Here is a 70,617-nt window from a genome sequence, read left to right as displayed (position 1 = left end):
TATTACTTAATTGGAGTAGTACGTATCATGCAATCATGTGTAGAGCATGAATAAAGCCCAAATCGCTTTAACACGTAGCAGTCCATGCGAGTAGCACCATGTCAGAATTGAGCAAGATTCAAAGAGCTATTATNGTGTGTAGTTTTAAAATCATTTTCCCCAATGAACACAATACAATAATCGTTATGTGTAAAATGTTTTAACTTTGGTTCTAATACACTTAACATATTGAGAATACTAGCATTTGTGTACAAGTAATGACAAACTTCGGTACAGGTATCGGGAAAATGATTTTCGGAAAATTTCAAAATGTTATTTCTATTATTACTATTAACAATACAGATCTTCTTCTTAGCAAGCCGGTTTTGAAAACATTTGATCCCTTTGTCTTCTTTCTGTGTTTGCACGAATTCAGTTACCACAGATTGTTCCATTGCTGTAGGATTCGTTTTTATATTTTTTTTGTTAGACGACTTATTACTACGAGTTTTATTATGCTGTAGTTCGTCTTTCTTGGTAATTGACTCATTTGTACTCTTTGTGTTTTGTCTTGTTTCTAGATTCATAATTGTGGTTTTAAGAAGAGTGTTTTCCGTACTTAGTCTTTTTATGTTTTCATTCGCAAGGTCGAGATCCTTTTGAAGTTGTTGTACATGCTTTCGAAGTTCATGAAGTTCACTACTGTCGATTGATAACTCAGGATAACTAGTACTGCTTTGATCGACAGCTTCTTCCAATAATTCTATTGGATCCATAAGGTTTGACTTTTTCTTACGTATCGTGACGTTGCTTATTTGCGAGTCATTGTCAAAATCATAGTCTGGTTGGTCTGGTCCTGTAATATTCATTGGACTATCTCGTCTTAAAAGCATGGTTCTAATTGGAGTATTGGTGTTGTCCGTTCTTGGTTGTTTACTTACGCATTCAATGCATTTCCAATTTAACTTGCCTTCCTTTGACATCAATGTAAACAATTTGTAAGTAACATTTGCACAGTCTAGGTCGTATTTATTTTTACAAAGTTTACATATCAAATAATCTCTGTTCGATATAATATTTGGACAACCGGAACATTGATACTTTGTGGTGGACATTTTTGTACCAAAATAAAAACATAAACAACAACCAAAAATTTCTTGCAATGTGAGATTTGAACCGGGGACTTGTCGTCTGTAGCCCAGTCCACCACCGTGTTAGCCAAGTGTTTAATGACGTTAGCTTCGAAATTTCGCTTGACTTAAAATCTTGCAATACGTTCAAATGGTGGTGTTCGTTATTGTGTGATTCATTACGTTGCTTTTGCACACTTGTTTTTCACTAGTGGGTGGGTATAACACAATTAAGAGGATATATTTAGTTCTAATATTGATAAAAGGCACTATTATAGTTTTGTTTCACTGTTTTTCGAAATTCACTGAGAGGATTTATTATGTTCAAGTATTTGTTTGTTTGTTTACATTATGTAGGAAGCACTTTTTGTTCGTTCACAATTTTACTTTTAACACATTTGTTTCTTTTTATTTTACTTAGATAACACTTTCACCACTGTATATTATCCGCTTCTTTATATGTATACCATTTTCGACGAGAAAGAACTATGTTTAGTATTTTTAAAATAGTAAATATACGGAGCGCGATCTAAACGTGACAGCAGCGCCATCTCTTGTCTGTAGCATTATTTGGCTACTAATTTGACAAATAGGCATGGGTTATATTAAGTTCGTTCGTTCGTTCGTTCGTTTCAGCCAAATGACGTCCACTGCTGGACAAAGACTATAATTTAGGTTTATATTTAGTACTTTATTTTTTTCCTTGTGTGCCGGCTCGAGTACAGAAGATAAGTTCCTTTTACATTAACAATATGACAATTGGCTTGTTAAATATCTATACTTCTATATCTATACTAATACTAGCTGACCCGGCGAACTTCGTACCGCCTTAGCGTAGAGATTTTCTTAATATTTTTTTCCGTAAGAACCATCCTTGGACTTCCACAAACATTTAAAAAAAAGAATTATCGAAATCGGTTCAGCCGTTCACACGTGATGCCGTGACAACGCGAAACGGGTTTCATTTTTATATATATAGATTATAAAGCTGAAGAGTTTGTTTGTTTGTTTGTTTGTTTGTTTGTTTGGTTGAACGCGCTAATCTCAGGAANCCATCTCTCCACGTTAACGTTAATAATTGTAAACTTACTTTAAACTTCCTTTGATTCACTTAACTCACATTACTTTCTTCACCCTGGAGGAATCACTGTCATCTAAGATACAGGTTTAATCCTAGTTTAGTTGGCAGGAACATACTTAAGATTAACACGATTGTCAATCGTAGTTTAAGTAATTAATACATTGTACAATATTGTAACTCGTCATCTTCTTGGTTATTAAATAAATTATTATTAAAAAAAAAGTTCTTCAGTCTCTACCAGGAAAATAGACAATTTGGCCTACACTCCCCACGCTGATCAGGTTGAAAAAATCTAAGAATATGTGAATCCGAATAAAATCGGTGGGTATTTCTCTGCCATTAATTATTCTACGCGTATTATATTTTGTATGCTATTTATAGATGGCTGAACTTAAATTCGCACAGCCTCGACCTAAATGAAACATTTTTAAAGCAAATGAATCATTATTTCATTAATAATGATTATAAAATAAAATAAAACAAAATATTATCTCTTTCGGCAAACATTTTGACATCACAAATTGAAACTTTTACACAGACAAGCTGAAAAATTGTCGCTGTAGATATTATTTACCGTCGTGTATTCAGCTCCTTGAAAGGCTCCGGAGCCAGTGGCCATTCTTCGATGGGCTGTTGAGATAGATGCTACCTACATAATGGCTTCATTTATATCGAACTTCTTCATTTTTATCGAGCTTCTTCACTTCAATGACACTTAGAAGGCAATTTATAAGAAAGGGAATAGTAACAATGACTGATAGTTTATTGAAGTGCCAATCAAATCAAAATCAAAATTATCTTTATTAATTTGTGTAGAAAAATTAAATTACTTACAAATAATCAAATTCTCTTAAGGAACCTATACAAGTCTCACTCTTTTTTGCCCTACCAGAGCTTCGAGACAAACATTTGGCAAGTGCTGAAAAGAAGGGCCGCAAAATACTCAATCACCACTGTCTGCCAGTTTATAATAATTAGAACTACATCCCGCTTATTAATAAAAGTTACACCATAGTTGAACCCTGTTTTAAAGTGACGTTTAGAATGGAAATGTGTATTTTTAAAACAGTGTTCAATTAGGGTGTAACTTTTTATTAATAAGGGAGTATTTGTACAAATAATAATAGAGTTTCTAATATTATGTAGGACTAGCGGCCGCCCGCGACTTCGTACGCGTGGATCCCGTTTTACTCCCTTCATCTATCTTACACGGTTAAGATTTTTTCATACAAATGTTTTTTCCCGCTAACTCCCGTTCCCGTGGGAATTTTGCAATATCCTGTTGTAACTAAGCTTCAAANAGTTCCCTACCGGCACGTTTTTTTTCTAACTTGACGACGTTTTCTATTCACCTGTGTGCAGCAGCAACTTCCGTAGATTTTTTTGGAGTTATTACTTGTCAAATTTCATTTTCATGCAGGCAGAACTGTTACTTAGATATTATAGATTGTAACAAGTCCAAACTTGCACGGAAAGTTAGGTTTGTATTCTAATTTTCCGTATTTGTTTATGGCAAGTCGGTCAAATGGACGAAAACAGGAGCTGGACGGAAAACCGGCGCAATTAGCTAGTTTTCATTTGAATGTACGAGTTTTCCACAGGTGGACCGACGACCTCATAAAGGTTTCAGGAAGACGCTGGATGCAGGCCGCTACCAACCGGCCATTATGGATATCATTGGGGGAGGCCTAGGCTTGTCCATTACCTATCGCCAATGCATAAGGAGACATCTGCTTTAAAGGCACACTTATCAATCCGGAAAGGGATCAATACGGTTATGATCCGTGTCCTGGTCGATAACAGTGCTTCGTTCTTTATGGTTGGTTTCAACTGATCGGAGGGCTAAGAAATAAAACGCACCATTTTGGCTGTTGCTTTTATAATAAATACATAGTTAAATAAAAAGAATATTTCTCATCTTTTAGGTAAATCATATCGATACAATTGGGTAGTTGACACTAATTACCGATAATAACACGACACCACTTAGCTTTAGTTATCATTGCTAACTCAAGGACGTAGCACACTTATCAACACGGACAGGGATTGTAACCGTATCAACTCGATGCGATCAGTATTTGTATGAAACTCCATACTGTAACCCACACCTATCCGCACAGTAACGTAAACGCCTCGCCTCGCAGTTGACAGTTGACAACGCGGGAAAGGCGATGATAGCTCGTCATGATCCCTTTCCGAGTTGATAAGTCTGCTATGACCTTTAGATTCCCTCTACTTTGCAAAATGTGAAAAATAGGGAATGGTGCGTTTTGACAGTTTGAAAAAAGTATGTCAATTGACTGTGCTGTCAAATACCCAATTGATTGCTTGCATTTCGTTATTATTTGTTGCAGTCATTCTCGCAAGCAGCCTGACACTCCTCTAGAGTGTTGTAACGGTTGCCGTTGCCGTCACATCCTCCGTAGATGAACTGTTTGCATCCTTCCAAGTCAGTATCGTAGCCGAAACTGGAAAGAGAGGAAGGAAGTTAATATTTATCAATTATACAGTGTGTTAGGTCAGGTTAGGCAAGCATTTCCTCATGTTAAAAAAAAGGTTAGGTTAGGCTCATATACCTATTTACCTAACACCCTGTAGAGGGTGGAATTTTGTATTACCACCTGCCCCCCTAGACAAAACGCACTTTTTGATCGAATCGAAAATCGAATCCGTCAAAATTCCATACAAAAAAGGGGCTTTTCGACTGGTTTGCGATTATAATTTGCACTTTGTCTAGACCCACTCAAAGGAAAGTATAGTTCCAAAATACTGAACTGTCCTATCCATGACATTGACAGTGAGGCGCCACCGTCAATACCGGATCGCTGGTTCCGATTTTTGCCATGTTGGAAACCATAATATAGTTGAACGATGGTAGCGTTGGTGGGACAGTTCAGCGTGGGTCATCTATACTCTTAATACTGTAGATAGAAAATTTTATATTCTATGTTCGATTATTTACTAATGTAAAAAGGTCTTACAAAATTTTAAGAAAATAATTATTTTAATAAGGAAAATAAAATACTTACGCAACTTTCCTGCCTCTGCATGGTCCGGTCTCAAGAGGCGAGGTGCAGTCTGGGGCTGGGGCTGTATAATAAAATAAAAACTTTTTTTTTCATCGAACCTTTTGGCGGGAAAGTGAAACGTCATGCACCTAATGCATAGAGCTATAAGAGTAGGCGCACACCGTTGATTTTTAGTTGGCCGATAGTTGTGCCCGATTTCAAATTGTATGAAGAATCGGTCAAATCGAATCGGCGTAGTGTGCGCACTCCCATACATGCCCATACTGATCAACAGCCCGACTAAACTATTTTTGTATTTTGGAAAGAATTAAAACTAAAGTTCGCTACAGCTGCTGCATTAGTTTTGTTGTCTAACCAAACATTAAAACATGCAGCGCTAGATCCGCTTGTTCTCAACGAGTCACCCACCACACCCAATCGAGTATGTAATTGGGAAAAATATTCCATTTAGTCACACTGTTACTCGTTCGAACATTTGTACCTATCTTCCCAAACGGTCACACATTAAGTACCTTTAATTTCAGAATAAATTCGTTAAAAAACAGTGAACAAAATACTGACATTAAAAATCAAAATATTTTTTCTAAGGTTTACTGTCAGAAAATACAGGTTTTAGTGTGACCGGCAGGGAATATAAGTAAAACAAAAAATAACAATCGTTCATTTATTTCGATGACCTTTATGTCCGTTTTCACCATCAATCCCTAATTTTTAAGTGACCCCTATGAAAACAAAATTCCTGTATGTGTTGTGTTACCATAGGGATCACTTAAAAATTAGGGTTTGTTGGTGAAAACGGGCCTAAAGCTTTCGGTAAAATAGGTAGGTACTTACCGTCACTGCTTAAAACGTTCGCAATAGCCACCAACATGAAAATAATGAAACTTAATTTGAACATTTTAAATTAATTAATTTAATTGTGTTCTGATAAACTGCGAGGATGAAAAACATGTAGAACAACGAGTTGTTCGCAGTTTTATATTCAAGTTTGTTTGTAAAAGAATTGTTTTTCTGTTGCAGACTTGTTTAAGGGGAAGATGTATACTTACCTACTCATTTAAGATATGTTTATTGCGAATAATGTCCCGCCACAGTATAATGTTAAATAAACTGATTTTTATAGTATATTTTATTAAGACTTAACTTATAAGTACCTACCTACTGAATACTTCTCCTTAAAATTTGTTTGATCACGATCGACACCTAAATAAAGAAATTGACAAAAGGTTCACATTAAAATACGACGAATAAAGCCAAATTTCGATTTTACCTTGATGTTAATATATTTATGTATTTTCATCAGTTACAGAACGTATCTGCGGTAATCGACATTTGTCTAGTTTTCATTTGAATGTATGAGTTTTCCACAAGGTGGACCGACGACCTCATAAAGGTAGCAGGAAGGCGCTGGATGCAGGCCGCTATGCTACCAACTAGATTTTGCAACCAAGTTTGTTCCTCAACCCATGTATAATGTCACAACTTGTATTTTATGGTAATGCTCTACATGAAGGGAAAAAGACATTAATGATTAATTCCTTTTTATAAGTTTAAACAAGCAGGTCTTTTTCTTAACTCCTTATAGTGTCTGTTTGAAAGCATAGTATTAAAACAAGGACTTACTAACGCAGCTTAAAGTACTAAACGTGTCATAACAACTAATAGCCAACTTTATATATAATATTTATATATACTTTGGTAGCTTTGGTATAACCAAAAGCTTATTTGCTAAAAGTAGGTAAAGTAGGTTTTTCTTAAACAAAAAAAGTTTCTCGTCACTTGCTTAAGGCAAAACTTTTCACAAATTATTTTTCAGTCTGAAAAAATGATTTTTAAAAACAAATTGCATTGCTGTATTGACAGTTTTATCACCTAACCTGGTTCGCAATTTACTGTAAATATTCCCTGCCGCCGAAAAAGCCCTCTCGGCTTCAACACTAGTTAGTTTTATGGACATCATGTAGTTTTGAATAAAAGAGTTTGATAATGACCGGGTCCAGTTTGCAATCTCTACTAGGTACCAACCAGCAATTTATTATGGAAATCATTGGAGCAGGCTTGTCCATACCTGTCACTGATGGATAAGGAGACATCTGCCTAATGGTCGGTCCCAGCTGATAGGAGGGCCTTAAGAAATAAAACGCATCATTTTGGCTGTTGTTTTTGTAATAAATAGTTAAATAAAATCGATATAATTCTCATCCTAAATAATATCGATAAAACCATAAGTCATTTAAAAATCAAATCGATCATCTTTGTTCTGTTTTTTATTTTTTCTTTTTGTGTCAAATAAAGTTTTTCTTATTCTTATTCTTATTATCATTGGGCAGTTGACACTATAATAACAAGACACCACTTAGCAAATTTAGCATTACTAACCTAGCTTCCCTCTCTATTTTTCACACTTTACTGATTTAGCAAAAGTGAGAAAAATAGGGAATGGTGCGTTTTGACAGTTTGAAAAAAGTATGTCAATTGACTGTGCTGTCAAATACCCAATTGATTGATTGCGTCTCGTAATTTGTTGCCGTCACTCTCGCAAGCAGCTTGGCAGTCCTCTAGAGTGTTGTAACGGTTGTCGTTGCCTAAACATCCCCCGTAGATGAACGATTCGCATTTTCCACTGTCAGGATTGTAGCCGTAACTGAAAATAGAGGAAGAAAGTTATCTAAATCTACTATATAAAAATAAGTCGGGTTTTCCTCCCTGACGCTATAACTCCAGAACGCACGACACGAACCGATTTCCACGGTTTTGCATTCATTGGAAAGGTCTCGGGCTCCGTGAGGTTTATAGCAAAGAAAATTCGGGAAAAGGGGGTAAAACAGGATCCACGCGTACGAAGTCGCGGGCGGCCGCTAGTATAATATAAATGTATGTTACGGTAAAAGTGCCAAATTGAAAATTGTATTAATAACCGGTTATTATGAATAATTACCGACAGTCGTGGTAAAAGTGATAGATTAATCACATTTATCAGTGATTATTTATTAATGTGACCTTAGTACTAAGAAATATCATAAAAGAGAACACCGGCTCGTGTACAGCGCTCATGTATTTGATACAAAAATTCTCGCGTATTACATAAAAAAATTAAAAACTACATTTAAAAACATAATAATTGAAATTCATAATAATAATATCACTAATCATACACTTAGTTTTTATTAATATATTTTTATTTTACTATACACCACTACATTTCTATCACAGACAAAAAATCTGGGTAATGAGTTATTGATACTGATCCTATTTATGCAAAAAAAAGGTTAAATAAAGTTACTCAAAATTGTATCCCAAAATTGGTAATTTATGGACACATGCGTCGCTAGCACTTAACACTGGAAGCGTGGTCGAGGCGTGAGCGAGACAGACAGATCGGGGCAATGTGCGAGCGCGTACGACTACTCTTGACTCTAGCGAGCAGCGGAGTGCCCCAGCTGTGACGCGTAAAATACGGACTAAAGAAAATTTAATAAAAAAAATTACTTCATGAAAAATATTTTTCTTTTTTTACTTTAAAATTTTCCCACATTCTACATAACCTATTAAAAATTTTTCGGTGATAAAAATGTAGTGGTGTATATTTTTCTATACTAATGATCGAAACTCATAATCATTCGAATAAATAACTATAATATTCATAAATGTGATTTATTCCAATAATTTGGTATGCAGGTAGATGTTAATGACGTCGACATCCGCTAAGAAAGGATTTTACGAAACTCCACCCCTTAGGGGGTAAAACGGGATCCACGTATGCGAAATCGCGGGCGGGCGCTAGTTTATCAATATAGAGGGTGGAATTTTGTAATGCCACCTGGAGGGAAAGTACTCTTAATACTGTAGATAGAAAATTTCCTATGTTCGATTATTGACTAATGTAAAAAGGTTCTACAAAATTTTAAGAAAATAATAAATAATTTTATAATAAGGAAAATAAATACTTACACTTTGAACGAGCCTCTGCATAGTCCGGAGGCAAAAGGCGAGGTGCAGTCTGGGGCTGGGGCTGTGTAATAAAATACAAAACTTTTTTTTTCATCGAAACTTTTGGCGGGAAAGTGAAACGTCATGCACCTAATGCATAGAGCTATAAAGGATAGAGAAGGTAAGCTCTTATTGTATTTTGAAAAGAATTAAAACTAAAGTTCGCTACAGCTGCTGCATTATTTCTGTTGTCTAACCAAACATTAAAACATGCAGCGGTAGATCCGCTTGTTCTCAACGAGTCACCACACCCAAACCAAAACGAGTAATTGGGAAAAATATCCCATTTTAGTCATACTGTTACTCGTTCGAAGATTTGTTTACCTATCTTCCCAAAAGGTCACACACCTTTAATGTCAATAAATTCGTTAAAAAGAAACAGTGAACAAAATACCTATGTTAAAAGTTACCTATGCCAAATGTCAGAAAATATACTCGTATGTTACAGTGTGACCGGCAGGGAATATAAGTAAAACAAATAATGTCCTATCTAGTGTGACGCGTTGGGAATAAGCGGCGAAGTGCGTAGTTCATTTTATCGATGGTCTTTATGCCCGTTTTCACCAAACCCAAATTTTTAAGTGACCCCTATGAAAACAAAATTTATGTATGTGTTACCATAGGGGTCACTTAAAAATTAGGGATTGATGGTGAAAACGGGCCTAAAGCTTTTTCGGTAAAATAGATAATTACTTACCGTCACTGCTTAAAACGCTCGCAATGGCTACCAACATGACAATAATGAAACTTAGTTTGAACATTTTGAATGAATTAATTTAATTGTGTTCTGATAAACCGCGAGGATGAAAAACATGTAGAACAATGAGTTGTTCGCAGTTTTATATTCAAGTTTGTTTGTAAAAGAATTGTTTTTTTTCTGTTGCGTACTTGTTTAAGGGGAAGATGTATACTTACTTACCCATGTAAGATCTTTTTATTGTGATTAATGACGCAATAGAAATAGAAATAGAAATAGAATAATCTTTATTGCCCAAAACTGTGTACAATTTGTGCTGGTCACAATGCAAAAAAATAGTTACAACAGTGTTACCCATATCGGGCATGCAATAGTTAAAATACAGTAATAAAGTTAGAGTTTAATTATTTTTGGTACCAAAATATTCATTTAGACTATAAAAAACATTAATTGTTAACCATTTTTTAAGCTCAGANATCAGTATCGATCACTAATCACCCCCTGATAGTTATTTTGAAAATATATTTCATGTACAGAATTGACCTCTCTACAGATTTATTATAAGTATAGATTGAGGCTCTCTCATCGATATGAAAGTCGATTTTTAAATCCTTCAGAAAGGTAATTACGAAATTATTTTTTAAGAATATTCTTGAAAGAATATCACATCAACTCAAAGTTTTATTTGTGGCTTAAGATAAATAAGAAGCCCTTCACACAAGATGCCGAATAAATAAAATGCTGTATCCTCTTGACCGAAAAACTTTGAGTGCTTAAAATAAGGTTGAAAATGATTCCGGGAAAATTGTGAAAACTCCCAAAGTAACTCACACATAAAGAAAAATTTTCCATCGGAGAAAGTAAAACACAACATGTGTTGCGGACATCGTATCCCTTGAATTTCTGAATAGGGATGTGAATATAGCTTTTTTTATCCCAATATTTTATAAATTATAGGTGGACCGACTATCTGGTAAAGGTCGGGGGAAGAGCCTGGATGCGGGCAGCGCAGGACCGTTCATTGTGGAAAACCTTGGGGGAGGCCTTTGTCCAGCAGTGGACGTCATTTGGCTGAAACGAACGAACGAATTTTATAATAAACGATTTTCAAATAGTAAACGTATTTGTAAAAGAACGATTATGAAGGTTATATAAGTACAAAAAATATAATAACATCCAGTAATGAAAATTTAATGATACAAAATAAAAAAATATAATTGTATTCGGACTTTCAGTAGTACTTTTTGCTATAGAGTTTATGTGGAATGATAGGAGTTGTGAAAAAGTTTACATTATTAGGTAGGTAAGTATGTCAAATAATTATTTAGTTATTTTAATCCCATTTTTCAAAATATAATTTTAATATTAAAGACATTAACATCAAATCTGTCAAAATAATGAGGAAAATTGACATGTCAGTAGTTAATCGAGTTTTATAGCTTCTATCTAATGGCACATCCCTATTTCTGAACAAATTTATTCTGCCCCTGAAGGAGTAAATTACAAGAAATATTGTCAACGCCAACTGCCGACGAAGTTGGAATAAGGGAAACAAATTGGTATTTCCTCTTGTGCTGGAGCATATCAAGCCTAATACTGTGAACTCTTATGTCCTTATAACAGGTCTTATATTGCTACAAAAGTGTAAAGCATTATGTGCTACCAATAGTACAATTGACGACAAGTTTTCGCTTGCTATTCGTCATCAAGTTTCGGACGTCTACTGAATTGTTAGTTGTTCAGGGAAAATGTTACAACTAAAATTAATTTAAGTTTACAAGAAAAATGAGAAACAAATTCAAACCGTGTCTACTCTATTGCTTTAATATTGTCAGGAACTGTCTAAAAAGCAATAGAGTGCTTTAATTAATAGTATTTTTTTATTTTGGGTGGCTTTATTAAGCAGATACACGTTTTCAGGTCTCCACGAAATGTAGGTAACATGAAGTTGAGTTATGCCTTAAAATAATTCATTGCATCGTTACTGTCAATCTATCCAATATTTTTTAAGTCTACTTTCTAAGGCTGAGTTGCCCCACCTTATTTAACCGTGACTATAACTATAGCCGGTGTTTTTCGTATGGAGTTTGACAAAATGTTGAGGTTTGTTAAAGTTAAAGTAAGATGGCGCATCCCAGCGTTAATCATAAGATTACAACCCAATGGAATACCTACATTTTGTGTTAGGCCATTGTACTCCTCTAAGAACCTTTGCAAATAAAATGTATACCTACTCTTAAATTATAACATTCCGACAAACCAAACCACAGGGCAAAATACATTGTTCAGTAAACAACTAAAACTCGGTATTTGCAATCGATTGCTAACCACAAGCTAGCGATTGTTCCATAAACTATTCACTAGCCTCAAACCGTTAATTTCTATGCCAAATTAAATTCCCCGACGTATTATGGGGTAAATATTTAAGAAGACAATTTCGAAGGAAGTATAAGTGTATGATATTAAAGATAATTGAGGGGAATACCGGACAGACTAGGTGGCGTCACACGACAAAGAGAAGGCACTGTTCAAAGAGAATAGACAGCTCAATTTGCTTTTTTATTCCCAGTAGATACAGTTTTTGTTTGCTTAGTTTGGTGGTGACGTAGTCATATAAAACCATGAAATTCATTTACAAAGTTTTAGACTATATTACAGTGTAGTGAAAACTAACACTAATAAGAAATTTTCATCAATAATAAAATTCATTTCAGAAACTGTAACAGTCAATCTGGGTCGTTAATTTATTTAGGTATATGTTTTGGTTTGATTTTATTAATTTTAAATAAGTTCTGTAACTTTTCCTCGTTGTTCACAAAGCTTGTTTGAATTACATAAAAAATAAAAAATAAAAAGTACTAAATTGACAATATTTTGGCCAATGTTGTACTGATGGCTTAAGCTACCGAGTTTGACTGTACACAGGACTATTCCCACCTCTCAATAACTCCTAAGTAACCAGGTTCTACAGCTTGACCTCCAATAAAATCCCAACCTGTGAATGTCAAGTTTGTCCCGAGGGAAAGTTAAATTGTCATGGGACCCCCAACGAACTTAATCAGAAGAACATAGAGGAGTTCGAAGTTAAGGTTCGACTTCCCTCCAGTGCAAAGCGGAGTTTGACTGTACGTGTAGCTACACCTATTTTGATTTTAGATTGATTCTTCTTCACCATTCTTGGTGACGATGATGATGATGATCATCCGTATGGCTGCTCTCCTTAGGCTACAACAGAGGCGTCTGCAAAGCAAATAATACGGTGTTTAGACGCGTTATACCGTACAATTTGTTTTGAGTCGCCGGCTTTTGTTTCTGGGGTTCATACATGTAATTGCCAAGTTTCTGCTTTGGTTACATTTTACGGGTGGTCTCTGCGTTCTCTGCAAATTGAGTTAGGCTCCTAAATTATTAACTTTGCATAAATTTAAAAGATATTTATGGCGTTGGAAGCGACCTTGAATTTATAAATTGGCAGTTGAATTTAGAAACTTTTTGAATATACCTATTTGTCAATTTTATTTGGTAGCTTTCCGCCCGCGGCTTCGCCCGCGTGGAATTTAGTCTGTCACAGAAAAACTTTATCGCGCGGATCCTTCTTTCAAAAACCAGGATAAAAACTATCCTATGTTCTTTCCCGGGACTCAAACTATCTCCCTGCCTTTCATCAAAATCGGTTCAGTGGTTTAGGCGTGAAAGAGAGACAGACAGACAGAGTTGCTTTCGCATTTATAATATTAGTATAGATAAAGTGAATTGAAAGGCATAAATAGAAAAAGTTTCGTTTAGCTAAAATATCTTTAAAGTTTTATGCCACTTGCTTACCATTTGTGAATCAAAACCTACCTTCCCATTTTTATGTATTTTGCGGTGGCTATTTGCTTACCTATAAAATTACTGATTTTCTGTAACTAAGCCTACTTACTATACTTTATTAGCCAGAAGTTGCGCCTCTAGTTGCTTGTATTGAACACACATACCTAGTTTTCTGGGCTGGCTGGGGCAGGAAAGTCTTTGAGTGGCGACCACGAGCCGGAAGACGTAGCGTGGGCAGGCCTCCCACTAGGTGGACCGACGATCTGGTGAAGGTCGCGGGAAGTGCCTGGATGCAAGCGGCGCAGGACCGGTCTTTGTGGAAATCCTTGGGGGAGACCTTTGTCCAGCAGTGGACGTCTTTCGGCTGAAACGAACGAACGAACGAACCTAGTTTTCAGCCATCCTAATGGCCAGCAGTTTCATACTTAAATAACATTGAAAATTAAAGCGCCATAAAGCACTCAGCCTTCCATATTGCCAAGAACAATTTCCTAGGAAGTGCACGCAATATCTTTGCAATCTAAACGAGCCATCAAAAGCGGAGTCTTTGGACTGAGACAGTACCTCACTTTGTTTCAAAAGTACCCAACAAAGACTTTGTTGAACAGAAAAACCAATTTATATCCCCCTAACAACACTGGAAAATCAACTTTAAGGTGAACAACTTAAGAGCGGAGTAAACTGAAAGAGTAACGTTGCAAAATCTGTAACAGCCTTCTATAATGTCAACTGAAAACGTCTAGATGTTACTCATGGCTTCGCTCGTTTTATATTTTGTTAAAGTTAAATTGGGTTTTAAAGCGACAACGTTAGCGGCCATTTTGGTTATGACGCTGTCCTTTATTAAGGAAGTTGTTAATTATTGACAGCTAATTATGGGAGCTGTTGATAATTTTTTAAGGTTTTATACATTTTCAGTGGCAGAATACACTTGGAGTGGTGGTTGGCGTACTGGACAAAAATAATTTCAGGTTCAAATCCCACTCTGAGTAGGGAGTATACCTGTAATAAGACCGTCTACTGTGACGTCATTTTGTTTCTTTTTTGCTTATCTGTGTTGTGCGAATTAAGAGTACCTATATCTACTTATCAATTAAGAGTATCTACAGTTATATCTTCTTAAAACAGGGATTTCGCATATTTGCGCACTAAAATCCATCGCGAAACCATCCAACCGAAACCCCGATACTGTTTGCGTTAAAATCCGCTCGAAAAACGCGACACGTGCAAAAAAGCGCTGTATCCTAAAAAGTGCATAGTAATTACACATTGTGCCTCGCACAAAACGCGCACGACAATGCACGCTGTAAACAAAAGGTTTTACAGTTTTGTTTTACTTTAATATTTCACTTCTGTCGACGCGGAAAAGATTCTATGATTAAAATGCCCCCTTTTAATACGTGCGTGTGGCTCCCTCTGCCGCGAAGATTAAAGAAAGGCTACGCTTTCTGGTTTTGTTTGGATTTTATCTGCATATTTTGCGATGGCCTGTTTTTTTAAACAGCAGACAGAAAAAGTGACTGTTTTTTTTACTGTTTGTCCTCGATGAGTTGAAAGTTTTTAGAAAGTACCCTGCTGCTGCGCCGCAATTAAAATCACAAAAGATCACATCTAACATTTTGAAAAATTGAAGAAAGATAGGTAGGTAGAGCTTTGGATTCGGTGAATCAACAATCTGGTGAAAATCGCGGGAAGAACTTGGACATATAGGCAGTGCCTTCTGACCAGTCGTTGTAGATATCCTTGAGGAGGCCTTTGGATAGATAGCATTATTTTTGTTGATGCGATATAGATACCACGTGCACTCCTTAAAGCATTATTTTGTCATTCAGGCTGCATTCACTTTGACCTGACCGCAGACTGCAAAACAGATCCAGTTTGGAAAATCCTTTAAGATATGGATAGATCCATTACAAATACGTATTTATTTTTTATTTTTTTTATGCATAACAAGGCAGGTATTCGACCACAATCGCACCTGATGTTAAGTGGGATGCAGTCTAGGATGGTACATATCTGCCCTGTAAGTGCCTATTCACTCTCGCCTTGAAAAGGCCCGGATTATAGTTTTACGGATCTCTTTTGCTTATTGCCTGCTCCCTGTTGAGTAAGTAAGTATAGATTGTTTCATCCACGAAGACGCGCCCCACCACCAGGTTTTGGTCGATGGAAGCGTGGGATGCAGGAAGTTTGAGAAATCCGAGCGTCATTATTGTAGTGTGTGTGTGCACTCATGGATAATTTAGTGTGTACCGATAACACTTAAACATTGGCGGAAGAATGGTAGGACGCGTCTTCGTGGATGAAACGATCTATACTAAGTAGTCAATTTACGGACTCCAAAAGCGCCCTCCAACATCTTATCCGATGCACATCCAATTTCCAAGGTGCACCTATAGCATATTGTATAATCAAGTCTATTATTTGTTTAATTAATAGTAATAAGAAAATTTATCTACAATGGATACCAGCAGGCTCATATCGGTATTGAAGGAAACGAAAAAGTAGACACCATTGCCAAAGAAGCATGTACAGATGGGATTCCTACTATCCAGACGCCATGGTACTCAGATGCCTTGAGTGAAGTCAAGTGGAAGTGCGTTTCCATGTGGAAAGAACATTTTGACATAAGGTCCCTAATGAAAGGCATCTGGTACAAAACAATCCAACCGACCATCCACAGACACCCTTCTTGGTTTGATGGAAGCTATATGGGCAGACAAGAGATTGTGATGAGCTTTCGACTCCGTTCCGGACACATCCCGCTAAACAATTTCGCTGCACTAATGGAAAAGTCACATCTCCTAATTGCTCGGAGTGTAACGTGGTTGAAGACGTATACCATATCTTGGTGGAGTGTGCGCGGAACGAAGTGGAAAGATCCTCTATCAATAACTACCACAATATTTAAGAATACCTGGCATTTGTAACTCCATTTTAGCTTTTCCATTATCTAAGACCGCCAGATTATTGTATAGATTGGTGCAGGCGGGTATAAGTCGTAGATAATAATTGGTTAACCACTGTTTATTGTAAGCCTCTATGAGGGTGACATATTCACTAAGTGAATAAACCCTCGTTAATAAGTAAAGATTTAAAAAAAAAAAAAAGTAGTCAATTATCGATTATACCCACTTAGTTTTGGTCTAATCGCATGTCACGCGTAGTAATCGCTTGTCAAATATTCAGCAGCCAATTACCGCAATTGATTCCAGGTCGAGGATTGACAGCTGATTAATTAATTAGCTCTCGTGATTCCAATGGACTTGTGCACATTGTTATGGTATGTAAATCATATCAAATTCCCTTACCTTTTGAGTATTGGTCACAACATTTGGTACCATACCAGATTATCTTACTTGAAATACAATGTAGTCCTTTTAGATGAAGTTGGAATAAAAACCTTTCAGATTTATGCTTCAATGAGATAATAAAATACTTAAAAATTTTTTGCCTGTTAAACGATTAAATACTATAACCATCCAACTGCACCCAATTAGATTTTTTGAATAGAAATTAATATAAGTCATCATACACAAAACCCTTTCAATGAAAAATTACCCATTAACCAAAAACCTTACCCCTTTTACTACAGTTGGGTAAAAACTAGACAGTCATCTTCCTTTTACCTATTTTCCATACATCCGAAAACTTCCACGTCATTACCTTGTGACAGACCCGAAAAACCCTAATCTAACTACAATGTAAACAGGAGAAGTTGTCTCGTTTCTTTCAAACACAGTCAACCATACTGCAGTGTATAATGTAAAAAATATAAGTGTCAGAAAATATAAATTACTGAGATTTGGTCGGAACGCACTTATGTTGGTCTGTATCGAATTTATTATTGCTAGGTAATTAAAGGAGACGGTCCACAAGGTATGAAACAAAAAAACCCAGAACCGATTATTGGGTGTCAGTAGTTTCATTATAATGCACATTTAATTTTTACCCCACCGAAAGCTCAATATCGAAATTAATAGGATGTAGAAGTTACAGACTGAAAAATTTTAATGAAAATATCGTGAGTTACTTGTGATATTTCTTATTATTTTTTGTTTATCTGCAACATTTGAACCATAAATTGTGTTGACGTCATTTTTTATAGTGAGGTCTCTTTTAAAATGTGTGCTTTCAATAAGAAAGAGAGTTTATCTTCTAATCAATTTTTATGATTAACAAGAATAAGTATATGCTGATTCATAACGCTTTCATCACACGCCTTCTGATCCCTCTTGATTTATACCCGGACACCCAAACCTTTTTGTAATGAGCGTTAATTAATTTAATGGCTCGGAATAAAACTACGGGACACCCGGATTTACTCGCCAAAGGGACGGACGTAAATAACTTAGATTGTGTTGTAAAGGGTCCTTAGGGAGATTAGGGTTATTGTTTTTATCAATTGGCGGAGACGTGTGTCTTAAGGTCCATCCAGCATAAGATACATTACTTTGTATAAAGTGGTTCTGTCTGTACGCTTAGATCTTTTACACTATGCAACGTCTTTCATCATTAGAAAGTGATCCAAGAGGAATCGTTTGCGGAAAGGGGCAGGACGCTAGGCGGGTCGCTATAAAAGCTTGTTTAATTGGAAACGGTAGATAGGTATATTAGTATGTGATTTCTAATTATTATGACCCGGCGAAAACATATTATAATAATTTAGCCTAGGCGCAAACCACCGACTTTTAGATGACCAATAGTCGGACCCGATTCTAATTTGTATAAGGAATCGGCCGATACCAAATCGGTGTAATGTGCGCACTTCCATACATGTTCATACTGATTAACAGCCCGACTCAACTATCGGCCAACTAAAAGTTAGTGGTCTGCGCTTAGGCTTATTCTTGAATGTAGAATACCTTTTTTTTTATATAAGAGTCGTTTCTTTATTCTGGGGCTATACTTAAGGAACCCTTATTTCTCTACAACTAAAAACTATTCGGAATACAATGTACCGGTCAAAATCTACAAATTATTGATAGTGTAAAAGACATTCTATATGTAGAACCCCAAAAGGGTGTAATTAATGACGTTTGGGCGAAATGAGGTGTAATGATTTTCGCCCTTAGTCACGGCTGAATTTACACTATCCCTTGTGTCCCTCTCGTAAGATACCCTTCTGATACATTGGGTCTTTGGGTCTAACGTTTATGGTTTTTGGCACTTTCATGGGTGTTTTGATGGAAACATTGTAGCTTTTTGGAAATAATAAAGCAATTTTGATAGAATTGAAAGGTGGATTGACAGTATTAAAGCCAGGGGTTTTAAGCGTAAGCCCTTCCATCAGGTAGGTCACATACTAAAGTAGGTATGTGACCTACCTGATGGATAGGATGACCAGAGCGAAGGTGAAAGCTAGCATCACCAGGAATCAACCACAGATAATTAACTGGCTTAATACGACTGCCGTTGGAACGGAAAAGTTCTCGAGTGGCGACCACGGGCTAGAAGACGTAGCATGGGCAAGCCTACTACTAGGTGGACCGATGATCTGGTAAAGGTCGCGGGAAGAGCCTGGACGCGGACAGCGCAGGACCATGCATTGTGGAAACCCTTGTTGGAGGCCTTTGTCCAACGGTGGACGTCATTTGGCTGGAACGAACGAACGATATGTTTTTATGGCGGTCAAGCTGTAGAACCTGGCTACACAGGAGTTGCAGTGGTGGAAACGAGAATATGTGGAATGGGAATAGTCCCGTAAATATTATGTCAATGTCCCTATGTCACCCCTCCCGTGCTGCTGCCATACCTTAGGCACTAAGTGAGTTAGACCTATATGTAGTTACATAGATTGCGATTTTAATGTCTGCTTACAATAACTGTGTGCCAGACGAATTAACCTTCCTAGTAATGAGAGCAGACGGACTGCAAATAATGAATGTATGAGCCTACAGTTAATAATCGGGGCTGTTTGATTGCGTTGTTTGTAAGTGCACTGCTGATTATTGATTGGATTAAGCGACATCGGATTGGTCGTATGGAATTATGGATGGACTGATGAACTTATTTTGTGAATAATATACTTCATTGTGGGAGGTGCCTGGATGCGAGCGGCGCAGGACCGGTCTCTGTGGAAATCCTTGAGGGAGGCCTTTGTCCAGCAGTGGACGTCTTTCGGCTGAAACGAACGAACGAATATACTTCATGACATTATTTACTGTAAGGTAAGACCACCTAAATTGCGCCGCCCAATCTTTTCATTTTTTTTTATTGACAGGAAGTGTGTAAAATCTTTTTTCGTTTATTTAATTAAAATAGACAAAGTGACTATTTCCTATGTCACTTTTTGCGTAGTATTCATTAAAATCTATCTTCTTACGTCACATCACGCTCTACTGTTACGTCACACTTACAACCCCTATGTTCTCACTGGAACATTTTACAGGTTAATTCCTTCTGGCAGATTCCCCATTTTACAGGTAGATAATCTTAAAGGTGCTTAAAACACCTTTCACTACGCATTTACGTTCATCACTACGGAAACCCCAAATACCATAGACATACATACGTATATAGAACCTTGCTTACCATAATGCTTTACACCCTCTGAATATTCATAGAGCATAATGGCCGCCCTTTCATTAGCGCTGTAATGCGTGGTCTTGGAATACAGACTCAGGTTTGCGACGGAACTAATATTTGGTTCAAATTGTACGTTATGTTTGGTTAATACCTCTAATGTGATTGATGAGGGGCACAATTACCTTATGTGCGAAGTATAACATCCCGTAAATAATAATAGTGTTAACAATATTACCTTGTAAATTATGCAAAGTATAACATCCCTTATAATAATAGTTTTAGCATAGACCTAAGCTCAAATGAAAACTGTTCACACTTCACACTATCACACTTTAAAATTAAATATGATGTAGACCATAGTCCTACGAACGGACATTAGAAAAGTTTTATAATAGTTTTCACTTGTAACCAAAAAAATATCAATTCTTAGGATTTATAAGTGAGATAAGACTTTCTCAGATGAGTGTCACCATATTAGTGATTAACAACCACATTGTTTGGAACATGAAACTTTAAGAGGGTATCTCTCTAACAATTAAACTATAATTTAAATTAATTAGTTCATAGGGTCTTCCTGGGAGACATGATAAGCAAGAAGTTACTGTAAGTACGTTATTTACTTGACGAGCACTGTAAAAAACATGAATTCAGTGTGCTTAGTGCAAGTTTGTATTGAACGTCGGAGTGCGTCAAAAAATCTACAAAATTTTTAGTTCTTGCAAGCACCGCTAGGGACGCTGTACAATCCGTCATACATTTAGGCTGAGCTGAGGTGCACCACTTCACTTTGATCGTAACTATACCTAACGATAACCGGTGTCTTTTGTATGGAGGACGTTTGTCAAAGTTAAAGTAAGATGGTGCAACCCGGCCTTAATGTCATATTTTTATGCAGTCGTTAGCGAAGACGTTTGATATAAACTCGCACTTCTGTTTCAAATGTTTTGTAGGTGCAGTCTACATCACAGCCTACCTATTATAAAGTTTTGTTGTAAAACCACACTTATTTCAAGCACATAAGATACAATTTTTTACTTGATATACCGTAGTTAGAACCAGCCAGTATGTAACTGTGAAGTAAACTGCCGCCCATAAACGACACTGTAACCCGTTGTTTGCCCGCGGCATTATCCGACTAACTCAATTTTAGGGGTAAATTGAGTTTACCCACAAGAAAAATAGGGAGCTCGCGCTTGACGCTTTCAGGGAGATTGGCTTCCGTATTACCCGAAAAGGAAATGAAATGACGTAATAAATGAATGGGGCTGTCAATATTGAGTTGCAATATTGCGTATGTTGATAGACAGTGCAGAAGGAGAATTGTTTTATTGAAAAACTAAATTGTTCTATCGTATGCATTAGAAACTAAACGAATTCTGCTTTGGACCAGATACGGTTGTGGGTTTCAATGCTACCTTTACAACACTTCAGGACTCTAGCTATAAATACTCATATTCATCGAAACGGTGGTGGTACCGTTAAACTTTACTACCAGGGGTGTCGTGGGTTTTAAGTGTTAGGGTTTAAAAGGACCCACGATACCATCAGGGATATGGTGCGGTGTCGTGGGACTGAAGTACAGGATCTGAACCTGAAACCGCTGCATTTGACTTTGCAGTTCACGTCGATCACCAAGTCAAGATCCCCTAAATGTGCTCCCGTTTTAGAGTTGACCGTCATTTGTCTGTGACAATGTATCAATGAACGATACTACTCGAAAAACAAAAGCGCATTCCATCCAAGAATAACAGCTGCGTCATGCCCACTAATGTCACTTTATAACGGTCACAGCCCATCGGCAGCCTTTGACTGCACGCCGCGGTAGCACCCGTAATGACCTGCGAAATTATCAAACAGATGCGCAGGAGTCGGCGTTTCCGTGAAACGGATGTTTTCGACGTTCAATAAGATTCGGCATGCTTAATGTTCTCTGTGTAGTTTGATGTTAAAAAGCGAGGCGAAAGTGTTGTATATTGTTTTAGATTACCACTGTAAAACGAATATTTTCACAACTAAAATTAGTTGATTAAGATCATGAAGCTAAGCAACGGTATACGAAGATATGAACCCACTTAAGTATATGAGTATTTGATAATTTAGAAATTCAATCACTGGTAGCTTCAATATCTTCAAGAGAATTTATACACATCAATTTTGTCTTTATACATAATCCTAACAGGTAAATTAGTTATGTCTTGATTTTTGTTTACAACTCTATGCCTCTAATCTACTATGGATGAATGGAATATATATTTTTTAATGTTAATTTATTTCAATTTCTTGATAAAAAGTCTATCCTAATTCTTAAGAGCAAACACCACAATAGTTTTGCAGTGAGAAAATATCTAGGCACTACTAGGGCGAGTTGCACCATCTTACTTGAACACTAACTATAACCATAGCCGGAGATTTTTGTATGAGTTTGACAGATTTTGACGTTTGTTAAAGTTAAAGTAAGATGGTGCAACTCAGCCTAAATGTTAAAGACCAGGACAAAATAAACCCCACCACGCGTCGGTGTATAACTGTATATTTTACCAATGTAGTGGTTTTAAGATTATGTATATTGCTAAACCCATAAGGGTATATTTGTCACACGTGTTCAATAGGCCGAAAGAAGACGACCGAAGTCCGAAACTCGAGGGGTGTCTAACAACATCAAACACTCGACTCTCCAAACACATCCCTTTTACTTTTATCGAATAAGTCTCGGGTCTCGATCCGAGTGGACTCGATAACACTTATTTTTGTATTGGAATATATGTTCATTAAAGATGATCAAAGGTTTTAAGTAGGTTTAAGTATTAAATTTTTTTCACAAGCATCCGACATTGGCAGAAATAAACCTCCCTGAGTAAAGGTAAATTCTGTAATCCCTGTTAATTCTTTCATATCAAACACCACTAAGAATTATTACAGAAAAAATACACTTTGTTATGTTACATATTAAAATTTCAAAATTTTTCAGGTATTACATAAGAGACTAGATGTTTAAATGAAGAGGTACTTAGGACCAAAATCTATAAAGTATAAAAAATGTGTATTTATTTAGTTGGACGCGCTCTTCTGGAACTAATGGTCCGAATATAAGAAAGAAAAGCTTTGTAATAGTTACCTAATAATAGTGAAAAATGTTGCGAAAAAGGTAAATAATATTCAAACTATTTTTTAACCTGGGCACAACTAAGTAGTGTAAAGGGGTTAATACCAAGAACTCAGGGCTCGAGGCTCCAATAAATTCTATCACAAAACCAAAGAATCTTGAAGATTAATGATGACCAGCCCATTGACTTTTACTACAAATAAAATCAATATCATCCTGATTAATGGTCGCCAATAAGATGACTTGCTTTCGGCCGCTAAACTGTCATTTTTCATGTCATTTCGCCGATAAGCGATATTCTAAAAGTTTCGCAGGTTTAATCGCTTGGAAATTGTGTAAAGTTTTGGAGAAATTTTGTTTTTGTAATGTTCATACTAGGACTCCAGAGTAATCTACTTGAAAGTCAGCACTAACGTTTTATTTCTGCTATTCTGAACTATTCTCTTCCCAAACTAAGTTATGTAAGACGTCACAAGACCCCAACGGTCATCAATTCTCTGGAAAACTTACGAGATTTTAAGTAATCACGGTAGAAGACTTAGAAAATGATGTCATAACTTTCACAGTTGTTTTGTAGTCGAAATTGACTTTTAGACCCAGTTTCCACTAAAGCGGAGACGAAGAGGTGACGAGAGATGACTGTGTTTTGAATAACCAATCAGATGAGAAAAATGAAAATGAAAAAAAAAGAGAAGTGTTGTGGAAATAACGAAATCTAAGATTCAAAACACATCTCCTCTTCACTCCGTATAGGCACAGAATAATAATAAGTACTACGTACAGAAGTTTTAAAAAAAATTATGCTCAATGTCATTAATAGACATCGGATTATATGCATTNTATGTATACCATTTTCGACGAGAAAGAACTATGTTTAGTATTTTTAAAATAGTAAATATACGGAGCGCGATCTAAACGTGACAGCAGCGCCATCTCTTAAATGTAAAATGACCCATTTGTGCTCTTGATTACTTTATTTCAAATATTTATATTACAGTGTCGGTGTTACGAAGTTTTCATTAAGTCCGATAGAGGTTTTCAATGTTTTTCAAATATTATATTTACCACAAACATAGCAGAAGCCAACTGGATTAAGCACACAACATCTTCATAACGAAGCAATATCGAAAACACCGACAAAATATATTTTTTTGTCCAATTAAATCAAAAATCTAAGTAAAAATATTAAATGAGGGTAGATAGCTATAACTTAAAAACAAAAGCTGTTAGAGAAAAAATGTTGCCATATTTAAAAAATATGCGTCAATTTGAGATAGAAACAGAAAAAAAATCACAGGAAACAAACAATTTTATTTTTTTTGTTGACCAGTGTAATAAGTTTATTCATAATTATGGCGCGTCAGGGTTATTGTTGATTTTACACCTAGTCGATTCGTCACGCGAATTTAAGTATTGAGATAATCGAATATTACTGCATACCTAATAAACACGGTAAATTAAACTAAGTAGGACCTACACATACAATAAATTATGTACAAACAATAAAGTAGGAAATAGGTAGATAAATAAGTTTTAATTTAACAAAGATGCCCCTGAACTTTTAAATTCTTTACTTCGGAAACCTTTGTCAACTAAATTAACTGTTTTAATTAGTACCTACTTACAAATCGTGCTTTGCAAAAAAGGCTAATTGAAAATTACTGGAAAGTCGCGTGTTATGACCACTAAAAACTCAACAAGCTAGGCTAGCACGCTTTGATAGCTTTTGGACCTTACCCGAAGAGTTTGGAATCTATGATCTTTCACGAATTTTAATTTTAGACACACAGTTTTTGTAATGATACTTTTGTGCTATAAAAGTACTAATGTGAATAGAGCTCGATATAGACCCTTGCGGCATAAAATACAACGATTACTTTCTAACCCACGTAGACGTAGCAAACAAGGAACATTAGTTATTCAAAACAACGATTACAGGGTAATCAATACAGCTGCATCGATGTCATTGACGTTTGCTGATCCACGTTACTACACGTCGTAAATTCTACTGTAATCATGTATGTAATTTGTCTTTGGTAAATAATCAATGCATGTCATTATTTACTAACTAATAATAGTTTTCTGACGAAAAAACGCAGTAAAAACCAACAGTTTAGTGTTTTTCAAAGTTTAGTCCCGCACATGAACTTTTGTCAGCTGAAATAATAGGCGTCCAGAGAAAGACAGCTAGCTATCTTGATCTTGACAAACAAAGCTTTGCATTTCTTTGTCGGAAAAAAAGCTCAATACTGGAGCTACTGAACACCAAGACAAAGACTGTCCTACTCTACTGGTGAATCCAAGTAAGCACTTTTAAAACTACTTGGTTCACAATCACATCGTCCAGATAATTGAAAAACTTAACAAAAGCCAGCTATCGTCAATGGATAAGTGATTAACATGCTGACTAATAATTAATTTATAACATAAGAAAACTTTAACATTATAGATTTTGTCTATAAATGTATTAAGAAACAAAGAAGTTTATTATGATGAAATAACAAACGGTTACATCCATGTAGCGTAGTACGAGTAAAGTAATTTACGCATCTACGTTAAAACGGTTGTTAAAAGTAATTGATAATTATATTTCGGTTATTCTGTTTATTTTAAAAACTTCCTTTCCATATTAAGTATCGTATCTCGAATATTATAATAATACAGAAACTTGCCCTAGATCTTTTAACGATAAGTAACAATATCAGTTTTCATAATTGCTCATCGAGGCGATCAATCAAAGTTGTCAACTAATAGGGATATGTGTTTACATTTTTATCTGTAAGATCTTTTAAAAAGCTTTTAACCGAATATTTTCTATTTCATTCAATAAAGCTATGACTAAAATACAATTCGAATAGATAATTATATTGCTATTGTCTGTATACTGACTACGGAATATTAAAACTTTCACTTCCGAATTATTAAAGTGTACAACATCGTAGATTTAGAAACTTATAAAATCTTATCAATTTCTCTAAAAATACAAATTCGCGACGGTATTCCTCAAAGGCAAGAAATCCTTGTGTCATGAGATGGATGGATCGCAAAGCTCGTGGGAAAGCTGATGTAAATTCCCAACTCATACCTATGTTGATACAATTTATTACTTAACCTACTAGTTACCTAGTTTACAGACACATGACTAGCAGCATATTGTTGTAATTTCATCTAATAAACATCATTGGGTTATTATTTGAGTTAATTTCAGCTGTTATCACATATCATTTCATTCTTATAAATAATGTTTTCCTAATTTAAGTAAGTTCCAAAAAATCTAGACTTAAAATACATTTTATATCCGTTGTCCTTCGAACGGTTACCCATCTCTTATTATTAACAGTTTTTACCATCGATTTCCGATCGATATTGAATACAGTGGACAGCTGATATACGTATCGTTACGACCACTTATCAACTACTACTTAGATAGGAGTAGGTATCATGATGATATGTAGGTACTAGGTATTTAGTATTTACCCATGAGAATCCAATGCAGCCGATGCCAGCTGACAGCATGTCGCCAAGGATGGAGGGATACGCGTTGCCCGAAGGGAAGTAGGCGTGGAATCGTGGGTGCTGCCAATGCGTGACCCCGGGCATGATCTTGTTCTCTACATCGCTCATGACGTCGTCCCAGGGTTCTGGGTGGTACGGAGCCTCGGCAGGCAGCGCGGCGCGAAGGTACCCCGGCTCCACCGATGGGGTCACCCGCCGCTTTTGCAGCGTGGTCATGTACGTGCATATGTAGTCCACCATCTCCTTGCCGCGCACTCGAAACTCCTCGACGTCCATGGTGGGTGTTGGGCTAGTGTTGTAGCATAAGTCGTGCGGTGTCAGCGCCGCGGCGGCCTCCGGCTGACTCGACGACGGCGGAGCAGCCTGGGGTCGAGAGGGCGGAGGGTGCGCGGGTGGGCGTGGAAGCGCTCGTGAAGGCATGGTGAATGTTCTTGAGGCGCATCGTAAACTCGCACAAGTGATGCGCGATAGCGATTCTTTGCAGAATCCATTTGTAATGATTTCGAATGATTGAAATAAACGGTAAGGATTCTTTTATAATACCTAGTTAAAAACAAAAAACACAAATAGGTAGGTACCTATAGCCTTTTTTACTGTTTTTTTATGTTCAGTATATTAACATTGACAAGTTATATTTATGTATTTTGAATTACTATTTCATGAATTAATTTAATAATCCTCTAAATTATTTGATTGGTCGTAGCTCGTAGCGTTACAGTTAACGTTGTGCTACGTGTTGTCTTTTGCTACGGTCAGCTTCGTAGCAAGTGTCTAGCTAGCTAGATAGGCTTAGCTGGATGGCTTATCGTAGCAGTAAACTGAAATTGGTTTCGTTTATAAGGGGATTGTTTCCTTTATTGAGCTGATGTGATAATGTTTCGTGGCATGAATTAATTAATAATCCTCTAAAATATTTGCCTTATTTATGACATTAATGGTCGTAGCTCGTAGTGTTACGGTTAACGTGGTGCTACGAGTACGTGCTACGGCATTATTCGTAGCGAGCGTCAACAATCTGGGCGCTCATCGTAGCAGTTGTAGATGGGTCGTAGTCGTCGTAGCAAAACCGGCCGTCCAATAACTAAATTATTTTCTCACCAAGTAGGTACAGTAGAATCCCGATTATCCGGATCAATTAAAACCAGGGGTGTTCCTGATAATCGAAAATCCGGATAATCGATTTCAAAGTAAAATCAACAAAAAATAACTTTTTACAATAGAAAGGGATTTCAATACATCATTTAGAGTCTAAAAATCGTCATTTTAGACCACTGAATGAATCCGTTTCTTTTAATAATTAACTAAGACGACGTCCGTACCGTGTTACGGTGGCGGCGCCTTCCGTTTTTATGTGTCCAGACCCTAAATCGGTAATTAAAAACCGTGAAGAATGAATCCGGATAATCGGATATCCGGATAATCGAGATTCTACTGTACCATGAAAAATGGATTGAAAGCATTTTAATTCAATAGGCTTGTGTTTGCTGGTTTTCTTTATTGAGCTGACGTGCTAATGTATAGGAAATTTTGGCAGAAATTAATGGACGGATTTATTATTATATATCTTATCTTAATATAATCCTAATATTTTCTATCTACCCGCAGCCCGCTCCTCGCGTGGGGCCCGCGGCCGGCCGCGGCGCCGCCCCCACACTCAGGCCTCTTCATTATGTCAGCTGAACGCCAACGCAAGTATTCCTAGGCAGACGGACCATATGACCAACCTCAATGTCTTTCTTCATTCTAATAACGTGCTGATTTATTATGTAAAAATCGTAATAAAACTCCTTATTAATATGCAGAACACTTCCGCGATTTCCAGTCAGTTTTATTTGGAGTCCAAGCTTTATCATTGTCTCAGATTATTTTATTTCATGGTTTCTATTGATTTTAATTGCTGCCTGCGTTGCAAACCTGCTGTAACTGATCAGATTTAATTTTTATACCTAATCATTAGGTTAGGTTTTTTTTTTATCAGTCCTCGTTAAAATATTAGTCATGTGGAACGTGACTAATAATAATTTTAACGTTTACCTATAATTATATTAAAAACACATTCATGGCACTTAGTAACCGTTTAATATGTTTAGATTTAAAGAACATTTATTTCTCATTAAAAACCTTACAGTTACTTAACTACATGAGAAATTAACAAATTTTATGTATGTAGGTATGTAATTCACATGTTGTCCATATCCAGAACAAGCAGATGTACTTTTGCGGGAACCGTTCTAACACAATACTAAACATTTAGAATAAAAATAACTCCGTAAAAAAGTTATTCTGTGAATTCGACCACCTGAAACATAAGCAGGCGAATTTGCTGAAACGATTTAAATTTTTAAACGGTTTAAGATTGGGTGAAAAGGCGCTTGTCGCTCGAGTGTCGGCGAGTGCGGCCACATGAATATTCAACCCTCAAATTGTCAGCTGCTCAGTTTCTTCCCTCCAAAATACTCCTTTCGTTTGCGCCTTACATTGAGAGAAACACTCGTCTTCCCACTTCCTACAGAGTTAAGCCATTAATGCTGACTTGTAGTACCAAGCTAAAGATAGCAACTGAAATGATTATGCAAACTAAACGACTAAGTACCTGCTCTATCTTTATGCATTTCAAGTACCTACGTAACACGGTGTAAATAAATAGGTAGGTAGATTTTCACTTTTAAAAATCTTTTCTATAAAATATTTAAAAAAAACTATTGCCATGTTACAGAAAAACGTACTCAAATCGAGACTTGGGACATCTTCTTTATATCACAAAACTTGGAGCAGTGACAAATACCTACCTCTAACAGCTTTCATATAAAATTCATATAAAAATTAGAAACACGACTAATATAAATAACTAAAAACCAGGCTGTGTATCACATTCCTATCTGCAGAACTTGAAGGTCCGTCATTGTTCTGAGTAGTATCTATCTCATACAAAATTCATCTGCCGGCCACGGGTCCTCACTGAAAATTTTGGCAGACTCTCAAATTAATAATGGTTTTCAAATTGGATGTTCAAACGCTTATAAAATTATTCCCTAATTTGATATAATCTCTGTCTCATTATTTGATGTAGATCACTGATATCGAAAATACAAACATTTATTTTATATTAATTACGCACATATGGTTTGGGACTAGAAGCATAGTGAAAAATGTCCAATAAATTAATTTTAAATAAGGATTCCGTTTTTTGCCATTTGGCTACGGAACCATAAAAATCAACACATTTCGTCGAGTTATCTGAAAGAGATCACGTCTTCCGGAAAAGACCGTCTGAATCGCGCTTATAAATATAGTTATGGATAAAAAACTACGGGACGCCCACGATCGATAGTGTGAAGATCAATATTTATTAACTATATTCATAAATGTTTCATATGTTCTAAGCCACATTCACATTCTTAGTGAATTCAGATCCATCTATCCCCATGAAGCATTCTTGCGCGATTTTCTATCAATAAAATTGAACTTTCCAATGTAGAATTTATGGTAGCACGTGTCCGAAATTTTAAAATATTTTCCAGATATCCAACATTTCGAGCATACTTATTTCTGAATTGCGATAGGTCTGAACTAGAAGGATTCAGTCGCATTTACTACGTGGGCCATAGAAGCAGGCACGCGGCTCGCCGGGAAGTCGCCGCCGAGGCACGCGCATTCTTCCCCACCCCGCATACCGATGCCATATTATTATGTGTGATCTCCTCCCCTATTATGCAGTAGCTATACCTAGTACACACCATTCACATCGTATATTCCATTCTTGTAAAGCAGGTCACGTTTTAACGCGAATTATTCAATAGTAATTTCGTCTGTAAGGCGTTATTCCCGACAAGTTAATTTTCCCTTAACGTGCTCTGAAATACTGGAATAATGTGTATTTAAAATTGAATGTACTCTAATTGATGATTTTAATGTCTTCAAGTTTTGTACCTGTTTATATTAAAGTATGTAAAAATAATTACGCTAGCTACTACTACTTTTGGGTTGGTTCATTTCTATTCAAGTTTATCGAAACCCAAATCAATAGAAGTAAATTAACGACAGTCTAAAGTAGACTTTTAGTTGAAACTAAAAACTGCGATAGTTAGAAAGTAGATGTTGATGACTGTAACTTAACCTTTGTATTAAAAGGTTTTAGAGTGATCACTATAACTAATTGAATGAGACTCGTACCTATATATCTAACTTAGCTAGCATAATAATATGCGTAGTAGTAGTCTCTCCAAAATAGACGATATTTAAAATATTGTACTTTTAATGAGGACAGCACAAGACTTCGTAGGCTCGCTCGTTGCGGGAACCGGCTGTTGATCGACACTAAAACAATTTAGGCTCCTTCTGAAATTGAATTGGGGCTGCGAGCTTCTCCCGGCATAGCATTTCGCCACAATTATTGAGCGCAAATTCAGTTATTACAGAAAAGTTGTTATCAACGAACACGGAGCATATTATGGAAATAGCATTAATACTTGCTCAAATACCTCACATTTGAAGTCATAATTTTTCTTTAGAATTCCCAAGATCGTTGTTTTCTGCAATAAAAGGATTCAATTAATTTAATTAAGTCCACTCTACAGTGGTTCTGCACGATATCTCGCACTAGGACAAAAACAAAAAATAATGAACCGGTTTTTTCATTCAAGCAACGCGCGCAGACGTTCTGAAGACGCTCTCGATAGATCTCGTGGATATAAAAGGTGCCGTCGGTGGTGGGAAGAAAATGGACTCGTTGAAATCTAATTTCGCGTAACCATAACGGGCAGGCACTCGAGAGCGATGAGCCATCCGCGACAGGCGCGCTCATATCAATTCGTTAATTGAGCGCGCTCGCTCCGGCGCGCCCTGTGAATCGCCGCCCGCCCAACTGGGTACCAACTGAACTTTCACACTTCGTTCGCCGCTCAATGAACTTTTGCTTAACTTTTAATTTGAAATGAATATTTTTAAGAGCACTGCTTTTGATAGCGTTTTACTTGACATTGAGAGAAATTTTGGAGAAAATCAAGTTATATTTGTGGTCGGTTAGTACCTAATTATTTTGCTGATACCTATATTTTATTAAGTTGCGTATATTATGTTCTACAAATAAAATAGTACGCAATATTCTGAGAACAATCAGTAGGCCTTCCATTGACTTTGCAAATTAAAAACATTATTTATTCCATCTATTCTATTTATAATATTTTATGATAAGTATTATGACTATTTAAATGGTATGTAGTGTGTTTCAGAAACAAAAAAAAATCCGCACAAACCTACATAAAAAAACCTATACCTAAATAAATTGTATTAATATTCTTCGGCGTTTTCCTCAACCGTTTCATTATTCAAGTTTTTTATATCATTGTGTAAAAACGGTCCTTCGTTGCATCGCGGCCCTTCGCAGGAGAAGTTATCGAATTCACAAAATTCACCCATCACCATCTGAAAAAAAAATCAGGTTGCTTATTCACATTTTTGAAGTGTTTTTTAATCATTTACTTCACATTGCTAGCCTTGTGAAACTACGAATACGGTAAGATAGTGGCTATAGCTATGGCTATAGGTTAACTGATATCTTCTGTAGTTGAACCAAGGGCTCTATTGACGAGTGACGGCCAAACGCCGCCTCTCGCCAGATGTCTAAAACCTCCTCTAGTTCCCATTTACCATTCACAGCAGAAAGAAGGAATACAGCCATATTCTCCATTGTTGCAACGGTTAATACCTACGCCCATGTGATAGACTAGGAACCGCATGCTATAATGGGGGAAGTCTATGTCCAGCAGTGGACTTCTAGATGTTGATGTGCTGATGATACCTTCGTAGGGTGTTCCGGGTCAGGCATGGGGTTGCAAGCGCAGCGGCCGCAGATGCATGCACCTCGACCAGTGCATTTCGGGCCCTCCGTCACTCCCGGAGGGTAGCAGTTCTCTTCCAAGTGGCCTCCGGCACATGAACACTTCGCGTTGTCCATAAAACTTACTGGAATGTAGTAAAAGTATCAAATACACAGTTTTTTTTTACTACATCTGGGGGCACGGCAGTGCCCCCACCAAGTCGAGCTTTGATATTTACATATAGGTAGAGTTTAGAGCAATAAAATAAAATGTCCTTGGATATAATTTTTACACTGCATCTAGTCTCAAACTAGCAAACATACTTGACCTAAGTCCTACATAGGTAGGTACTCAGTTTCGTTATCACTACGTCTCGTCTCTAATACAAACAATTAGCTAATCAGTTTGTTACGTTAGAGATAGATAGACGAACTCATCATTATCATGTAAAGGATGTAAAAAATCATATTAAATAATTTATGCGTAATTTCAGAATACTTTTAATTGTATTATTTATGATCACAGTACTGCATATCTACGAGTAGGTATAGGTGGGTGGTTTAAATGACGAATCAAATATACGCGGGCAACAACTACTTGAAGTTACAAAAATTATAGTACATATGTAAATTCACTTACATCTATAATTTTGATATTCTGTTGAATTATCTCTACAAAAATCTTCAAAAGTAGGCAATTTCCTTGAAAAGCATCTATTTTCCGCTTGGCACCAAGAACACTGACTCAGCCTTAGGCACTCTAAGCACGACCGTTTCACGTTGCACACCCAATTCTCGTCTATAGTGAATGTACGAGTAACAGTAAATACTGAAGGTAAAACACAAGCGATGAACACTGCCAAAATAGTATTCATTTTGTTGTGATACTTTATACGCGTGTGTAGTAGCACTTGTTAATGACTGTGTATTACTCGAGTATTTTCGTTACTGTATCGAGTACCAGATAACCTTTGGGCGTATAAATTGCGCAAGTTAAGTATGTCAATTAACTCTGCTAATAATAAGCAACTTCTAATGAATTAGGATCTGTTTTAATGATTGCGCATTTTATAAGCGTCGTCTTTGTGCTTGGCAAAATAATGAAGTCGTCCAGTTACTATCGTTGTTTTAGCCAAAAAGTAAGTTTAAGATTGTTTGTTTCAATGTAAATAGACCGTGAAAAAGATACTACTTCTTCTTCAGACTAAGGATCAATGAATTTCGCATTAGGTAGGTACTTATTAACCAGGATACATTTCACGCGTCTAAATAGTCTTACAAGGGTATCCCAGGATGAAATACAGGATGGCCCAGAAAGAAATGCACTCTTGAAAATTCAAGGAAACCAAAACTACTTAATATAATAAAATTATGTAAAACTTTAATTATTGCAATTTAAAGGAAATTAAATTGAATTTATTTTAAAATTTACTCTTCAAAAATGATATTGTCCAAATGATTTCCTTGACCTTTACAACATTTGACTAATCTAGAAACAATATTTTGGAAAACTTTCGTTAAAATCCTCGAAATGGATTCTAGTTGGATGAATGCTGCAGAGTTTTTGGATTAATAGAGTACAGGCTATACTCTGCTCATGAAGTAATCCCTCAAAAAGAAATGCTGGAGTGAGCTTGGGGCTTCATGATGATAAGGATCAGGAACCCCTGCTTAATTGATGATTGGATTGAAATAATGATTAATAATTTGAGAGTTGGCGTGTTGAAAACTTGTTTTGATTCCAAAGCTGCAAGAATCTCGAGGCAGGAGCACTTAGTTCCAGCAAGATGTAGCTACGTGTCACACTTAAAATGAGAGCAATCTAAGTAGGTGGTAAGAGACATAATCCCACAAAAATTAATTTCACGCAGTGGTCACATCTGGCCACCAGGAAGCCCAGATCTCACTCCAGCAAACTTCTTTATTTGGAGTTACAAGAATAGAGTTACTTAGGTACTCTAATAATCCTAATAATACCTCATTTGGCTAGTACCTACTAATGAACGTAATCAAGAAATATAATATACGGACAGGCGAGTAGGTAGTCAGATGGATTGTAACAGCGGCGATTACCCTACATTCCAAAACGCTGGTTAAATTTTAGCGAGCAAAAAAACACGTCAGTGGTCTTATAGTCTGTCGTGTTTTTTGAGAGCGATTTGTAAAGATTTTTATAAAATGAAAATTGCGATAAAATTTAATCTAGGCGTTTAGTATCTTTAAATAGACTAAGAGCTAGTGAACGCCAGACCTACGTTATTTTATAAAGGCTGAAAGTTTGTCAGCGCATGCTCCCAACATAGATAAGAACCATAGCCAAACATGAAGTTTGGGTCACACGGTGGCTTTGGCAGAAGGTACCGAAGGTGAGTAAAATACCAACTTAATTACGTCAAAGTATAAAGGCGGATTTTTGATATTTCCTTCTAAATGTTATTAAAAATGACGTCATTCATTGACAGACACCTACCATGGTGGCACCGTGGCAGCCCTTAGCCAGACGCCCTAAAGTTCATGAAAATGTAGTCCTACTTACGAGTACGTCATACTATAAAGCTGATATTTATATAAAATATGTATTTGAACTATCATTTGATGAAGTTTCCTCATCAGCCAGACACTTCCGATAGTTCCTTCGCCTTGCCAGACAGCTTTTTAGGGTGGCTGAAAGTGCGAACGCGAGTAACTACACTGATGTACATTACCATGAAAACGAAAATTGGTTTGAACGAGATGTAGTAAAGTAGATTTTTTAAATTATTTAATTTTTTTTAAAAGTTACTACAACTTTCCTCATGAACGAGATGTATTAAATTGAAATTCATATCAAATATTCAGGTCTATAGTACCTTTCTTTATGCTGTAACTAAATCAAAATACGGAACACTAGGTGCGCGAGTTCGACTCGCACTTGGCCGATTTTTTTATAGATAGTATTACCACAGATAATATAATACTATTACCATATTATTCTGTGGTATTACCTCAGATCATAGAAGGGATTCTCTTTCTATGATCTGAGGGATGTTAAGGATATGAAGTTTCGATTATGGATACGGTTACGGATATTAGAATATAATTTCGGATTATCCGAAAGTTTCGGATAATTTCGGTTACGGATATTAGAATTTTAAAAATGTTTAATTCAAATAGCAAGATGCTGCGCGAGCGCGACCCACACACTTTACACCTAAGATAATGGTAAGACAGGGGGGGGGGGGTGTATTAGATGGTGCCAGGGAATACCAGACAAGTAACAAATATTTATAGGTATTACGGATATTTTTTTATTTCGGATATCCGATAGTTTCGGTTACGGATATCCGTAACATCCCTACAGTGACGACATTTGATTGATTTGATGTAGCCCTCTGAAGAGTTTGGGTGGTTTTGGGTGTTTGTTTTTTTGAACGCTGTAGTTCTAAAAAATCTAGGGCTGTTTGTTTCTTTTGTGGTATTTTGAGGTTTCTTTTTATGAGATAGGTAAATTAAAAAAATAATGTGGTTCTATTGAACCTCTCTCTCTAGTATGATCAACCTTTGTATTAAAATTTAAATAAGTATCAAAAAATAATACCTTGTGTAAATGTATAGCCTGACCAGGAACATAAAAACCCTGGCATAGAGGCGCGTCAATTGCATTTGATAGTGCAACACTGAGTACAGTCGTACATGTGTTAAATTAATAGGCTAAATTTATGTATCAGGATTCAGGATTACTGGCTAATTTGATATTTTCATAAATTAACGAAAAAATATTATTAAAGGTAACCTGGTTTAAATAAATTAAATGAAACCATCAATCGAGCTAGTAGGATTTATTTTATTATTCATCAATAATCAAATTCAGAACTTGAATATTCAACTGCAATGTCTGCTCATGAACGCTTCAAACTCGGTACTTCTTTGCCAATTCCATAAAATTCAAAACTTAGAAAGTGTCAAAAAACTTTAAAATAGGTAGTTGAAACAGACTACAGCTAATTTTCATAGTGGACTGTACTATACGATAAACATATCAGTCAATTTGACAACCTTTGTCGGAAACATTATTCAATTAAAATATTGTCCGAACCGTTAGTATTTCTCTTCGACAAATACATTATCACATTGTGAACCACTTTTCTTTCACGACTATAAAAATATTTTAGCAATTTAATTCACAAAATCAATTGCACACATTTAAAATAAAGTTTGTTTACACTTTGACAACAATAGACTGACATGCAAGGTGACATGTCAATGAAGTTTTCAGTTACTGTTGCCATTAAAAGAAATTAGTACCATTAGTTTTCCGCAACATGGCGAGGGTTTTTATGTTCCTGGTCAGGCTATAAATGGATTTTAGAACACCATCAGATTTTTTTATTAGATTTTAGATAAAAAATGTAATAGGTACACTGAAATTACATACAACATTTCGGAACGTGTTGTTAGTGACATGTTATCTGTCAGTGTCATACGTCAACATCAGCTGTGTTGGGCAACCCGGCCATACGACCGCATTTTCATTAAAAATCTAAGATTTAGCATACAATTAACCCGTATTTAGAGGTGAAATGGAAAACTATTTCAAGGGAAAAAATGTTGAAGAAGAATTGCAACGTGATAGTATACCATTAAAAGATTTACCTGTAAATTTTCTATGGATGCAAGTACGTAACTAAAACGGACTTCTATAAAAATAAACATTGATGTAAAGTTATTAAATTGTTTATTTGAATATTCCAGGTAAAAGGAGGAAGTAAAATTACCAATTTACTATCTCACGCTACGGGTATTTTAGAAGATAAAGCGACTACTGCCGTTGTTTGGAGTGGTGCTGGAGTCGCTATACCAAAAGCGATATCATGTGCAGAAATCTTAAAACGACAGTTCAGTATACAACATCAAGTGACCAAACTGACACACAAAAAGTTAGTTGAATCAAATTCTCTAACATTCTTCAGATTTAATTTCTTTTTATTGTAACCTTTAATGGGGATGTTGCCTGGGTCAAAAAGCAAGAGTTTTAATTAGTCCGTCAGTTAACTTATCAAAAAATACTCTACACGTATTTTTCACTTTTTCAAACTAATGAAAATTTAAAGAGATAAAGCGCCCCAAAGTTCATAAGAAGAGGCCCGTGACGTCAACGCTTGCTTAAAAATGCCGCACGTTGTGACGTCGTGCGCAACTTCAACGCACCATAACTATGTAATTATTTGTTAGATTGACAAATAAAAATATATGTGTCCAATATTTTTTGATATTAAACATTACGGACTAAAAAAATTTTTTTAGGCAACTAGCCTATTAAATATTCTAATCACAAATAAAATTAATTTTAAGAAATACAGATGAACCAGAAATATATTGATATAAATCTTTACAGAGTTGAAGAGTATTGGGAGCCAAAACTGGATGGACTTGAGACTATTGTAGTCAAAAGACAAATTCCTGTTATTCACATTTTATTGTCTGTTGACGCCATTCCCGATGTGAATCAAATTGGGTAAAATTTAAATATTTTCATCTGCTTACAGTTGAAATCAACTTGGGTTTTTGTAACTTTTCATTACTGATCCTGTAATAATCACTATTTTTCATATAACTGTAACTAAAATATTGTTTTTTTTTATCAGGTACCAAAATTTGCAGCAGAAAAAGTTTTGGCAAAAAGACACTAGCAGCAATTCAAAGCCTTCATCATCAAATAAGTCAAAAAAGCCTTTTAAATACAAGAAACCTCAATAAATTTGTAAATCTTTTTTCTTTCTTTTTACTGACATAGCCCCAACTCCTTTGCAAATATACATTTAGGATGTCACATGGATAAATACACACTGAATGGGGAAACCTATAGATATATGAATTAACAGTTGAAAATCAGTTAAAAGGGTAAATAGGTAGAGTGGTAACTCTAGTGTAATGTCACAATATCTAAGCACATCAAACAACATCTTTCATTGAATACACAGTGTAATTAACTCTATAATAGTTAAGTATTTAAATAAATGGCTTAAAGTTATTATTACAAAGACATGGGAATACAGATCACTAAATTATTAATCAAAATGCATACATATTTTTCATTAAGTGCTACACACTTGTCAAACAAATATGTTGGCAGATATTCCTAATAGAAGATTTCTTGTAACCTCAAGCTTCCGACTCTCCCACAGGTTGGGTGATAGGTGTTTCATCATCAAGTTTGGGAAGGATTAAAATTTCTTTTGATATGATAGAGTACTTAGTTACAAAGTAAGTAAATCTCTTGCATAAATGTGTTTCTTTCTCAAATGCATCAAATATGGAACGATGATGGAAGTATGCATGTGAGAAAATCCTGTAGACTCTTCGGCAGACAGAGCCCAGCTTGGCTACTGATGACTCCTTGATGCTCACTCTGTAATGGAGAAAAAAATATCACTTTTCTTCCTTAAAATGGGACCACATTGCCATTTCATAGTTAATTTATCAAACTCATTTTTTTATTAAATAATTATTATTTTGAAAAAGATATCAGTTATTTGTAAAATATTAACCTGCTTGGAAAATATTTGTTGCTATTCAATAAGCAAGCAGCACCATCGAGAGTATGTCTTGTGTAATCAATAGCAGGACATTCCTTGGGTGTTTTGTGAGCAGCACACAGGAAAATCCATTGTTCTGTTGCAGTCATCTGAGTGCAAGTTTCAGGTTTACACTCGCTTTGTAATCGCACAGCTAAACCATTCAGTTCCATACAAAACTGCCTGTAAAAATACGAAATAATGTTTATGACAAATTGAGAGATTGATATTTTGAGAGAATTAATTCGATTTAACCTTAAGTGTTCGTATTTCCAAACACCTTCATCCTGAGCTTCGGGCATTTTTAGGATGGCTTCAAGATTAGCGGGGTCGCGACGTATGGTTTGTTGAATGAATTGCTGGACAGCAAGTGTGCTATCCATCTCTTCGAAAGGCTCATCTGGCCAGCGGCAGAAGTCCTGAAAAATGATGTTTAACGAGTTGTGAATAAACTAACAAGAATCAAGTTTTCTTTTGCAGTTTTATGTTTAAACTTTAAAAATACCTTAGCCTTTGAGCCTGGACGATTACGACGTAATACTTGTACTCCATCAGCCATACTGATACACAAAGTTTAATAAAATTAAGGAATATTGCGATAATTCTTTCACAATTTTATAAATAAATTGAAACCAAAATTGCTGCTAGTGCTTGGCTGTCAGTGAGAAGTTGACATCAGTTGACATTACAAAATTATCCACCATTTTGTTTTTGAAGTCAAAATCAAAGATCGTATAATTTCTTCACAAAACCCAAACTTGAATGAAAACATAATAAAGGTTTACGCGCACTACATTATACAAAGGGTTTTAAAATACACAACTCTGCCCCCTAGAAAAGTTGCACTTTTTGATCGAATCGATAATCGAATCCGTCAAAACTTCATACAAAAAAAGGCCTTTCGATCACTATTCGACTGGTTTGCGATTATAATGTGCACTTTGTCAAAACCCACTGCTTGTGTGAATCGCCTCAACTCTCTCGCTGTGCGATCGTACGCTATAAAGTTTGCTTTGTGGGAGGGAAGTACAATTACCTATCTATCTGTACAACATCTTTGGTGTGCCAAATCTGTCAAGTGTCAAATTTGACAAAAAAAAAATCACAAAGGAGAAAAGACGAAAACAACTGCAAAAGTTATGAAGAAAAATAAAACACCTTGCGATTTTGTGCAATTTTCTTAGTTACCTTTTATTCAAGAGTGTAGTGCTAGCTCCCGCGGTCTTTATAGTCTTTCGTGCAATATTATTAAGATGCCTATATATAACTAAGAATAGATTCAACACGACAGTAATTTATCATGTTTTGTGAATTTTTATTAACTTTGCTGTTTGTTTACACATCAGCAGTTATTAATGATATGACTGAGAGTTCATTTGGTAAACATACTGAAGGAGTAATAGCTGCATTTGGTGATTTCAATTCTGACGAATTAACTGATGCTTTTGTTATACTAAACAGTACTAGTGTGGAAGTTCTCCTGGCATATGACAAGGAGCCGTTCTTGAGACCATCGTCGTATGCTTGTAATTTTAGCAATATAATTATAACCAGTGTGGTTCCTGGAGATTATGATGGAGATGCTTACATGGACATCCTAATCACTACACAAATCCAAAATGCTACAACAAATCTTCACGATGTTCGAATTTTATGGGGTGGTATGCCAACATTGAACTGCTCAGATGCTCTCCTCATTAAGGCTATAACCATTGGCCAACCACTAGTGATGGACTACAATCGTGATATGACCCTTGATTTATTTGGCATGAATACACAACAGCAAAGAGTTTATTGGGTATTTGATCAGTCAAGAGGAACTCCTAAAGAAATTCCAATGGCCGATGATATTTCGAAAGAAATTAAACTACCACACTCCCACTCATTTCTCGATGTCAATGATGACAATGCTGCTGATCTCTTAGTAACCACTAAACTTGACATTGAAATATGGCTGAATAAAGAATCCAGCGGCTTCAAATATAACAATAGTATTGAGTTGCTTGTTGGTCATACAACTATTTATGGGCAAGCCTTGTTTATTGATGTGGCTCTTAAAGGAGAGTTCTTTTTAGTTCTTCCAGTTTGTTCTGACACTGAATGTTTTAATAGTACCATTCTAATATATGACAATCATGAGTGGCATGATCTTCAAATTGATTTGAATGATGGAAAAGGAACACTTTGGAGGTTTGCGCCTCCTAGAAATGAAGTATATCTGGACACTATAACTATGCGCAGTGGAGATTATAATATGGATGGATATCCAGATATGTTGATGACTTTGAGTCCAATGAATAGCAATGAAACAAGAGTTTTCCTCCTTCACAATATACCTTGTACTTTACCAGGATGCAAGTTTTCTAGAACTTTTCAGGTCCAATGGGAAATATTCAATTCATTTGGAAGCAATGTCATAATGGGCACCTTTTATGACTTCTATATGGATGGAGTACTAGATATAATTTATGTTAAGAAGAATACAACAACACAAAGATATACCATGCATGCCTTTAGAAATAGCTTAGAGTATGACACCAATTTCATTAAAGTAATTGTAGTAACTGGTCTCACAAATGAAAAAACTCCCACAATCAATGGTACTCTGTACCAAAGGAAAGGAACATTTGGTAAGTAGTTTCTCTATATTAACTGAAATGGACTACAGTATCATCACATTTCTATTGTCAAGTAAGCCTTCTGATGGTTATTTTCGTTTCTTGTTTCAGGTACTAATTTACCAGGCCCAAAAATTGGCTACAATACATGGTCTCAAGAAGGAAATTATAGAACAGGAGTATGTGCACAGTTACCTCAATCTGCATATTTTGCTTTACAATTACCATACTCAATATTTGGACTGGATCGGACACCTAATTTTGTTGACACATTAAATGTTGGCCTTTCTGGTCATACCAAAAGCTGGACTCAAATAATTCCTAATTCTCAAATAGTAGTTATACCGGCACCTCCTAATGATCCATCTCAATGGAGAGCACAGTTATTTGTGACACCTAGTAAGGTCATTTTGAAAAGTGTTTTTGTATTAACTGCAATCATAATAGTCATCACATGCCTTGTGCTGTATTTGCATTGGAAAGAAAGAAATGACCGACAAGATATTATAGAAATAGATGAAAAAACATATGTCAAAATATAGAAGTAACCAATCATCACTGGTACTCCAAGGTTAATGGACTGTGATATTGATGTGGGTTAGGGCATCACAAATGTACCTTGCTAATTTAATTATTATTCCTGTTAATAAATATATATATTATACCTACAATAAAATTATGTTTAAGATAAATGTGTCTTCGATTAACTGAGATTGGTTTTTAAGTTATATCAAAGCACTGAGACAAATATTGTATCATGTCTGTTGATTGAATTAGATGTAAGTGATCTTTTTATTAAAAAACCTCTATCTCATAAATGTTTTTTATTCATTCTTAACAAGAACGATTTTACGCTATTAGCCCATACCCCATACGTTTGTCGTATCGATAAGATTTTATCACGGCACACATCCTAGCCCGGCAGGAAGTCATTAGAAACGATAATTGGATTCCAAAATTCCGAATGGGAGAACCAGGATCACGCCAAAACGCCTAGTAGGTATAACTCGAAAATGAGTTTGTTATATTCAGAATAAATAAAAGCAAATAGTTTTTATAATTTTAATTTTATTTTTCTACATCACGTGTATATTATTTTGCACATAGTGCTTAGTCAGACTGCAAACATGGGCACAGTTTCTAGAGGTCAGAGCAAGATTGGAAAAATAACAAATATTGTATGCAGGTAGCATCAAACAAGTGTTAAAGACAACATTAAGGAATCAGCAAAAGTGAATTATTCTATTACATAGAGGTAATAAAAATTTCACTCATGTGTGCAGTCTGGCCTGTATAATAGAGTACAATAGTGTTAAAATAGCATAATAAGATGTCAGCACTACATGCTATAAATAGGTACTTCAATGTTTAGATTTTTTGTGCTTCTTGTCCTTCTTTTTCTCAAGCTTTTCCAGTTTCCTGAAACACAATAATAAGCTTAAGATATAGTAACATTAACTATTTGAGGCAAATCATTCATTATCTTTAGATTGAATATTTATATCAGTAATGTACAAATTATTCATACTATTTGATACTAACTTGAGTAACTTTTTCTTTTGTTTTTTGGTTAACTGACTGATCAAGTCCATTTCAGTGAGATTGGATGTGTCAGAATCTTCAATTTTGGTTGCTGCCAGAGGCAGAGCACCTGGTTTCATCACGAGCCCTGTATCACGCATTTGTTGCATGAGTGTTGGCACGTCTGGCTTTGCTTCTTCTTCCTCCGGGGCCGAGGTGGATGCTTGCAGAGCGCGGGCCTCACTCATAGACAATGAATACATTGAACATTCCTTATCTGAAAAAAAAAAGAACCAATTTATTACAGAGATGAAGAGATTATTAAGTATGATATGTTTTAAGAATTGTGGTAGTCATTACCTGTGTTAATATGGCCCCATTTGTGACATTTTATGCATCTCACATTTCTGACAAGAATGCCAAATGGTTGATCCCTGATTTCATTGTCACCCTTACAATAACTCTCCCTTGGTGCATTGTATTTGCGCTGCCATTCAAATTTATACTCTGGCTCATTATCTTCTCGTTCCCTTTCTTTTTTTACGCCAGGTGGAGGCTCATACATAAAATTTAAACTTAATTTATCTTTGCTGTCCTTGCTGAGTAAAGCCCTGTAATGAAAATAAATTTGTAACATCTCAATGAAACATTGTAATATTTAATGTTTAGCAACAAATGTCTGGAGTACTGATTTTCATGTTTACAAAATCTTATACTGGTGGCATATAACTTGTGACTCAAGTTCTTGAGATTGAATATGATGTATGTAGTTGAATTGAATTCTTACTTATTTTCGTGTAATTCTTGCTCTTTCTCATACTGCACACGTAGCTCCTCTTGTTTCTTTTTGTAAGCTTCTGTTTTCTGCTCGGCCATCCATACCTGAACAGCAAAATTAGGAGATTATTAAGAGACCAATAAAAGATTAGGTGATATATATTGTATAAAATGATAATACATACTCGTTTCAGATTGTCCCGTGATGCAGGATGAAAGAATTTCTTACACATATAATTATTGAAACCTTTCCCCATGTTTGATGTATTGTTGTTCACACACTACAAGCAAACCCCTTACTGGAGCTTCAAAAATATGCCACACTGATCGATAACGGTTTCGTGTAATGGAATAAATTACTACTGCTTTATATCTTAAATTTAAAATTATTTCATCTAAAGCTACGCAGTCGCACACAAAAACATCGCCATATTAAATTGTCTTCTTCTTCTTCTTCTTCTTCTTTTTTTATGGCAACGGCTTGGTTTTGAGAACCATGATTTCGCCAATGTCACGTAAACAGTTTTGACAAAGTAACAGGGTTTACAAAAAACAAAAATATTTAACGTTTCTAATAATAAGCAAAATTATTATTTGTGTACCTATAACAAAAAAGACAACACAAATTGAGACACCACAAATAGATACATAACATAGAAATTAAAATGTAAGGAAGGGGGTAGGTGGGACGAAAGATTGGGAGAGGAAAGAAAAAAATTCGGTTACCTACAAACGAATTTTGCGGGATTGAATAAATTTTGATAGTAGTTTCAAAAGCGGTGGGTCCATAGAATTTAATAAACATTTAATATTAGTAGGGCGAGGAACGCTTTCAGGAAGGAAATCAAATAAGGAGGAACCTACGTTTGGACAATTGAAGAAAATGTGATTAGTTGTGCCTTCGTCTAAGCCACATTCGCATAAGGAACTATCCTTTATGTGCATCTTCGCAAGGTGAACCGGAGTACACGCATGACCAATTCGCAACCGACATATAATTGATACAGAACTTTTTGGTAAGTATTTGTGTTTAAAAAATTTCTTAGCTCTGTCTGATAATGGATCTGGAGAAGATGCAATGGCCACCTCCGTAACAAAACAATAGAACCCTAAGTTAAGGCTTGTGTGATTCGCCTTGACGAATATTTCGTATCCAGGGTCCGATGATGGAGCTGTAAGGGGGCAGATTTTTTTTTTCACTATGTGACTGTCTTTATTTTGTACTTAATATATATTTTACATATTATACCTATTCGTGTTTCATAATGAATCGAAATATAAAAGACTTATTAAACTCTATTAAAAATTTAAATTAATTTATCAAGTTTGAATACCTCATTCTACCTTAAAATTAATAACTTAAATCAAGTCTTAATACGGTCACGGCTCAAGATTTTTTTGTCCATTTCAGCGTTCTTTTTAGTCTTTTGACGTTGCGTTGACAGCTTTTACCTAAATTCGCGCGGAATATTTTTGTGAAATGGCTCTTAAAACCTGTTAAAATAAATTAAAGTTACTATTGTTACTAAGCAGGTACACTATGCGGGAAATTGATCGAGACATATAGTGTAAACACGCAGTTCGGTTTATCGCCGCTCATACTTCGTCAAGAGTGCGGGCTCGCGATTTGGTACTGTCAATTTCTCGCATAGTATACTTGCGCCATTAGATTACATAGGTGACAAGTGCGTGTTATTCTTATTTCTTTTTAATGCATGCCTACATTGTTGTTACCACGAACTAAGTGCTAACATGATTGAGGTGCCTTTTCTTGGGTTTCTTGTAAAATGACTTTTTCACATTTATGTAGGACAGTGAGAAGTTAAAATTATAGATTATATAGATAGTGCAACCCACCCTTAGTCTGATTTGCTATGCGGCCAAGGTTTCTTTATAAATGTCTATTTCATTTGTTTTGTGTAACGTAAATACTACATAATACTACAAAAACAAACTATTCTGAGAAAAAAATACCTTCATAATGAGCTCCAACTTGGGTTGTGAAGCCAGCACACGACTGCTAAGCTTGGAACGGCATTCCGCCTGCCAGTGCTTCCAAGATACGGTAAACTCCCCTGTTGATATACCGCCATATACCTGAAGTAATTAGACATAAAATTATATTTCAAGTGATTTATACAAAAATGTATGCTCAGCTAATCTCACTTGTATTTATAATGCACTAGCGGCCGCCCGCGACTTCGTACGCGTGGATCCCGTTTTACCCCCTTTTCCCGAATTTTCTTTGCTATAAACCTCAGGGAGCCCGAGACCTTTCCAACGAATGCAAAACCGTGGAAATCGGTTCGTGCGTTCTGGAGTTATAGCGTCAGGGAGGAAAACCCGACTTATTTCTATATAGTAGATTTATAACTGGTTAAGAAAATGTCTCTGAACTTCAGACTAGTTACTTACACTATACACAGGCATGCTCCTCAAAGAGTTGTCCAGCAACTTAAATTCATTGGAATCGGTCAGTGAATGCAGTTTCAACAACGCTCGAGCAACATCTACTCTTCCCTGAACAATCATTCCCACCACGGTGTCCCAGTATTCCGGGTGATCTTCGGACCCTCTCTCGCAGGCCTCTAACAACTGCGCAGCGGTCTGTTCGTGGCACGGGAAGTGGAAACGCACCCATTCTAGAAGATACGGCAAAACAATATCTCCAGGAATGTTGTCTATGTACAATATCTCACAGAGATGCCAAATACACTCGATAGAGTAAAATATTGTGATGTAAGAAAGCAAACTATTCTTTTCTATGCCGTTGGTTTCTTTATTTGCGGCGTCCTGTAAGCTCTCGATGCAAACTCGGATGATTGAACGATACTGGCGCGAAAGTTTTAACAATTCCACTTGATTATCCGTAGACTTTGCAGCTTCGGCAGCTTTTTGGAGCGACAGAAATGTTCCATTGGATTCGTTCACTAGTTTACGCAAAATCGGAATGAATAAAAGAACTTCTTGGCGGATATCGAGTACTTTGTTTTCGATGTTGGACGGCGAATTGCTTGTAATTTGACTACGTGGATATATAGAAAACTTGTTGCCGCGTCTCCAGACACACGCTGCATGCTTCTCGAAGCATTTATCAGGCAGGACCTGAAAAAGTTTTATATTTAGTGCACTAAAAGCAAACATAACCTCAATCGTATGATCAAATTATACTTACAAATGTTTTAAGGTTCTTGGTAGATTCAGTACTTCCGCCACGCGCGGAACTCCCTGGGTGGTTTGATATGCTCATTTTTCTCAGCACGAAACGATTCAATACGTAGCTAAATTTAAATAGTTTAAAACAACAAGAAAGACCGTTTCATTTGTGCGGCAACACACACACATCTTCTTCTTCTTCTTCTTCTTTTTTTATGGCAACGGCTTGGTTTTGAGAACCATGATTTCGCCAATGTCACGTAAACAGTTTTGACAAAGTAACAGGGTTTACAAAAAACAAAAATATTTAACGTTTCTAATAATAAGCAAAATTATTATTTGTGTACCTATAACAAAAAAGACAACACAAATTGAGACACCACAAATAGATACATAACATAGAAATTAAAATGTAAGGAAGGGGGTAGGTGGGACGAAAGATTGGGAGAGGAAAGAAAAAAATTCGGTTACCTACAAACGAATTTTGCGGGATTGAATAAATTTTGATAGTAGTTTCAAAAGCGGTGGGTCCATAGAATTTAATAAACATTTAATATTAGTAGGGCGAGGAACGCTTTCAGGAAGGAAATCAAATAAGGAGGAACCTACGTTTGGACAATTGAAGAAAATGTGATTAGTTGTGCCTTCGTCTAAGCCACATTCGCATAAGGAACTATCCTTTATGTGCATCTTCGCAAGGTGAACCGGAGTACACGCATGACCAATTCGCAACCGACATATAATTGATACAGAACTTTTTGGTAAGTATTTGTGTTTAAAAATTGTAACTAAGAGCGATTTTGTACACAGGTATCCACACTGCGGCGCCGACGCAGCCGTCATCAGCGAGCTTGGACGCATCTGTGTACATCGTGAGCCAGCCTTGCCAGTGTTCGGATAAAATAATTCTGAATTCTTGGGGTGCGGCAGGGGAATCTTTAGAAATACCGAAATTTAAAATAACAGGCGGTTGAAATATTAAAGATTCAAAGCTATTGGAGAAGAGAGGGAAAACAGGAGTTTTTGTAATGGGGCATGGAAGACGACTAAATTTTTGGAAGCTCAGCAAAATGCAAGGTGTCTTTTGAAAAGAAGAAGATGAAATGTTAGAAGACGAGAGAAGCTCAAGTTTTTTTAAAAGTGGATGAGAGGCATTCTGAGCGACCTTAGCAAAGAAACGGTCGCTGAGGTACTGCCTACGCAAATAGAGGGGAGGGTCAACGCACTCTACTTGTAACGCATTTATAGGCGAAGATTTCATTGCTCCCAAAATTATGCGTAAGCACTTTGATTGTGTTTTGGATAATCTATCAAGGGCTGCTTTGTTACAAGGGTCCAAAAGAAAAGACGCGTAGTCAAAATGACTGCGCACAATGGCGTTATAAAGGAGCTTTTGAGAGTAAGGGTGGGCCCCCCACCAAGTGCCTGAAAGGGCGCGAATTACGTTAATTCCATTTTCCGCCTTTTTAAGGATGGAGTTAAAATGAGCGACACCTGACAGTCTACAGTCTAGAGTCAGACCCAAAAATTTGACCTGGTTGCAGCAGGGAATAAGGTCACCGTCTATAAATACCTCTATGTTCGGAGTGTGTCGTTTCCGAGTAAAGGTAACGCAACAGCATTTCGGAACAGAGATGGATAGGCCGTGGGAGAGCATCCAGTCACTGAGATAGCTTAGAGCGGAATTAAGGCGAGTAGTTGCCTCGTCTATCGATTTAGATGAGATGTAAAGGGCAATATCATCGGCGTACTGAAGGATGTTGCAGAAAGAATCGACAGCTTGGTCAAGGTCATAGGTATAAATGCTGTATAGGAGTGGACTGAGAACGGAACCTTGAGGTAGGCCTTTCCAGAGTAGACGGGGAGGGGATGTGATGTTTTGACATTTTATTGAGACAGTTCTTGCCATTAACGAGTTACTGATGAAACGAACCAACTTCTCCGAGCCACTCAGATGTAGCAACTTTTGCCTGAGTACTGGAAGTAAGACGTTATCGTAAGCGGAAGATATGTCCAAAAAAACACCCACTAAGTACTCCTTATTCTTGAAAGCCAGTCTGATGTCGGTGGTTAAAATACTAAGACTGTCCAGAGTGCTCAGACCTTTGCGGAAACCGAATTGAGACTTTGCTAGGATACCGTGAGACTCCATGAACCACTCCAGGCGGTTTCTGATCATATGCTCCATAACTTTTAGTAGGGCAGAGGATAAGGCTATAGGGCGATAGGAGTTATGTTCTAAAGGATCCTTCCCTGGCTTCGGTATAGGAATTACAATTTGTTCCTTCCAAGAGTCAGGGACGGTTCCTAGGTCAAAGAAGTTGTTGACTAGTTGAAGAAAGAAAGATTTAGCTCTAGGGGGAGAGTTAACTAAAAAGGAATATGGCAATCCATCGGCTCCGGGAGACGAATCAGTTAGCCCACTAAGGGCACAAAGGAGTTCGTCAGCAGAAAAAGGGGAATCTAAATTACCAGTTGGGGGAATAGGCACAGAGGAGCTGGATGGGAAGCAGTCTATAAAGGGGACAAAAGGAGGAGCTAATTTATCTGCAAATTCTTCCAACCAAATAGAGGGATTGTTTGAGGGAGCGTTGGATGGAGAAAGGGATTGGCGGTACCTTCTAATCTGCTTCCACACTACAGAAGAGGGCGTCCTGGGAGACATATTCTCGCAGAAACGGGTCCATCCTAGCTTTTTCTTCTGCGATAAAAATTTCCTTGTCTGGGCTGCTGTCTGCTGGTAGAGCAGAAAGTTCTCCATTGTCATAGACCTGTTATAACGTTTTTCCGCCTCTTTGCGTTTCCGAATGGCAGCTGAACATTCCGCATCCCACCAAGGGGGGGAGGTCTTATGTGTAGGATTCTTTTGAGGGAAATGTTCATCTGCTGACATCCGGAGGATGTTTGTAAAGTGTTCATACACTGAAATTGAATTTAAAGGGGAGATTGTGGGAAGTGAGTCTAATTTATTATTTACTGATACTGAGAAGGCTGACCAATCAGCATTATTTAATTTATATCGTAGTAGAGGAGGGGGACGGACGGTTGGGGATGATTTATTAGGGATAGTTAACAAAATGGGGAAATGGTCGCTGCCAAAAGTGCTTTTTAGAACATTCCATGAGAGAAGTGACGTAAGGTTAGGAGAGCAAAAAGATACATCCACGGCGGTGGCTGGATTTTGAGATGGGAGGCATCTTCTAGTTGAACAGCCGTTGTTTAGGACGCATAGATTTAGATCGTCAAGGAGGTCTAAGAGTAAAGATCCTGGGGAGTCCGTGTGATAGGAGCCCCATGCAGTATTGTGAGCATTAAGGTCGCCTAGGATAAGGACGGGAGGAGGAAGAGCCAGAATGGCTGTACGCAGTTCATTAAGGGAGGATGAGTTAGGACGGGGAATGTAAACGGATAGGATTGAAAGGTCGAAAATTCGCACAGCCACGGCATTAATGTCCTGGCTATGCGAGGGAAGAGGGAGTTGGGAATAGGAGAGGGAGCGCCTTACAAGAAAGGCGCTTCCTGCGTATCCATCGTTTCTATCATCCCGGAGACATGAATAGCCAGATACACGGAAGTGTGAATCCGGAACTAACCAGGTCTCCGAGACGGCTATGAACGACGGAGAGTATTTATTGATTAGGTAGGAAAGTTCGTGTTTTTTTCTTCTAATGCTCTGACAGTTCCACTGAACCGCCTGAATTGCCATTGTAATTAGATATCTGAGAGATTTGGGAAAGTTTTTGAGCAACGTTGGACGGTATACTGTCTTTGTGTTGGGTAACAACACGGAGGATGAGGGTTAGGACAAGATCTAAAAGGTTTATGTCGTCTGAGAAGGACGATGGAGGATTGTCGGTAAGGGCGCACCCATTAGGAAGGCTAGAAGCACAATTGCCAATAATGGCCTGGTGTGCCTGCCGGTCGTAGCCTTTTCCTAACGGCGCGTGAGAGCGGGGGGAGCGGGGTATGGTTTTCTTGTAGGAGAGAGGTAGGTGGGATGTTTGTGAATGGAGTGTTTGGGATGGAGAGGGTAGGGGTTGTGAGGATGGGGACTTTGTTATGTCGGCATAAGACCTACGAGTGGTTGGGTACATGGCCGAAGCCTCAGCGTAGGAGATATTATCCTGTGACATAGCAATTTTAATAGCTTTTTGTCTGGAGTGCTCTGGACAGGATTTGTTAAGAGCAAAGTGAGGTCCTGTGCAGTGAATGCATGTGGCCTTTTCTTCGGTAATATCACAGTTATCCGCTGAGTGGGGTTGCGTGCAACGAAAACATCTAGCCTTCGACCTGCACTGGGCTTTGACATGGCCAAAGCGGCAGCAGTTGAGGCACTGAATAGTTGGGAGCTGGTATGTCTCAACTGGAATTGAGTTATGGAACAGAAATACTCGTTTTGGCAAAACCTGTCCCTTAAATGTCACGACTACCGATTGGGTGGGGACCCAGGACGCTTGCCCGTCTGTGGTCACTTTCCTGTTTAGACGGCGGGCTTTTAGCAGGATGCCACATCCGTCAGGAATCGTCAATGACTCCGCAAGCTCTTCCATTGGAAGATCGGAGGGGATCTGTTTAATGAGGCCCATACGGGTCACGTTGTACGTCGGGATTGTTGCTGAGTACTTGCAAAGGGATAGAATCTCGCTACTCAAAAATTTGTTGGCAGCACTGGCAGATGTGAACTCAACAGAGATTCTGTTTCTCCCAATTTTTTTGATACCATCGTTGATCACGTCCTTAATTTTGTTATTGACCAAAAATTTTCCAAACCTAATTGGCTGGATGAAAGTTGGGGCATTAGGCTCGGTTTCGATGCGGGACACGTGGACAATAAAAGGGCCTTTGTCAAGGTCACTGTAGACTTTTGGTGCGATAACAAGAGATGGGTGCGTGTACACCGGTTGGCTGCTTGGAGATGACATTGCAGCAGAAGGGTTGTTGGATCTCTTCGCGGGTTCAGAAGGAACCTCCGAATCCAGGCGGCGTTTTGTTGCGGCTTGGGAAAACAGTGGTTGAGAAATGTCCATTGAACAGGAGGCCGGATCCGGAGGATCCGGGGGATCGGGAGGAGTTAATTCCATTCTACTTACTGTTTTACCAGATAAATCCGTCACCTGTTGTTAATTATTAAAATAACTAAGCTTAAAATTGAGTTTTTTTTTGAGTTAAACTACGTTAGAATTTGATTTTTCCACTTAAACACCTGAAACACGTGTTGCCACTGTCACATGCGGCGAGCGAACCCCAATGCCGGAGGTATGGGAGGGTTATTTTGTGACGGTCAAACGTCAGCGAGACTTCAGATTTGTACACCGTGTCACGTCATATGTCAATGTCACCCCTCCCGTGCCGCCCTCATACTTCAGGCAATGACTAAGTTAAGTGAGTAAAAAAGACTATTTCACATAAGATGATCCGTATGACACTTCAAGGTTATCCATATTACGCATACTACATATGCATAATATTTTTGAAAAAATATTTGTATTTTATTAGCAATATAGTAAAAAAAAAACTACTAGTCTTGAAATATACAGGGTGGAAACGTTAAGTGATCTCACTCGATTATTTCTAAACTATACAAGATATTGAAAAACTGGTTACTGATCCTGAAAGTGCTTCAAGAGCTCTTTCAAACGGTACCAATAATAGGTTACAGAATAAACTGGATCTATCTGAAAATTCAATGTTTCCAGCTTCCATACTAAATGTATGCCAGACACACAAAANTCTTTACATCTCCCCTCCCAGAGAAGATAAAACGATGACTGTATGCATATTCTTCAAACGCAGGCAGGGGCTGGTGTTAGCTTCGAGATGTGGAAAAAGTTTGACTCAGATTTCTTATGATCAGTGTTTATCCTGTAAATTGAGTTTGATATTTTTTCTATGATTTTGTAGGGTCCAAGTTTTAATTCATCGAGTTTCTTCCTATTCAGTTTGTTTCCATTCTCAACAAAAACAGTATCACCAACTTTGAATTCTATATNCGGCGAGCGAAAAAAAAACTATTAAATTGTCTCATCTGTGATTAAATTGACTGACAGATATAGCTGACGTCAGTGTCAGTGCCATTGCCACAGATTAAAGAGGACAGAGGACATTGGAAAATGCTGACATCGCCATTGAGTTAATAAATAGAATAGAATACAATTTATTCATTGCTCTAGAAGCAAACATTGTTTGTTTCCGCTGTAAAAATAATACATGATAGACCATAAAAATTCAAGAAAACGGTGCCAATGAAATTTAAAAGAGTTGGCATCACTGGCGGACGATTGACATGACCCCATTCTAAAGTGGCGCCATCTTGGTGAGCGCGAATGCGATAGTCCTCCTACCGCTTCAGCGCTCACCAGTTGGCGCTACTGTCATCCCTACTAGCAAGTGACAGTGACCTATTCTACAGTGGAGCCAATTTTTAACCTTCATCAATAAAATCGGAACATATGAAAAAAAAACATAATATTATTAAGGTTGGCGTACACCGATTGATGTGGCGTTTTATTATTCGCTCTTTGAATGACTCTGTGGTGCTATTTAAAAAAATACAGCTATAGTGATGTACCATGTATCTTTTGACCAATTACTTTATCGACTATCGACAATCATTCGCAATTTACTTTTTTAGTTTCTAATTAAAATTTAATTTATGTATAATAAATATGTAATTACAAAAAATAAAATAAGTGATAGTAAAGAAGAAGTTATTTGGAAAATAATTTATTATGAAATTGCATTTTTGCTATTGTCACTTTTAATACTTTCATTAATTTAGAGTTAGACAAACACTGTTTATGAAGTTTTATATAGCTCTCCCATTTCTATATGCTTTCTAAGATTCTTAGGTAAAGTGGGACTTATATCATTATGTATTTTAACATTTTGACATTCAATTTTGTTAATAAAAATATATCGATATTACATCTTAAGCATATTTTGGCACATCTCTTTCTAATATTTCTTTATGTTGGCAGCAATGAAGTTACGTTTCTAAACTGTCAATGTCATACTTGTTGAATGAATCGTTTCGTCGTTGTTGTCTGTGGTGTCAAGTACGCAAAGTGGACTGAATTTGCTGTGCTAGTTATTTTATTTGCTAAAGGCAACAAGTTTCTGCGTTTCTTACCTATCTAATCAAATTTTACATTATTGTGCAAATCTCAATATGAACATCAATTCCAATTCCTGAAATAATATTTATATAAAACTTTCTAAAGGGTTCAGTGCACAGTGTTAAAAAGTATAACTACCTCTAATAAATTCAGTGTTATTTTGTATTACACACTGCGTCAGATAGATAATGTTTCTAGATAAATTTGAACAGTGCAGTTATGCTTCGTTATATACTCAAAAATATAATTTTGTGTCCATAACTTGTGCGAACTGTTAGTTCTTCCAAAATAACTCACTTAAAAAATATTTCTCAATCCACATTTGCTTATTGTCATCATTGTGTTGCTACAAGTTTAACACATTCATACTTTATCATGTGAAGTATTTTTAGAATCCAACTGACTGTGTTTGAGTTTTGTACCTTTGCAGACTTAAGTTTTTGCTTAGTGATTTGTGGTTGGTGTTACTGGAAATTTCATTGTGTGTGTACCTATGGGAGTATAAAACTGTTACTTTAATCATAACCAGGATAGTTTGATTCATTACTTATGGTGAGTCTACTTGTTTATTATTTATTACAAGCTTAATTTAATTCTGTAAGTAATTTTGTTTGTTTTCCTGAATATGTTAAATACGTGTTCCTAATCATCACAGTCAAAAAATTATATGAATAGTTTGTTATAAAATCCTACTTAAATTTTTTTTAGGTTTGATGTGCTACAAATGCTACAATGCTCCTAGTATTGTGCATTGTATCAACACACATTTCACTCTTCAATAAGAGTCACCAAATTCCTAATTAATTCAAAAGTATTGTAGTGTTTACCATATTACCTCTTAGATTGATAATTTGAAGTTGTGGTTTTAATTCCAGAATGATGCATGAGCATTATTCATGTTCTTACCTGATTGATTCTCGATTGCAGACTTTACTGTAGGTATTACTTATTATTTTTATTGTCTAGTAACCATAGTTTAAGCTTTGCTTAGTTTGGGACTAGAAGTGCATTGTAAAATGTCCAAGGATATTATTTATTATTGTTACTTAAAATACAGAGACAAATTGTTTTAAAATCCGTTAAAAATATTATAGCATTATAAGTTATTTATTTACATTCAAATTATTAAAAAATATCCTTATCTTAGGTCTGGAAGAATTTTTGTTGTTTCTGTTTTGACAAAATTAACCATTACGATAAACATAAATATTAAATGCACTCACATCAGATACAAGAATTGGAAAAAACAACATCTGATATACTTGGCTGTTTACCAATTTGCAGACTTTGAATTTTGTAACATTCAGAATCTATTTCAAGGTTATCCATTCTTAACTGGAAACTGACTTAAGACCTGCAAACCTATCTACATCATACTTTAAGGGGATCCTTATCCCTCGTAGAATAGAATAGAATAACTTTATTATTTCAGTAAATGTGGTAGGCACTAAAATAAAAATGTATTTTTTTAATTTATTAATCCTTCAGCTAAATCTAATAAGAAAGTTTCCATTATCATCCATTGCTTCAACTGAGCCCGACCCAAAAATGATCTTATCACTTGTCTGTGAAGAACAAAAAAATAAAATTTATCTATAAAAACAGTAAATAAATTATTTTAAATAAAAACAAGATTTTTGTGTAATGTTCATTAGTATGGGTTTTTATTATCTACCAATAGGCCCAAATTTTACTGTTTGAAATTATTTTAAGGTAAAATTTTTAAGAGACCACAGTAAAATATTGACAAATAATTATTTAAAAAAATTAAGGTGATTTTACTGTAGATTAATATATTAATACAATTGGTTCATGAGCTATTTAAATATTCATTCAGTTTTTTTAAACCTTGGACATAATAATATCAAATTGTTGGGATTCTAAAAACTACAAAAACTAGGATAACTACAATGTTTATACTGGGCAACCCATCATTGGTTGCCATTCTGATGTGCAAATGCAACAAGTTTGGAACAATAATTAAATTGTCAAAAAAAAAAGATTTCGACCCGTACTAATTGGGTGACACAAACTAAAGTTTCAATTTTTTTGGAACATTTGAACTTCTCTTGGAGAAAGTTTTTGCATCTGAGCAGTAGAATCAATCCTTTTGTTTGATCTCCCACCACACACACTGTCATGTTGTCCCTTGAGAGAAGTTTATCATACCTAAGTTGCAACAGTGAAAACCCTGTGCCTGTGCTACTCAGGAAATTGCTTAAACTATAATGAACCTGAAAAAACTAGCTACGAGCTTATTTAACCTGAGTACTCAATGTTTTTTTAACCCATTAACGCCCATAGTGAAACCACGATATATTTTCATAATATTTTTTATTATTGCTACTGAATGGATTACAAGTAATCTATAAACACAAAAAAATATTTTAAAAAAATTAAAAACCTTGAAAAAAAACCCTGTACACAGGTGTGTACAATGGGCGGATCAGGTGAGAAATTTCCCGAAGCAAGGTCGCTCTACGCAAAGCGTTTTCATGCATTTAGAGCAACGCCAACGCTCCTACTATGGCAAATAACACACCTAAGAGGGTTTACAATACGGTTATGCCCTCCATTGCTTGACTGTAAATATGATGTTGACGATGATGGCCGCGTCTTCGTTTTATTATTGGGTAAATACGATCTGGCAATAGATCGCCTAAAAGCCAATTGATCCAAGTACGTTGTGTTTTTGGTTTACACGGTAAGTACATATAAGCGCCATGCATTTGAGACCGCCATATCCACTAGTTTGGGTGATTTCATGAGCAGTAGAAAAAATGGGTGATATTTTTCTCCAAGTAGGATTTTCAGCAACTTCGATACGAGCACGTTTTTGAGCCAGACCAAGGCTTGAAAGAGTTTCTTCATCGCTACTGTCCCACTCCGGCTCTTCATCTGAAGGTTGGTGGCGTAATAGCTCGATAGTACCTGGTATATCTCAAAGTACCGAGGAAGTCAAATCATCTTATGCACCTTCTTCTTCATCACTAACATCAGCAGGATCAGGTGGTACGATGATCAATTTGAGCTCCGTATCGTCATCTTCAGCTGCCATAATGGATTCGATGGCTTCCTCTAGTCTTGATACTCGTTTTGAGATGATAAACGTTATCTATGTGACATCTTCAATTATCAACCAGGTCTTGAAAAAAATGTTTTTCTTAGTATACATTCACCCACTGTACACAAGCGTGTACACCAACATTCTTGAACAATTTTTGGTATGTTATATGTATATATTTATAATCTGATATAATAATTTTTTCTGTTTTCTTTACTTTCTTGTAGTAAACATTGTTTTTCGTTATGAGTTTGTCTTTTTTGCACTGTATATATTTATTTGTAACTTGATCTTGTAGGATATCTTCTAATGTTATTGTGTTGACTACTTTTAACTGTTCTTCTAGATTTTCATTTGGTTCAAGGACTGGGTTCCTGCTTAGACAATCAGCTTCGATGTTGTATCTTCCTGGAGAATATTTAATTTGGAAATCATACTGAGATAAGTAATATGTTAGATCACCTAATTCTTCATCTGTTCTAGATTTTATGTTCATATTCTCCAGAGGCTTGTGATCTGAGAAGACAGTAAATTTCCTACCTATTAACAAATGTTGCCAATACTTTACACATTCTTTAATTGCCAGGCATTCCAGATAAATAGCTTTCTTCCTTTTTTGTACTTCATTCAGTTTTTTAGAAAAGTATGCTACTGGTTTCTCTTCATTGTTTTCTTGTGGTTGTTTTAGGACTGCTCCTACTCCTAGTATGCTAGCATCTGTATATATGTGAATAGGTAGGTTTGGATCAAAGATAGTCAATATTGGTTGAGAACATAATATATGCTTCATTTCATCAAATGACTCTTGGCATGCTTTAGTCCAGTTAAAGGTTTGTCCTTTTCTCAAAAGATTATGCAAGGGTTCCAATTTCATTGCTATATTTGGCACATATTTATGATAAAAGTTTATCTTTCCCAAAAATTGTCTAACATTTTTTTGGGTTTTTGGAGTTGGGAAATTTTTTATTGATACTAAGTTGTCTTTCATCGGTCTAACTGAATTATTCTGTATTACATGACCCAAGTATTTCACTGTGTCTGCTGCAAATGTGCATTTAGAGAACTTTAGTTTTAAACCTTCACTTTTGATTGCTTCAAATAGTTGTTTCAAATGTCTGACATGTTCCGGGAAGGATTTTGAGAACAATAATATGTCATCGATGAAACATACTGCAAACTCTCCAAGCTTGTGCTTCCGTATTATGTTACACATTATTCTCTGGAAAATGGCTGGAGATGTTTTTAAACCAAAGGGCAAGCAGGTCCATTGATAGTGTCCCTCTTGTGTCACAAATGCAGTTTTGTGTCTATCTGTGACACGCAGAGGAATAGACCAAAACGCTGAATTTAGGTCTAGTGTTGAGAAATACTTGCAATCTCTTGTTTTTACTATAAGGTCCTCAATTAGAGGAAATGGTTGTGATTGAGGTACAACTATTTTATTCAAGTCTCGAAAATCGATGCACAATCTTGATCTTTTATTCTCATCTCTTTTATAAGCCAATGTGACTGGTGCTGCGAATGGGCTATATGATTCTTCTATTATATTATTTTCCAATAATTTTGCAATCTGGGTTTCAATCTCCTTTTTGTCTTCAATTGTACAGCGATACGGCCTTTTACTGCAATATTTTTCTATGAGTAGATCGATGTGTGCTTCATAATCCGTTACCTTTCCTATGTCATATTTGTCTTTTGCAAACACAGATTTATTTTCTGATATTAATTCATCAATCACAGCTTGCTTCTGATAGTCTAGATGATTTATACAAATATGGAACTTTTCGTCACTGATGTCTTCATTGTAGTTTACTAAATTATTAGATGTTTCTTCCTTAGAGTCTGGTTTATTTGTTTCCTTAGAAACTATTTCACTCTGTACAGGTATTTTCTGAGTAATTTCCAGGTTTTCATTTTGAACTAAGTGAAACTCTTTTATACAATCTAGTCCCACTAAAAAATCGTAATCGAAATTTTCTTTGTCTATTACAAAAACATTCATTTGTTTTTCCACATCAAATATGGCTATGTCGAGTGTAATTATGCCATTTGCCTTTTTAACGCCATTAATCGTTTTTAAATTAGTATTTTTGGAATGTCTGGTTTCACTGTTATTTATCTTTAATAACTTCGAATTTATCAATGAGACATTAGACCCTGAGTCGTAGATCCCGAATACTTCAACATTTTTGTTGAGTACTAATTTTATCTTGATCAATGGCGGCACTATTAGTTTTTTTGGTCTTCACACTGTAATTCACATTCCAATTCCGAATTGTTGATGAGCTTTATTTGCTTTTTATCCTTTTCAGTATTCATTTTGGTTTTAAACCAGCAGGAATCTTCTGAATGATAGCGTATGCCTTTCTTTAATTTTTCACAAATACCACATTTTTCTTTAATCGGTTTCGTATCTTCTCTTTTTTTAATAAATTTTTTTCTTGTAACCAAATGTTCCAATCTGCCCAGTGCATTAAACAAGTGTTTTGTGTGTTCAATTTCTTCTTTGTTAATTCTATCTGTGATAAAATCTGGTAAGCCGGCAGCAATTATATCGATAAGGGTCCCTTCATCTATTGTCTTTCTTACCTCTAGTAAAAGTTTCTCTTTTTTTACTGCATATTCTAATAAAGATCCTGATTGATACTTGAAAGATAAAGCATACTTGCTAGTAGTCCAACCTTTGCTGGCGTAGGTTTGCAAAAAACTCGATTTCCATTCTGACCATTCGGACTGTAAACCAAGCTTGATCATCATAGAAGAATACCAATCATTGCATGATTTCTCAAGAAATAATCTGAAGATTTCAATTTTTTCTTCATCTTGTGTAATATTGAATCTTTCACATTCTTTTTCAAATACGGACATCCACTGATATGCACTTGAGTTTTTCCCGTCAAACTTTTCTATTACAAACCTGTCTGCTAACTTTTTTATACTTTGCTTTTCTCTGTTTTGTTGACCTTCCACTAATTTTTCCAGAATTTTCACAATAGGATCTTCTGAACACTTTTTACTAGCAATAGCCAATTGTTCTTGGGTAGTTTCCTCTAGAAGCTGGTCTTGAAAAATCATGTTATCATCCTCATCCATGTAGGTTTGTAATATACCCTCTGTCATTTTTATCCAAACACCTCTGGATTGATATCTTTTTTTCAACGTATTTTTCACTGTAGTGAAGGTTTTCGAAGTTTGGATGTGTTTGTGTAGTGATACTGCTTGATACTCTTCAGGAATAAGGAAGACTTTGTCATCTTGTGTCGTAATTGAGGTTACAGCAATATAGTTGGATTTTCCGTCTGTTGATGGTTTCACTTCGAATGTAAATTTCAACTTTTCCATATTTTTGACAATAAATGTCGTTTTATAAGATGATTTCCAATATACTTTGTGATTTGGACGACACAGTCAAAATAACACAATTGAGTTTCTCTGTAAGAAAGAATTTATTCTTTAGTTTACAAATTACACATGAAATGGATAATAATATCTTTAGTAACAGAATTTTAATTCTTACGTACCTGTAAGAAAGAAACGACATTTAATGTTATCAATTACAATGTCGGTTCCAAAACCACAATTAGAATATCCAATGGTAATTGGTATTTCAATTCTATAAAATTAAATATTGTTTTTTCAGAGGTACGAGACGCTTTTAGGTTATGGCCATAGACTTTTCCTACCATAGATTACAAATTCATTTTTTAAATGTCACGGTCTGGCTTAAAGATGTTTGCCCGCAAGAAACTTGAAATGGTTAAAGAAAATTATATTTTTCTTTACATATATAGATATATATTGGCTCAAAGGTTCAAGAGAACTAAAGGTAGAAATAATCCTCTCTTATAGTGGCGAGAATAGTCCAGTTTTACAGAGGTGGGAATAGTCCTGTTTTAAAGAGCTAGGAATAGTCCTGTTTTACAGAATCGTGTCTTACAGAGTCCTGCCTTACATAATCCTGTCTTACAGGGCCCTGGTTTAAAGAGTCCTTTCGTACAGAGTCCTGTCTTACAGAATCCTGTCTTACAGAATCCTGTCTTACAGAATCCTGTCTTACAGAGTCCTCTCTTACAGAGCCCTGTTTTAAAGAGTCCTGTCTTACAGAATCCTATTTTATAGAGTCCTGTTTTAACAGAGTCCATTTTTACAGAGCTTTGTCTTACAGAGTCCTGTTTTACAGAGTCCTGTTATACAAAATCCTATTTTAAAGAGTCCTGTTCTGCAGAGTCCTGTCTTACAAAGTCCTATTTCACAGAGTCCTGTTTTACAGAATCCTGATTTAAAGAGTCCAGTTTTACAAAGCCCGTCTTACCTGGTGTTGCCTCGCTTCCTGCTGCTTCAAGTACCGCAACCTCTGCTCCTTAGCGCACAGCAGCTGGTGCTGCGTGTCGATCTGCTGCTGCTGGCGGAGTGCCATGGCGCGCAGCTCGCCCAGTGTCAGCTCCACCCCTTCCCCCAACTGTGGGCAAGGAGAGAAAGGTCTGGTTATAATGGTGATAATTTTTGTGTCAGCTCCACTCCTTCTCCCAACTGTGGGTAAGAAGAGGAAGGTTTGGTTAGTATGGTGTTGATTCTAGTGTCAACTCCACCCCTCCCCCCCAACTGTGGGCAATGAGAGGAAGGTCTGGTTAGAATGGTGTTAATTCTAGTGTCAGCTCCACCCCTTTCCCCAACTGTGGGCAAGGAGAAACGGGTCTGGTTAGAATGGTGGTTCTAGTGTTGTAGGGCCCAAAAGATAAACAGACATGTAAAGTGTGCATAAGCGCCACTAGTTGTAAAAAATGAATAAAATATTTTTGATTTTGTCAACTCCACCACTCACACACTCCAATGGTGTTGATTATGTCGTGTGAGGTACCATAGACAACTTTCAGTCAGACAGTCAGTTAAAGCTAGTTTTTGATCCCTAATAAATTGCGAAATGAAATGATTTTACGAATGGCACTAAAAGTGTTTTTTTTATTGCCAAGGAAAAAGTCAAGTACCTAACTTTAAAATAGTCGTATGATCATCTTAACACAATTAAGCCATAAACCAACGGCTGTAAAGTGAAACTTATGAATGTAGGTAAACTGTTTAAAAAATCACTGTTAAAAATCTATCTACCTGACTAATTGCACATTTAATTCATCTTTGTAAATTAAACTGCTGTGCAGATAAGTCAAACTTCACGAGCAAATTAAATATTCAAAAAATGCACACCAACTTCAAGCCACAGTTATCTAAGAAATAGAAAAACCCAGCTTATCTAAACTTCAGCCATCTTACTCTGAAACTAGCAGTACCTAGTATTCATACTTCCACGATTCAACTACTCCTGAAACTTGCGTAGTTTTCAAAGAAATTCAGCGAGACTACATTTAATGCAGCCCTATTTCTTTTTGCCTGCAAGCCACAGAAATTCTCAAGTAAAAGGCAAACGCGGTTTAGCGTAGTTTAATCACATATTTCAGCACCTAAATCCAGCCATTAGTATAATTAGAAATTAGCATAGGCTGAGTTGCACCACCTTATTTTAACCGTGACTTAATAGTCACTTAATAGCATAACCGGTGTTTTTGTATGGAGTTTGATGGACTTTTGACGTTTGTTAAAGTTAAATTGGTGCTACCCATCCTAAGTGTTAGGTAATAGCGCTTGCAAGCATTTATTTGCAGACAGTAAAATTAAAATTGTGCTTGACATTATTTAGGACGATATTTTTAAACGCGTGTAACTTTTCAGCGAGTAACATCGACTTTCGATCTCTTTCGAAATTTTTGACTCGGAAAGATTTGCGAACTTTTTCTATGTTTTTACATTTCACGCACACCGTTTCATCTTTTTTTCACGTTTCAATCTTCATAACGTCTCATTTTAGCCTCGTTGTATAGTCACAAGAGAACTAGATACAGTAGTAACGGTATCTAATACTACTACTATTTAAAAACATATCCAATAAAGGTAACAAAGAAGCAAATAATGGGAAAAAAGGCTAGGGAAAAGAAGAAGGAATAAAGAATTGTACAGATAAAATCTGAAAAAAAACGAGTTTGTTTACAATCTTTAAAATAACAATTTCCTCAATAGTCTTTGAACCTTATCAATTGTCATACATCATACCTTCAAATTCCATCGTCAGGTAAAGTACTAACAATTCGGCATTCGAATCAACGCAAACGGCAGGCTATCGATCAGGTCCGACGTATGCAAATATTGAAACGACCTTCATCACACAGTGGGAACTGACAATCAGGTTTAAATCTGCCATTGCATGCATTAACAGAAGTCCCGATGTTTATAGTCCAATGCCAATTGAAGCCACGATAGCCGACCAGTGAAGGTGTCAGATTAGCCGACTCGTAATCCGAGGAACGCGGGTTCGATCCCCGCCACCGCTGGACTATTATGGTGAACCCACTTAACACAAGCTTAATTAGCTTACCACGAGGGGTTAACGGGACTATTAGTAATTTGTATGTACAAAAAAATATATACATAAATTATAAACCTAAAAATACATACACTAGCTGATGCATCAAGCGTTGTTTTGCCACTTATGGTATAAAAAACTGCGTACGACCTAAAGCGTCACAATAAAAAGAAAGCCCACTGTTAATAACTTGTTTGTGACCAAATTCAAATATAGCATATTTCCATTCCCTTATTCACGTTACCACAAACCTAATTTCCTATGTAATAGCAATTTGCGACATGAAAAAAGACAAGAAAAACGCCCACGCGAAAAACTTTAACGACTGCCGCGAAGTACGAATGCCCGCTTTGGGAAGAAATGAGGATCAGAAAAACCAGTAAACAAGGTAGCAGTAAGATAGGTAATGATGAAGATTAAGAGGAAGGTAGTGGATTCAAATCTCTTGCGAGGCAGTCGATTTACTAATGTTTTGTTCTAAATTGTACGTTGCATAAACTACTTAAAAATAAACTCCCATAGTTAATCCTTTTTGCAAGACGGTCGCTAAGAATACTATGTATAATAATTGAAACAATCCCGTACTGCTTTGGTCACCCTCAATCAAAGTTTTTCTCATAAAAGATGGCCTTCTCTTTTTTTTGGAATACAAGTAAAGCCTTCTGCTTACATCTATTGTGTCATTCAAGATGGCACAGGTCACGTCAGAAGAAAAAGTTTATAAATTTTTCTGTGATACTCAATTGAAACTCCGAAAACTTGTGATGTACAACTTACATACTATTGTGGCATCTTTTACTGTGGTAATAGGAGCTATTTTTCAGAAAAAATATGTAGTCTAATGTGCCAGCGAGTGTGTAATAAATCGTTCTACACCGCTAGGGACTGATACACCCCGTAAATTCTAGTTCTACTGAAATCACGAGTTACTAGCCGAACGACTTGTGCTTTATTACAATTTGGATTTATCTTGAAATATGAACTTTAAGACGATTTATGTTTGGTTTAAAATGGAGTACCTACTCTATGTTAAGATCAGCAGAATTTTATATTGTGTCATCACCTATGACAAAAATTGGATTAGGTAACTTTAAGTCCATTATTTCTTTATTTAATCTTTGATGTCATATACATTGGGACATTCGGCGAACTTGATGTCATAAGACATTAAGTTGACCTTCAATTAATCAAAAGGAATGAGGTGTTTCGTTCTTTAATTCGACCAAAAGCAACAAGTAACACGTCCTCTATAATTCCTTCATTTCTACATCTAAGTTTCTCATAATAAGTTCAGTCAGTCCTCTTCAAGGCAATGCCCTCGGTCTTAATAAGTTTAGGTGTTCTTAAATTTATTTTTATTTCTGAGAATTCAGATCTTTTTGCTCAATTTTTGTTTACAACTTATTAAGTAAACGGGACACGTAGTTTTACTTACTGTAGAGCTAATTATTTTTTCGCTAAGTGAGGTCTTGACGCAGATTTTACGACATTATTAGACCATTAAATAAATTGAATCAGAAAATTTTATTTATGAGTTAATAGGTGTTTCAAGTGTTCTCCAAAGCACCAAATGCGATCATTTTCAAGTAAAGTTAGGCACTACCAAAAAGTATTTTCTCTGCCACTTTCTGTGGCCCACATTGCAATCAAACCTAGTACTGTCGACTCCATAATATTGGTTAGATTCCAAGTAAATGATTCAATTTATCCAGCATTAACACAAGTTCCAATCTATGTCTTATAATGACTGGGAAATCCTCTCTTTATTGCAATGGATTAAATCCACTGAGAGATATTGCAGTTGCTTCTGAGATACTATTAAATGAAATAGAATAATCTTCAGTATCTACAGATACAGATCTAGCTTCTGCCGCTTTTAATGCAGACTTCTTCTTAAAAGTCATACTATAAAAACATAAGATAGATAAAATATATAGTTTGTTCCATCGACGATTTTAAATATGCTGTTATTAATTATTTAATCAATCGCCGGCTTTCGCTATTATCTCAAAAAACTGCCATTTTCCTAGGTTGTCTTCCTAGTTCCTAGCAATAAAACCGCCGAAGTTAAGTATGCCGTTTCAATTTTGTATTTTTTTTCAGTTTTGCATGGTGTAATAATGAGTCTTACCTCATTTGAAATATGGCAAATTCTGTCTTTCTAAGATTTCTTCCTCAAGGCTACAAAAGGTACTTTTTATCTTTAATATCTTACTATTCTCATACAAGTATTATAAAGAAGCAGAAATAGGTACACTTCAATTCAGTTAAATAGCCCCACAAAAACCACATTAAAGGCATTTCAGAACAAAGTGCACAAAAGCGGCATTAACATAACGTAACAGCCGAAATAGTCGCGTCCTAAAGAAATCCCGCATTTCCCCCGGGATTAGCGGGCCAGTCCCGGGAGTCCCGGGCGGGAGTGGCGCCCTCTGATAACACGGGGCTAGCCGCGGGTTGACACGAGTCCGTTTTGAAATTATTAATTCTGTCTCTAATTAATTAGTTAATTTATTCGGACCTCTTATTGTGTGAGCTGTTTCGAAACTCTCAGAAAATGGATTCAGTTTTTTGACACGGTTCGCTTCGACGTGCCTTTTGACGAATGGAAATTCTTATAAATCAGGTCAGACACCCAAACCTAATCATTAAAAATCTATCTAATATCTATAAAACGAGCACTGTTTTTTGCAAATATTTTACAAGTTTAATTGTAAAATGTTTGTAATAAGACTAATAAAATTATGTAACTTATCTCAGCTTCTCTTCACAAATGTTTGTTTGTACACAGACAAAATTTAAACTAAGTTACTGCGTGGATATCTGTTATTGGCTTTCCATAGTGTTAAGTGTCTAATGTTACATTGAAATCTGTAAGCTGTTGATGTCCCTAATAAATAAATAAATAAATAAAATAAAAGCGAAAGGTCACTGACTGACTGACTGACTCACTCATCACAAAATCTCAGAAACTACAAGTGGAAACTACTAGGAGTCTCAAATTTTGCATGGGGGTTCCTTTTAGAACGTAGGTGCTCACTAAGACGGGATTTTGTAAAAGTCAACCCCTAAAGGGGACGAAACGGGATCCACGCGTCCGAAGTCGCGGGTGGCCGCTAGTTCTACATGTGGTGTAAAAGTGTACCTAAGTCCTTAGTAAATAAATAAATTGAGCTACACTGGGCGTTGCACCAATTTATTTCTTCAACATAAAATATTAAATAAGCCGTACAGAAAAGTAACTCAAAATTGAGTTAAAGGTTCCGCTAAACCACGATGGCCATGGCGATCAGATTTAGCATTGATCGCCATCACGCAAGCAGGCTGATCGCGTTGCCTTGGCCGAACCTTAACTCAACGAGTCAGCTGATAGCTGCGCTATCACCGAGTTGACGCGGGAAAATTTTCCTAAATCACTCATCTCCTGTTCAAGGAAACCCTGCATTTCCCAGTGGATTAGCGCGAATGTGGCGCCCTGATAGCCGGGCCGGCCGCGAGTTGACACAAATTGACGCCATTATTTATTCGGACGTTCGAGAGTGACGTAGACGCCAGCGTGTTAAGACAAGATTAATGGTGTGGTGATTTCATTCATGACTTACGCATATTCTCGCGGAGAGTGTTATACAGATTGGGAGTTTTACTAGGGCAATAATGGGAATTGCTTTCATAACAAAATTTTATAACAAAGATGCCCATATTGCCCATCACTATAATATGTATAAACTGAAACTACATTATGCAAGTACAAGGTGAAAATATGTAAGTATAATCTATGAAATGTATGTATTTGTAAGCGGTTGGTTTTCCGAATACAGTAAAATAAAATATAATGATGCGAATTGCCTGGTGCGCACTAATACTAAAACGACGAAATACTGGGTTAATTTTTGGACATAATACTTTATCGTGCTTTAAACACTGTCTCATCTTTAATTAGTTGCAAGCAATAGCTAAATTTTTTTTATATCCACACCACAATTCAACCAGAATAATACAAACTGTGTCATTTAGAAATATTCATAATAAAATATGTGCGTTCCATCATCTACATAGTTATGCTAAAGACACTATGTTCAGCAGACACCATAAATCACGAAGTGTTGCCGGCGACATGTTGCCGAGTTTCTGTTTAGGAAAATTCTAAAGTAACATTTTACTAAGCGCCGTATTTTTCAGTGTAACAAAAGTGCAGGCAATTTCAGGGAACGCTTGTTACGTTATTGGATCTTGAAAACGATATTGGATTACACAGCAGATAAAGGCAATATTCATGAAATAAATAATGCATGTTTTAATTTACAGAATCAATACTTTTAGTCTGATTCATTTAAAGCGACAGTATATTGTTTTATTCATATTTTGATGATCACAGTGTTTTATTTATTTATTTATTTAGAAAGCTACTTTTATCCTTCAGGTGAGTATAGACATTTATTTGTAACAGAACAAAAAGTCAATAAATGGTATTATGTTCTGTGTGTCACCCTGTCACATGTACATTTTATTTGGTTCGTAATATTGTACCTTTCGTAAGAACACCTACAACTACATTACATAGAAATTCTTTAGTCTGTACTCAACTTTCAATAAATTTCTCGGAATCTGATTACCTTTTCAAAAGCTGTTCTGTTTTAAGTGCAATTGAAAAACAAAACAGACATTCTAAATTATTATGACATCTTGAAATCTTATTTACTTTGATCGCTTCTCAAATTCCTCTTCCCTTTTCTTAAAACACGAAATATGGCACCAGTTTTGGGTTTGTATCGAGATATCGAGTTTCCAAAACATCGAATGGCGTTCGAGCATCGATTTGTGTCAATATTCGTGGCGTTAGTTGACTTGATCGTCTACGAATATGACACGGTTATCATATGCCTTTTATCAACCATTAGGAAAACTTCGACAGTGGATTTTAAACTTAAAAATATGAACCTTAATTAATTTACCTGTATTATTTTTCGACTAATTCTTAAAAAAAAACAAGCGATTTAAGAACAAGAAACTTAATTGATGTTTCGAGAATTAAATTAATCGTTCTTTATCTGCTTTGATTTTGGAAAGGAAGTCTGCTCCTTATCGATACATGATTGATGAAAGTTATTTGTGACACCAATTTCCTATTTTCACAACATTTACCTTGAGATTAGAAACTTGTTTTTAGGTATAGTTTTTTTTTTATATTTATTTTTATTTAATTTATGACAACAAAATGTTATTAAGTATTTCCCTTTTGAGAATTTCTCAATCAGTGAAATAAAATTAACGATTTTATAGATTAGGTATCTATCTATAAATTCAATTTAGATAAGTAGCTCATAAAAACTGAGGCATCTTATGTAATGATAAAAGAAGCTATTTTGCAACAAAACCGTATTATTTCGTAATGTGCTGTCATCTGATGTAAAAATATAGAACTCGGTTTGCCTATACAAACTTTTGTACCTCTCTACAAATGGAAATAGAATCCCTCTCAAGCTTTCCCGGCGTTTCCAGACCGAAATTTAATTAAGGTAATTTTATTTAGGCAGCTTAACCATGAAAACGTAACGCGCACGTTCGCGTTACATTAAGTGAATATAGAGGTAGGTACGTACTTCGTTCGTCACGCGATATTTCACTCGATAACTGCCACAATCGCAGCGACTGTAATGAATCGAATGATTCGATTCCGAGTGCGCTGTTCCGTTGGATATTGGTTTGGAGTGGACGTGCTTTAAAATTACAGGACTGTGAAAAAGGATTTTGGTTCATATTTATTTGCACGAGACTTTTCTTTCAAGCACCTATTTGTTTTGATGGTTTGTCGTAACTTCGTCATTGGTATAGGTATACTCGTGGTTTATACTGACTTCAAAAATACATTTCTCTAATTTTTGTCAAAGTAGACAAGACATGGGAAGTTTTTGATAAAATATTTAGTCATTTTACGATAAGTTTGAATGATATGTACGAGTACAAGCTCATCCACTTCAGTGAACAGCAATAAAATGTTCGCTACGCTAAAAACCAACGAACAATTTTTTTATGGATAATCCCGTCTGAGTCACAAGTAATTTTAAGGACGTTTTTTCCACCCTTTCTTGTCCCGGCACATAATCACGTGATATTTCACGGCACATATCGCTGTCACGCGATATTTAAATCACAGTCCGACCCTCGAGGGATTTATATTCTTGACACTTGTTGATGGCAATCAAGAATGGCGCGGATAGATGGCGCTATTGCACATATGGTGATAACCCATTCACTAGTGACGAGAAATATGCGGGATTGAAAAGGGTTTGGCATTTTCTTATTACGTAATAGTGTTGTGAAACAACTATCGATCTACCGATATGACGAACTACAAAGATATTGACAATATCGATATTTTATTAATATGAAGAGCAAGCAAGACATTAACTCGTAACCTGCCCTTTTATGAGACAGTGTAAACACCGCTAGTTAAGCCTTAATTATTTGATGTTACAAAGATTATTAACACCATAATCGCATTACGTTATCGATCACATTGATTTTATATAAAACTATTTCCCTTTGAATCAATCACAAGAAGCTCTTACAAAATAAGAATCAACTTTTTTTAGGGATTCAGAGTTCCTGATTAAAGTAGGTATCATCCCTTAGAAAACGTTTTTGTGGTTTCAAAGTTCCATAAAAACCAAGGATTATTAACTTATAAATAAAAACCCAAGGAATACACAGCGCCA

The 70,617-nt window shown here is 36.2% G+C and overlaps 9 protein-coding genes across 10 annotated transcripts; 2 read left to right on the top strand and 7 right to left on the bottom strand.

Moving 5' to 3' along the window:
* Positions 1–4,041: 4,041 nt before the first annotated feature.
* On the bottom strand, positions 4,042–9,992 carry LOC114353112 (trypsin inhibitor-like). Of its 2 annotated transcripts, none has more exons than XM_028304944.1 (3): positions 9,907–9,992; positions 5,220–5,280; positions 4,042–4,658 (listed from the first exon to the last, which is right to left on the bottom strand). In XM_028304944.1, the coding sequence occupies exons 1-3, from the start codon at positions 9,968–9,970 to the stop codon at positions 4,532–4,534; spliced, it is 252 nt and encodes an 83-aa protein (XP_028160745.1). In that variant the 5' UTR covers positions 9,971–9,992; the 3' UTR covers positions 4,042–4,531. The 2 variants fall into 2 exon arrangements, with proteins under 2 accessions (XP_028160745.1, XP_028160746.1); XM_028304945.1 differs by lacking the exon at positions 9,907–9,992 and adding an exon at positions 6,054–6,181.
* Positions 9,993–26,761: 16,769 nt separating this feature from the next.
* Positions 26,762–27,286, bottom strand: LOC114353102 (tyrosine decarboxylase-like). The gene has a single exon (XM_028304934.1). It carries the CDS (start codon positions 27,284–27,286, stop codon positions 26,762–26,764), a length of 525 nt encoding a protein of 174 aa, XP_028160735.1.
* A 4,735-nt stretch (positions 27,287–32,021) lies between these two features.
* LOC114353107 (integrin beta-6-like) lies at positions 32,022–33,648 on the bottom strand. The gene is made up of 3 exons (XM_028304940.1): positions 33,325–33,648; positions 32,667–32,830; positions 32,022–32,290 (listed from the first exon to the last, which is right to left on the bottom strand). The coding sequence occupies exons 1-3, from the start codon at positions 33,557–33,559 to the stop codon at positions 32,156–32,158; spliced, it is 534 nt and encodes a 177-aa protein (XP_028160741.1). The 5' UTR covers positions 33,560–33,648; the 3' UTR covers positions 32,022–32,155.
* A 3,479-nt stretch (positions 33,649–37,127) lies between these two features.
* Positions 37,128–38,434, top strand: Rpp25 (ribonuclease P protein subunit Rpp25). Its single transcript, XM_028304941.1, has 4 exons — positions 37,128–37,339; positions 37,416–37,600; positions 38,059–38,178; positions 38,309–38,434. Exons 1-4 carry the CDS (start codon positions 37,244–37,246, stop codon positions 38,418–38,420), a joined length of 513 nt encoding a protein of 170 aa, XP_028160742.1. The 5' UTR covers positions 37,128–37,243; the 3' UTR covers positions 38,421–38,434.
* A 334-nt stretch (positions 38,435–38,768) lies between these two features.
* Positions 38,769–39,941, bottom strand: LOC114353106 (MOB kinase activator 4). The gene is made up of 4 exons (XM_028304939.1): positions 39,744–39,941; positions 39,494–39,657; positions 39,212–39,421; positions 38,769–39,072 (listed from the first exon to the last, which is right to left on the bottom strand). The coding sequence occupies exons 1-4, from the start codon at positions 39,795–39,797 to the stop codon at positions 38,826–38,828; spliced, it is 675 nt and encodes a 224-aa protein (XP_028160740.1). The 5' UTR covers positions 39,798–39,941; the 3' UTR covers positions 38,769–38,825.
* A 383-nt stretch (positions 39,942–40,324) lies between these two features.
* On the top strand, positions 40,325–42,663 carry LOC114353105 (T-cell immunomodulatory protein). Its single transcript, XM_028304938.1, has 2 exons — positions 40,325–41,868; positions 41,968–42,663. The coding sequence occupies exons 1-2, from the start codon at positions 40,539–40,541 to the stop codon at positions 42,396–42,398; spliced, it is 1,761 nt and encodes a 586-aa protein (XP_028160739.1). The 5' UTR covers positions 40,325–40,538; the 3' UTR covers positions 42,399–42,663.
* Positions 42,664–42,965: 302 nt separating this feature from the next.
* LOC114353113 (corepressor interacting with RBPJ 1) lies at positions 42,966–44,591 on the bottom strand. The gene is made up of 5 exons (XM_028304946.1): positions 44,340–44,591; positions 44,165–44,259; positions 43,738–43,988; positions 43,399–43,654; positions 42,966–43,275 (listed from the first exon to the last, which is right to left on the bottom strand). The coding sequence occupies exons 1-5, from the start codon at positions 44,409–44,411 to the stop codon at positions 43,218–43,220; spliced, it is 732 nt and encodes a 243-aa protein (XP_028160747.1). The 5' UTR covers positions 44,412–44,591; the 3' UTR covers positions 42,966–43,217.
* A 1,489-nt stretch (positions 44,592–46,080) lies between these two features.
* LOC114353109 (nuclear pore complex protein Nup85-like) lies at positions 46,081–47,552 on the bottom strand. Its single transcript, XM_028304942.1, has 3 exons — positions 47,330–47,552; positions 46,570–47,259; positions 46,081–46,251 (listed from the first exon to the last, which is right to left on the bottom strand). The coding sequence occupies exons 1-3, from the start codon at positions 47,402–47,404 to the stop codon at positions 46,096–46,098; spliced, it is 921 nt and encodes a 306-aa protein (XP_028160743.1). The 5' UTR covers positions 47,405–47,552; the 3' UTR covers positions 46,081–46,095.
* A 10,521-nt stretch (positions 47,553–58,073) lies between these two features.
* On the bottom strand, positions 58,074–61,270 carry LOC114353111 (uncharacterized). Its single transcript, XM_028304943.1, has 2 exons — positions 61,011–61,270; positions 58,074–60,921 (listed from the first exon to the last, which is right to left on the bottom strand). Exon 2 carries the CDS (start codon positions 60,829–60,831, stop codon positions 59,719–59,721), a length of 1,113 nt encoding a protein of 370 aa, XP_028160744.1. The 5' UTR covers positions 60,832–60,921; positions 61,011–61,270; the 3' UTR covers positions 58,074–59,718.
* Between the last annotated feature and the right edge of the window lie 9,347 nt (positions 61,271–70,617).

The sequence above is a fragment of the Ostrinia furnacalis genome, unplaced genomic scaffold (assembly GCF_004193835.3).
Source record: "Ostrinia furnacalis isolate ACB-3 unplaced genomic scaffold, ASM419383v2 OfSCF1607, whole genome shotgun sequence".
Taxonomy (NCBI): domain Eukaryota; kingdom Metazoa; phylum Arthropoda; class Insecta; order Lepidoptera; family Crambidae; genus Ostrinia; species Ostrinia furnacalis.
This window is presented reverse-complemented; position numbering and strand designations above follow the sequence as displayed.

Coding starts and splice junctions, on each gene's coding strand:
- LOC114353106 (XM_028304939.1), bottom strand. CDS start 39,797: ATGGCTGATGGAGTACAAGTATTACGTCGTAATCGTCCAGGCTCAAAG. Junction 39,658..39,743: donor GTCCAGGCTCAAAGGCTAAG/GTATTTTTAAAG, acceptor ATCATTTTTCAG/GACTTCTGCCGCTGGCCAGA. Junction 39,073..39,211: donor AACAAATATTTTCCAAGCAG/GTTAATATTTTA, acceptor TCTCCATTACAG/AGTGAGCATCAAGGAGTCAT.
- Rpp25 (XM_028304941.1), top strand. CDS start 37,244: ATGGAAAACTATTTCAAGGGAAAAAATGTTGAAGAAGAATTGCAACGT. Junction 37,601..38,058: donor ACCAAACTGACACACAAAAA/GTTAGTTGAATC, acceptor AAATCTTTACAG/AGTTGAAGAGTATTGGGAGC. Junction 38,179..38,308: donor CCCGATGTGAATCAAATTGG/GTAAAATTTAAA, acceptor TTTTTTTATCAG/GTACCAAAATTTGCAGCAGA.
- LOC114353109 (XM_028304942.1), bottom strand. CDS start 47,404: ATGAGCATATCAAACCACCCAGGGAGTTCCGCGCGTGGCGGAAGTACT. Junction 47,260..47,329: donor CCAAGAACCTTAAAACATTT/GTAAGTATAATT, acceptor AAACTTTTTCAG/GTCCTGCCTGATAAATGCTT. Junction 46,252..46,569: donor GGAGCATGCCTGTGTATAGT/GTAAGTAACTAG, acceptor TAATTACTTCAG/GTATATGGCGGTATATCAAC.
- LOC114353111 (XM_028304943.1), bottom strand. CDS start 60,831: ATGGAAAAGTTGAAATTTACATTCGAAGTGAAACCATCAACAGACGGA.
- LOC114353105 (XM_028304938.1), top strand. CDS start 40,539: ATGTTTTGTGAATTTTTATTAACTTTGCTGTTTGTTTACACATCAGCA. Junction 41,869..41,967: donor CCAAAGGAAAGGAACATTTG/GTAAGTAGTTTC, acceptor TTCTTGTTTCAG/GTACTAATTTACCAGGCCCA.
- LOC114353113 (XM_028304946.1), bottom strand. CDS start 44,411: ATGGGGAAAGGTTTCAATAATTATATGTGTAAGAAATTCTTTCATCCT. Junction 43,655..43,737: donor ATGGGGCCATATTAACACAG/GTAATGACTACC, acceptor TTTTTTTTTCAG/ATAAGGAATGTTCAATGTAT. Junction 43,276..43,398: donor CAAAAGAAAAAGTTACTCAA/GTTAGTATCAAA, acceptor ATTGTGTTTCAG/GAAACTGGAAAAGCTTGAGA.
- LOC114353107 (XM_028304940.1), bottom strand. CDS start 33,559: ATGAATACTATTTTGGCAGTGTTCATCGCTTGTGTTTTACCTTCAGTA. Junction 32,831..33,324: donor AGAATATCAAAATTATAGAT/GTAAGTGAATTT, acceptor ACTACATTCCAG/TAAGTTTTATGGACAACGCG. Junction 32,291..32,666: donor ACCCGGAACACCCTACGAAG/GTATCATCAGCA, acceptor TTTTTTTTTCAG/ATGGTGATGGGTGAATTTTG.
- LOC114353102 (XM_028304934.1), bottom strand. CDS start 27,286: ATGCCTTCACGAGCGCTTCCACGCCCACCCGCGCACCCTCCGCCCTCT.
- LOC114353112 (XM_028304944.1), bottom strand. CDS start 9,970: ATGTTCAAACTAAGTTTCATTATTGTCATGTTGGTAGCCATTGCGAGC. Junction 5,281..9,906: donor GAGCGTTTTAAGCAGTGACG/GTAAGTAATTAT, acceptor TTTATTATACAG/CCCCAGCCCCAGACTGCACC. Junction 4,659..5,219: donor TGCAGAGGCAGGAAAGTTGC/GTAAGTATTTTA, acceptor CTCTCTTTCCAG/TTTCGGCTACGATACTGACT.